This window comes from Malus domestica, chromosome 12 (genome assembly GCF_042453785.1).
Source record: "Malus domestica chromosome 12, GDT2T_hap1".
Lineage (NCBI taxonomy): Eukaryota > Viridiplantae > Streptophyta > Magnoliopsida > Rosales > Rosaceae > Malus > Malus domestica.
The window spans coordinates 17,812,855-17,884,943 of NC_091672.1; the positions used below are offsets into that span (position 1 = coordinate 17,812,855).

The 72,089-nt window shown below is 37.1% G+C and overlaps 1 protein-coding gene and 1 pseudogene across 1 annotated transcript; one reads left to right on the forward strand and one right to left on the reverse strand.

The window, feature by feature from the left end:
- The first annotated feature begins 24,668 nt into the window (after positions 1–24,668).
- Positions 24,669–28,618, forward strand: LOC103423355 (cytokinin riboside 5'-monophosphate phosphoribohydrolase LOG3). Its single transcript, XM_008361426.4, has 7 exons — positions 24,669–24,936; positions 25,406–25,503; positions 25,629–25,659; positions 26,416–26,515; positions 27,811–27,881; positions 27,974–28,117; positions 28,246–28,618. The coding sequence occupies exons 1-7, from the start codon at positions 24,814–24,816 to the stop codon at positions 28,336–28,338; spliced, it is 660 nt and encodes a 219-aa protein (XP_008359648.2). The 5' UTR covers positions 24,669–24,813; the 3' UTR covers positions 28,339–28,618.
- A 3,625-nt stretch (positions 28,619–32,243) lies between these two features.
- On the reverse strand, positions 32,244–45,163 carry LOC114819995 (BTB/POZ domain-containing protein At5g03250-like; annotated as a pseudogene).
- Between the last annotated feature and the right edge of the window lie 26,926 nt (positions 45,164–72,089).

The window sequence follows — 72,089 nt, forward strand, 5'->3', positions numbered from 1 at the left end:
CCACGTTTGGCGCTAGCAGGTAGCACCACTGAAGAGGTTGATGACGCTCGCGCCTGGGAGACCCGGGGACCAACCGGATCAACCGGATTAACCGGCCTGGGTCCATTTCTGCTGGAGCAGTGGTGGCTGAAGTAGGAGGTGGGGGAATCGAACAGGGTGTAGTCATCACCACCTTATGACTTCTAATAAGTTACGACACCTGCACAATTAGAAAAAAAAATTCAATGCATATATATGTTGTGATATGGCAGCAGCAGCCTTCAAAATTTCAATCCAATTCACAAATGGTATGGTTTTGGGGCAGCTCAAAATACCAATGCACAAAAGGTTTTTTTCTTTCAAAAATATAAAGTCGATTAGCTTGAAGGAAAAACTCTATGCTGCAATATAAGTGCACTCGGTGTCTTAGTGTTGCCACAAATGCAAACTACTATATGTTGTATATAACTTTATACAGTGCATATACTCGTTTAGGTAAGTTGAATTAACAAATAAATTCAATCAAATTCCAATACCCACATTCCACAGTCACTCCATCCTTGCTAACTTATAAAAATAAACCACGACAACATATAAAGACACTAAGAACACATTGATAATAAAAAATAAAAAAACCATTTATGAATACACTTTAGCTAATCATTTTTTGGGCATAAATAGAACCACAGAATAAGAATAAGTCACAAAAATAATAATGTTATGCAAAACTAACATAATACTACAACCACATAATAAGAATAAGTCACAAAAATATATGACAACAAGAGAACGTAAGAAACAAAGAAAAATGAAAGCAAATCAAATAACCTCAACTAATTGAACACCTAATTGTGTAAATCCAAAACTAACAGCTCATTTTAACTTTTTAACCAACCATTTTTTACTTAAATCTCAAAAATCGTACTACAAAAATGTTAACCCTAATACCACAGTTGAAAATTATCATATAATGTAGTTTACTGCTGCTTGAATAACAATAAATGTGCAGCAACAATTCCCTGAAAAAAAAAAAAAAAAAAACTATACATGTTAAACAATAGATTGAAATAATTATGACACAATGAAGTTAAAAAGCGGTGAGAGAACCTATCCTAATCATGTCCTCATCATCTACCTCATTCTTTCGCCTTATACAGGCTGCTTCTCTCATTAAATGAAAACCATCAAACCCGATTCAATTCCTCATCATAACTCACAACATATTCTAATTAAAATCTATGGGAAAAAAAAGTTAATAAGTTTTTTCCATTTTAAAATCGAAGAAAAAAAACCCACAGATTTAAATAACCATGCGAATCTTACCCTCAAATGTTTTATAAGCACATAAACTATCCAAGATATACAACAACAACAACAAACAAAAGGGTAAATAACAAAGCTAAAAAACTATAGCACAAAATTGTCAAAAACAGGATAAAAATAGCTAAAAACATATAAATTACTTAGTGTTACTTGGGCAGTTATTCTTGGAACCTATACCTCAACAGAGTTTGAGGGTTTCAAAACCACTATCAGCCTGAGTCAATCAAGTATGATACGGCCGCGATTATGTTGTTTAAGGTTTGAAAACTTCGCAGCGTTTGTATATCCCAATTTTTGGCCCATTTCAGTTGGTATCACAATCTATGACAACGCAATTCCACATTAGCATCTTCAGAAAGTGGATTCAAAGTACAGTGAGCAACCTCTTTTTTAATTAGTAAGAGATTTTTGTTAACAAAAACAAGAAACGACTCAAGAATGACAGAAGTATAAGTTCTTTGCATCAAGATGCACGAAAGGCAAACCCTTGACATTCAAGGAATTGCACACAAAAGGTACAAATCCTCATCACAATTTACAAGTTTTAAGCGCCAACAAGATCCTAAATCCTAATTTCTTCATTTGACATTCCATACCAATACAATTACCATTTGAAATGCCTCAGAAGACCATTCGATCTCACGAAGACAACTAAATAATCTATAGTAAAGTTTTGAATTCATTTCCACTCTATTTTGGTATGTGCATCAAACTTTATATAGTGACATTTAAAAAAAACAAATGTAAATTCTACGCGACTTACAGAAGCTATCCAAGATGTTGTGGTCTTTCTGCAAATGCAACTTGGAAACAAATCAAACAACAAAAAAACCAAACGTTAAATAATAAAGCTAGAAAACCGTAGCACAAAAATTGTAAATTGTTCGTGTTAAAATCGAAAGTTGAATTACCAAGGAGAAACTTCATAAACATCACGTACAAAAATTACAAAATTCATTGCAAAAAAGGGTTCATTTATGCAAATTATAAAAACCCAGAACAATTACTACAATTTTCTACAACAACATCAAATCGATAATGGAAGAGAGGGATACGATTGTTGTAGGACGCATGAAAAACCTAGAGCCTAAACCGAGATGGTGCAATACGAATGACTACTTGTGAAGTACCATGGAATTGAGGGCATGGGGTTTTATCAAAAATTGCAAACAACTAACAAGCAATTATCAAAGCATTAGATTTCAATCAAGCAGAAAGCAATTAATTATAAAAATCAAGCAGATTAGAACCCTACTTATAAAGCGAATATCAAAGCATGAAATAATCCTAAAATTACAAATTCCTAAGAGCCTGTTTTGTACTCTACTTGAATCCAACTTTTTAAACTAAAAAACAATTTTCAAGTTTTAGGCCTTAAAAACTTGTTTGGTATGATTATTTTAAAAAACTGAACTCACGACTAACTAAAAAATATAGTCTATTCTCTAAAAACATAAAAAGTGATTATTTTAGAGTTGTTAAACTTAAACTCACTATTTTCTTTTCTTTCCCTCCTCTCCTCTCACTCCAAATCTCTCTCTCTCTCTCTCTCTCTCTCTCTCTCTCTCTCTCTTCTTCTTCTTCTTCTTCTTCTTCTTTCTCTCTCCTCATTTATTTATTTATTTATTTACCTTTTTAGTTCTCCTCTAATCCGTTCTCTTCATTCTTTCGATTATTTCTCTCACTCTTCTTCCTCGCTCTTCTTTCTCATTCCTTCAATCATCTCTTACTTTCTTTCCTCCTCTCTCTCATCTTTCTCCTTCTCCTACGACCCCCTATTTTTAGATCTCTTTGTCTAATTTAAGTCGTAAGATTTACAAATTCTAAATCGCAAACCAATCAAGTTTTTGAGTCTTAAAGAAAATTATTTTCAAGAAATGTTTTGAAAAATGATAAAATTTTCAAATATGATACTAAACAGGCCCTAAAATTTTCTAGAACCCTAATTCCTAAATTTTTTTAGAACCCTAATTCCTAACTTTACTAGAGTTAGTAAATTGAAAAATTACCTTAAAGAGAGAGGGCTGTCAGAGAAGGAAGAAAGAGTGCGAGAGGGCAAGAGGGCAAGAGGATGAGAAGCCGAGAGGGAGGGTGACAAAGATTTAGTGAGATAGAGGGCTGTTGGAGAAAGAGTTTACAGAGAGGAAGAGATGAGGGGAACATGTTTGTGATTTCAGTTAAATCCAAAGGTTCTTGCATGACGAATAGAAGATATTCGTTGCACAAAAAAATCAAATTTTCATGAAATTATATTCGTGCCCGCCTATAAAGTCAAAATTTTCACCTCCTTCAGTGACGAAAAGGAATTTAATTGTCGCACAAATAGCATTTGCGTGACGTATATTTTCATATTCGTCGCGCAATGAGCTGAAAATTTAATTTACCCAGGTCAAATTTTTTTTTAAATTTATATTTATTCAAATAAAAAAAAATTATTTATAAAAATAAGATAAATAAATTACAAAAAAATTCATTTAATATGTTTTATAGAGTAAGTCACAAATAAATTACATTATTCATCATCCGAACTATAATAACATTCACTATCGTTGCTATCATCACTTTCGTTCTCCCAATCTTCCTTCTCGACAGGTATATCACCGTCATCGTTCTGGCCCACTACACCACCATATTGCGAAAGATTACCGACGTCAATTGTAATTGACTGAATCAATATTTCGATTGAAGCCACTTCTTGTATCTGAAATGGTTATTAGATAAGATTTGTATCTCGAAGTGTTTCTGCATCATTTTCCATTGAAGATTCAAAACGTTGGTCAGCGACGTTGTTGACGTCGTCGTCAGTAGGGTCTTGCTCTGGTATAGCATACACATTCCTCTGATCCATCTTCTGAACAACTTTCCAACCTCTCCCGACTTTAGGGTCATCTAGATACACAATCTGTTTTGCCATGTTTACCAAAATGTAAAGGTCGTCACTGTACCAAGTTCTATTAGTGTTCACAGATAGTAAGCCATGGTTGATTTTAACACTTTCCTGCCTATTTGGGTTTGTATCAAACCATCGACACTTAAACATGATCACTTGGCATCGGTTTTTGTCAAGCAATTGCACGACACTTGTTAGTTTGCTATAGAAATAAATGTCCATACTTTCACCTCCACCTGGGACATGGACACCAATGTGTTGCGTACACAACTTGTCATCTCGTGCAGCCCCCAAATACGTTACGCCGTTAACATGGAAACCCGAGAACAATTCCGCGCGAATAGGGCCTAACGCCAAGTTATATAACTCTTCACTGTAAGTGGGGGAATTCGATGCTTTCAATTTATTCACCTAACATTATAGAAAAACATACACCTGTTAGTTTGAGAAAATTAAATACTAAAATATATATGTCAAATAAAAAACACTTATAACTTACATATTCGAGAAACCATTGTTGAAACAATTCTTGGTGTTTCTTAGCATACAAATGTGATGGATTTTCTTGCTTCATCATCTCTTCATGCTCATCTAGGTATGCCATTGTCTCATCACAATTGTTCAGTATGAACCAATGCGCTACCTCCATGTCATTTTTGGAAAACGACTTGCCTCATAGGATCTCCAAAGGATCGTTCACATTGGGCAAAAATAGAAAGTTTCTCCTTCACAATGTTCTTACCGTCAGTTAAGAAAAAAAATCTGGACAACAACATGATTGACTTCACAACATCTTCCGGAAATAGGTGTTGAATACTCACATGAAGTAGGCGTTGTATAACCATATGGCAGTCATGGTTCTTTAGTCCAGCAAATTTCCTTGTCAACATTCACACAACGTGCAATATTAGAAGCATACCCATTGGGAAACTTTATAGATGATACAAACTTTAAAAACTCTTTTTTGTCATTCGGTTTCATGAAAAAAAGCGCAAGATCCCTTCTTGCTTTATCACTGTCCCTATTCATCCATAAACCCCTATGTATGCCCATTCTTTCCAAATTAAGACGACCTTTGATCGTGTCCTTTGTCTAGCCCTCAGTATCTAGAATGGTGCCTACCAATGTGACAAATACATTTTTCTTAATATGCATAACGTCGAGGTTGTGTCTCAATTTTAGTTTCGACCAATACGGGAGCTCAAAAAACATAAACTTGTGCGTCCAGTTTATATGTGTAGAACGTCTAGTCCTACTCACTATTTTCCCAAAAGGAGCAAAATCCAAACAGTTAAGCTGTTCCAAAATCTGATCACCAGACCATTCTCTAAGTTTGAGGCGATGCTCAGTTTTCCCATCTAACTCTTTATCCTTTTCCTGCCACTCGTGGTTGATGCGAAAATTAGCTTAACACACAAATTTAACCCTCTTTTGACAACTGTAGTATAAGTATAAGTAGGGATCGTTCTGGACCGGGGATTAGAAGGGCTTGCTAATAACCTCTAAACTGACTCAAAAACATAAAACTAAACTTAAAAATACTTAACAAGACTCACAAGACTCAAAGCAAACTTAAAATACTCAAAACAACTTAAAACAACGAAATAAACTTAAACTAAACACTAGGAATGACTTTGGACGAAAATTGACTTTTACTTGAACCAAAACATTTAAAAACACAAATTAAAACAGATTCTAACTAATTAGACACTCTAAAGTAAAGGGGGATTGAGTTTTGGACGAAGTTGAAATAGACAAACAAGTATGAAAAACTAGACAGATTGTAAAACAAATTTGAGAAATAAGATGATGGATGAGATAGCTAGAGACTTTTTCTCCACACATGACATGTATGCAAATAACTTAATTTCCAGTTACTACTTCATTGAATTATGAATGATAATGCTCCAAATTAATCGTGACATCACTAGTTAACTCTCAGATTTTCCTTGTTTTATTGGATTGGATGACATCATTCGACAACCCAAAACATTCTTCTAAAGTTCCCTACATGACATCATAATAGAGATACAATCAAAGATCATTACGTTTAATGAAAGTCATAAACATTGACAAAGCACTTGCAACTATGACATCATGTCACTCATGCTAGGAATTGAACTTAACACGATCGTTTATAAGCGACCTTCACTACATGTGAATATAAGTTTGTAACGATTATGTGAAACTTCCTTATATTCTAGCAACGGATTTATGCATGCCAATTAAGTGTCGACCCTTAATTAACAAATACAAATAAGTTATCAATCAAATAGTTAAGCCAATTGCATTCACGATTCAAGAGTTCATAACTGGAGTTTATGAAATTATATTGTACACATAATCATGGCTTTGAAATCCCCCCTAGCCAAGAGGGGTTTAGCCACTCATATTTACAACAAAACGATAGGAAATGAATTTAAACATTAGAAACAAAAGAAAGAAAACACCTAAACGCTCCAACGATCCAAGTTGGACAGCAAGCAAGTCCAAGCACTTTCATTCCCTTCCTTTGCTACGGCACAAGGTGTTGGTGAATGTTTGAAGGTTTGTTTGTATGGAGGAATGGATGTGAAAATGAAAGGATGTGTTTGGATGAAGGTTGTGTTGAAAATGGGAGTGAATGATCTAACAAAGTATGAACTAAATTTATGTTACACACACTTCCTTTTATAGAGGAAGTGCATGGCAATGGAGGGGAACATGGAGTGGTGTAGCAATCGAGTGCAATGGTGTATGAAATCTGAAATGATGGAGGGAACAAGGAATAGTGTAGCAATTGAGTGCAATGATTCAATGTAATGATGCATGAATCTGAAATGATTGAGGGAACAAGGAATGGTGTAGCAATTGAGTGCAATGATTCAATGTAATGATGCATGAAATCTGAAATAATGAAGGGGACAAGGGTGATGATGCATGGCATGGGTGGAAATTGGAGTGATTTATGGCAGAAAATAGGAAAGGGATGGCTCCCTTGCCCGGCAAGGAAGAGAAATGGTGAAGGATGATATGGCTTGGAGTTTTAAGGCAGGTTTAGGACTTGTAGAATATGTAATGAAATGTCCCAAAGTATTTAGAAACCCTTCGTGTGACTGAATCTTTGGTAATTTAGATTAGAAAAGGTAAAGACAAGATAAGGCAAGTTTGACTAGTCTTTCCTCTTTCTTGATGGTTTCTTTGTCTTCCTTGGTCCTCTATTTATTTTCTTCCTCTCCTTGGCACATTCCTAGCTTCTTTAGATCTTTAATTTCGTCCAACCACTTTGCTCCATGCATGTTCTATCCATTCCAAGCCCAAAACTGCTCAAAAATGCACCAAAATGCACCTTATTACATACTTTGTCCTTAGAACTTGAAATTGCACGAAAATGACTTTAAACAGTAAAACAATGAAGGAATAACAACATAAATGCATGAGAACAAGCTAACTCAGTCGCATAAGTATGCTCCTATCAAATTCCCCCACACTTAGCTTTTGCTAGTCCTCGAGCAAAACAAAAGAAACAAAACGAAACAAAACAAACAAAACACAACCTAGAACTTCCAACATTTGCCTCAGGGATTTTTAATGAAAATGACATGTTAAAAATCATCATTCCCACAGGTTTTGGTCATCTTTACACTTGAGCACATACTTAATCACAGTCACCACTTACTAGTTCACAATTAACCAATTAAAACAATGTTTTGAATGTAGTAACATGCCTTAGAGAATTTGCTCAATTTCTTACAAGATACTCTCTATTTTGACACACATTTTCTGACTGCACACCCTACACTAGTATATGTGAGAAGATTAATGTAAACACGAAAGACTAGGACTCACATATGTTATAACAAAGAAAGCAATTTTCTGGAGTTATTAAGCATGTTTAGATATGATCTCATGAATTGAATGCTACTACTTAGATACGAGAACCAGTGACACCATATGCTCATACCAATTTCGAACTCCACAAATTGAAACACACAACACTCAAGATTGAAGTCAAGGGTTGTAACAGGGCTTGGGGTTAATGGCTAATAAAGAAAGGATAGGAATAATAAACGTTCTTAAAGCGATAGCAAGCAAACCAATGAAATAGACACTTGGAATTCACTTTAGAATGCAGAATCAACTTTTAAATACAAAGGGAAGATTCATGCAACACTTAGGGCCGAATTCAATGTTTTGGACCCTTTTTTAACAAACAACACTTTAGAGCTCTTTTTCATACTCTTTTCAATTCTTTTTTCTTTTCACTCTTTTTTTTTTCTTTTCTACCCGTGCCTTATTAAGGACTTTGGCGTACACACACACACACACAAGAATCACTTCCCCCACACTTGCTTTCTGCAATACATTGATAAAAAAAAGGAGTTCATTTTAAGTCATGCTTTACTATGCTTCAAGAACAAGGGTATGGATGGTCCTAAAACTAGGCTAGGTAAGGATAATGTGGATTAACAAAGAACATAGGCTTAACAAGGCTCAACGGGGTTAAACTTAAACACATAATGAAATAAGGGCACGGCAATTTGGCTTTGGTGCTCACTACACAACTTCATCTTGAATATGTGTTATGCAAATCAATAGCATGCTTTGAATGAAATAGGCATGAGTTCTAGCATTTGGAACTAAATGATGAAACGCCTTCTAAGTAGCAACCAAGCAAAGAATAATGAGATCATGCAATGACTTTAGAAAACAATGATGCATAGATTATTAACTCTCCAAATAAACGTTTAGGCTCAAGTCTCACAAAGTTGTAGCGTTCATTTGAGTTCCTTCCTTCAAGCATGTTACAAAAACTGATTTTTCCTTTATGATTGCATGTGAATTCATAAATTATAACCACAACCAAGCATACATCAAAGAGTAAATCAAATTTTCATCCATGTTTATAACTCTCTTTAACAGTCATGTAATTAAAAACCAAATCTCATCATTGTGTTGGAAGGTACCCTAAGACACAAATAAACACACAAAAACAACTATTTTTGGGTTTTTCAAAACAATTTCTCAAATTTTTATGAGATTTTCGGATTTTTTATGTTAAAACACACTAAAACACTCTAAAACAGCTTAAAACACTTAAAAACAGCAAGGAACAACACTAGAAGTAATGGGTGATAAACTCCTACAAATTTCATGCAAAACAACTTGGTTACCCCCCCCACACTTAAATGAAATATTGTCCTCAATGTTTCAAGCATAAACTCACACAAAAACAAGCAAACAAACAAACAATGAATAAACATGACAAGTATGGCAAAGTAAAAACCAGACAGAGTAGAGTTTAAGAACGCAAACCTGGTTTTGGAGATAGATGATCTTGTTGACTTTCCACAGCTTTAATCTCGAACTGGTTTGGAATTCTGAGTGAGGAATATCAGAGTTTCTTGGTTTCAAATTAGACTCCTTCTGCCGGGTTGATTTGATTATGCAGTCTGCATTCTTCTCTGCTTGTTTCTTCTGCACCGCAGGCAAGCACGAGGTAGAGGTGATGGTCTGTTTCTTTCTTCAATCTTTCCAAGTGCCCACCATTTGCTTTCTTTCTCCTTGTCCCTAGCTGAGGATGAATTAGCACATTGTCTCCACATGCTTCGAGGTATCATTTTCACTTCCTTTATCTGTTCCCCAGGCAGATGTGGTAGACGAAGAGGAAGCATAAGATGTTGAAGATGAGTACTCGAGAGCAAGGCTAGGTAAGCAACAGGAAGGGGTTCCAGGCAGTCGGTTCCAGATTGAAAGATTGATACCAAGTGCTGGCTGATTGCTCTCTTTCTTCTTGTCCCGCAGATGAAAACAACGACAAGGAGAAGGACAGGGAGAAAGCATGATATGAGATACTCTTGCTTTCAACCTTCATGATATGAAATACTTTTGCTTTGGATGAGTTCTTTACAGAGGTACCCCAAGGAATAAGGAACACTGAGTGACTCGAGAGGCTTCGTTGGGAAGGCATTCTCGAAGATGAAAAAAGGTTATGTATGTCTGCCTTGCAATGGAGGGTGAAGGTTGACATTTATAGGAATTAATAACCCGTACCATTCTTTCACTCTTGTAAGCAACCGTTTGATGATTTAACAGTAAACTTCACGTGCCTTCTACTTCACAAGAAATCTTCGATGGATTGTCCGTAATTTTCGCAAGGCTGAGTGTGCATGTGACAGGCGCTGACATGTCTGGAAAAACAGATGCCTCTTCGATATCTGGAATCGACACTTCGACAAACTGCCCGTGATTTTCGCAAAGCTGAGTGTGCATATGACAGGTGCTGACACGTCTGGAAAAGTAAGTGCCTCTTCGATATATGGAATCAACGCTTCGACAAACTGCCCATGATTTTCGCAAAGTTGAGTGTGCATGTGACAGATGCTGACACATCTAGAAAATCAGATGCATCTCTGATTTTTGAGCTTGCCTCTTCGAGTTCTGAGCTCCGTCGAGTGCAGAGGTTGCATGTGACAAGTACGGACAAATCTGGAAAAGAAGATTGGCCCGTGGTTTCTGAGCAAGCCCAGCTTTTGAGAAAGCTAGCGCCTCTTCAATTTTTGAATTGGCCTCTTTGATTTCTAAGCTCGCCTTTTCGATCTCTGAAATCCCGTCGAGTGCTGGTTTTTATAGAGGAGCGCAGTACGTTTCAAAGCACACTTGAATTTCTGCCTGTAGAAACTCCCTTCTTGCACTTCTACGATCTTGACTTGTTCGACCTCTTCTTTCTTCAACACCTTTGAAAATGCCTGACCTATCCGACCGTCGTTTTGACTTGAACCTTGGTGAAGAGGCAGCCATGCCTTCTCCAGACAACATATGGCGCATATCCTTCGTATCCCTTACTGGTCCTCTTACCGTTGGGGATTCGATGATGAAGAATGATATGACCGCTGCAGTGGTGGCCCGGAACCTTGTCACTCCCAAAGATAACAGACTGTTTTCCAGATGGTCTGATGAGTTGGTTGTTAAGGATTCTCTGGCTCTCAGTGTGCAATGTGCAGGTTCTGTGTCTAATATGGCCCAACGCCTATTTGCTCGAACCCGTCAAGTTGAATCGTTGGCGGCTGAAGTGATGAGTCTCAAATAGGAGATTAGAGGGCTCAAGCATGAGAATAAACAGTTGCACAAGCTCGCACATAACTATACTACAAACATGAAGAGGAAGATTTACCAGATGCAGGAATCTGATGGTCAGATTTTACTTGATCATCAAAGGTTTATGGGTTTGTTCCAACGGCATTTGCCTTCGTCTTCTGGGGCTGTACCGCGTAATGAAGCTCCAAATGATCAACCTCTGATGCCTCCTCCTTCTAGGGCTCCGCCGACTGCTGAGGCTCCGCGGACTACTGAGACTTCTCCTAAGCAGCCTTTGTGAAGGCTTCCTATTGTATTTTCTGCTTAATGTTCCTTTTTTTTCATGAAAATGAATGTAAAAATACCTTGCATAACTGTCAATGTCTCAAAAATAAACCCACACCCAAAAATAATTAAATAAGCAACAAATAAAAATGACAATCATGGAAAAATAAAATGCAGAAAAGGGAAGGTTTTTAGAAACGCAAAACTGATTGTGGAGCGATTCAAAAATCTTCCTTATTTGAATACATGGGTTGCCTCCCAATAAGCGCTTGCTTTAACGTCTTTCAGCTGGACGATACCTTCTTCTAAGCTTGGATAGGGCCCATAGCATAGAATTGATCCTTGAATGGAAGTTGATACTTGACGTGATCCGGCAATGGTTTAAATTCTAGTGTAGGTGCTTGAATCATCAAAATCAGCAAGTTAGTATAAAATAAAATCGAAGTTAGAGAAGATGGCTTACTTGCTTGCTCCGACACAAACTCAATTACGAACACCACATCTTTGAAGGTTGCAGGGATATGGGACTTGGCCAGATTTGGTGTTTTGAGAGTTATGACTTGTCCCGTGTCATAAAATCCAACTTCTTTGGGATTTTTCGTCTCAAGTGTATCTTCTTTGATGAATTCTAGACATTCCCCATCCACTTCTTGCTCTTGATTCTTTGGAAAGGTTTCGAAGATGCCTTTCTCACCCTCTTCTTCCTTGGATTGCATGATCCTGCAATGAATAAGGACATTTGGTGAAACGGGGTCAAGACGAATTGAATTTAGGCTTACCTTGGTTGTAATGGACGGCATAGAGTGCATATGGGGTTGCGGCAAGGGTGGTTCTTCCCTTGCCGTGGCCTTGTTATTCTCCTCTTCTTCGAGCAGCAGCTGTTCATCCATGTTTTGGCTTGGTTTGGATTTCTTGGGTTCATCTCCAACCTCCATAGCACTTCCCAAAGTGATAGCATCATGGATTTCAAAATCTTTCTTCAAATTTTCAATAGTTGAGTTAGAGAGTTCACTTTGCTCTTGAATTTTTTCCGTGAACTCCATAATCTCTCCAAGTTGATTTTTCAGTTCGCTCATCTCTTTAGCTTGATTGAGCATTGTTTCATTTTGATTTTGCTGCCCCTGCACCAAATAGGTTAGTAATTGAAAATTTTGATCACTATCCGTGGACATACTTGAATTTGATTGGAATTGTTGTAGGGGAAGCTGTGGTGGCTGCATAGGTGTTAAATAAAACTCCTCAGATTGCTGCCAATATCCATCTTATTGAGCATCCTTGGCTTGATTTTGTGAGCCCTGCACCAAGGAATTTATTACATCAAAAATTCGATCATAATCTATTGACGAACCTGAGTTTGATTGAGCATATTGTATATGAGGTTGTGATGGCTGCATAGGTCTTAAATGGAACTCCTCTTCTTGCTGCCAATATCCATCTTGTTGGAATTGTTGAGGTTCTATGTAATCTGAATAATCTCTCCAATCCGAATTGTAAGCGTTGGAAAACATGTTGTCCCATGATTCGCTATGGCCTTGATAACCCCAAGCATCTTTATTCGCAGCAAATTGAGAATATTGCTGAGTTGGATATCCTTGCCCATATGACACACCACATGTAGGGACACTTTGCATTGTGGTCCTTTCTGCATATTATCACAATTGAGAGGTAAGTTCCGCCAATTGAGCTTGAATGGTAGCAAAATCCATGTCTTGCTTCTCTAGTACCTGAAATCAACAAAACTAAATCAACTATCAAAAGTAAAAATAAAAGATACAAACATAAACAAAGTTAGTAACTAAAACAAAAGACACGAAAAAGAAATAACGAGGGATTAGCAAAGTTGCTAATCCCCGGCAACGGCGCCAAAAACTTGATGCGAAAATTAACTTAACACACAAATTTAACCCTCTTTTGACAACTATAGTATAAGTATAAGTAGGGATTGTTCTGGACCGGGGATTAGAAGGGCTTGCTAATAACCTCTATACTGACTCAAAAACATAAAACTAAACTTAAAAATACTTAACAAGACTCACAAGACTCAAAGCAAACTTAAAATACTCAAAACAGCTTAAAACAACTAAATAAACTTAAACTAAACACTAGGAATGACTTTGGACGAAAATTGACTTTTACTTGAATCAAAACATTTACAAACACAAATTAAAACAGATTCTAACTAATTAGACACTCTAAAGTAAAGGGTGATTGAGTTTTGGACGAAGTTGAAACAAACAAAAAAGTATGAAAAACTAGACAGATTGTAAAACAAATTTGAGAAATAAGATGATGGATGGGATAGCTAGAGGCTTTTTCTCCACACATGACATGTATGCAAATAACTTAATTTCCAGTTACTACTTCATTGAATTATGAACGACAATGCTCCAAATTAACCGTGACATTACTAGTTAACTCACAGATTTTCCTTGTTTTATTGGATTGGATGACATCATTCGACAACCCAAAATATTCTTCTAAAGTTCCCTACATGACATCATAATAGAGATGCAATCAAAGATCATTACGTTTAATGAAAATCATAAGCATTGACAAAGCACTTGCAACTATTACATCATGTCACTCATGCTAGGAATTGAACTTAACGTGATCGTTTATAAACGACCTTCACTACATGTGAATATAAGTTTGTAACGATTATGTGAAACTTCCTTATATTCTAGCAAATGATTTATGCATGCCAATTAAGTGTCGACCCTTAATTAACAAATACAAATAAGTTAGCAATCAAATAGTTAAGCCAATTGCATTCACGATTCAAGAGTTCATAACTGGAATTTATCAAATTATATTGCACACATAATCATGGCTTTGAAATCCCCCCTAGCCAAGAGGGGTTTAGCCACTCATATTTACAACAAAATGATAGGAAATGAATTTAAACATTAGAAACAAAAGAAAGAAAACACCTAAACGCTCCAACGATCCAAGTTGGACAGCAAGCACGTCCAAGCACTTTCCTTCCCTTTCTTTGCTACGGCACAAGGTGTTGGTTAGTGTTTGAAGGTTTGTTTGTATGGAGGAATGGATGTGAAGATGAATGGATGTGTTTGGATGAAGGTTGTGTTGAAAATGGGAGTGAATGATCTAACAAAGTATGAACTAAATTTATGTTACACACACTTCCTTTTATAGAGAAAGTGCATGGCAATGGAGGGGAACATGGAGTGGTGTAGCAAACGAGTGCAATGATGCATGAAATCTGAAATGATGGAGGGAACAAGAAATAGTGTATCAATTGAGTGCAATGATTCAATGTAATGATGCATGAATCTAAAATGATGGAGGGAACAAGGAATGGTGTAGCAATTGAGTGCAATGATTCAATGTAATGATGCATGAAATTTGAAATAATGAAGGGGACAAGGGTGATGATGCACGGCATGAGTGGAAATTGGAGTGATTTATGGCAGAAAATAGGAAAGGGATGGTTCCCTTGCCGTGCAAAAAAGAGAAATGGTGAAGGATGATATGGCTTGGACTTTTAAGGCATGTTTAGGACTTGTAGAATATGTAATGAAATGTCCCAAAGTATTTAGAAATCCTTCATGTGACTGAATCTTTGGTAATTTAGATTAGAAAAAGGTAAAGACAAGATAAGGCAAGTTTGACTAGTCTTTCCTCTTTCTTGATGGTTTCTTTGTCTTCCTTGGTCCTCTATTTATTTTCTTCCTCTCCTTGGCACATTCCTAGCTTCTTTAGATCTTTAATTTCGTCCAACCACTTTGCTCCATGCATGTGCTATCCATTCCAAGCCCAAAACTACTCCAAAATGCACCTTATTGCATACTTTGTCCTTAGAACCTGAAATTGCACGAAAATGACTTTAAACACTAAAACAACTAAGGAATAACAACATAAATGCATGAGAACAAGCTAACTCAGTCGCATAAATATGCTCTTATCAGTGGTCCTATAGCAACCATCTCCGATGACCAAGGTAACAAACTTTTTCGACGTGCCAACCAGATGTTACATCATCCTTGCATATTGGGCATGCCATATAACCCTTAGTGCTCCACCCAGAAACCATTGTATATGCAGGAAAATCGTTCACAATTCACATAATTAATGCCCACAAAGTGAACATCTTCCCAGTACACTTATCGTACGTGTGCACACTATTTGTCCATAAATCCTTTAACTCATCAACCAACGACCTTAAGTAAACATCGATTGACCTAGCAGGATATTCAGTTATCAAAAGAATCATCATCATGTATTCTTTTTTCATGCATTTCCAAGGTGGCAAATTATATGGAAATACGAAAATTGGCAAGTGTGGTGTAGGCTTAGAACCCCGAATGGATTGAATCAGTGAGTGGCAAGTCCCAATCTAACATTACGGGGATCAGCAGCAAACTCGGAGAACGTTCGATCAAACTCTTTCCATGCCTCCTTATCTGCAGGATGCCTCATCGCATCGTCGTCTACCTGTTTTTCCTTATTAATCTCATCTCGGTGGCACTATGCGTCGACATAAACAATCACTACAACCTAGGTTTCAAAGGAAGATAACGCATGACTTTTTGTGGAATATTAGTCATTCTATTCTCCAATGTCATTTTGAACCTCGACTTATTGCATACAGAGCATTTATCCAATGCTTTATTCTCTTTGAAGAATAAAATAAAACTATTTTTCCAAGTGTGAATTTTTTTATAACCAATCCGAGACCATTCAACACCTTTTGCGCATGTCTATGGTTTTTCAGCAAACAATTGTTCTTTGGAGGCATTCTCTTGAAAACCCCCAAAAAGTAACTGAAACACCGGTTCGACATACGATACTTTATTTTTTCATGTATTGGTTCCACAATGGCCGTGAGAACCGAAAAGCTCTCGCACCCCAGGTATAATTCATGGTTGACATTTTTAATAGTTTTTCATATTGTTTGAACTCTGCACTGTCCATTGTTGTAGGCACATCATCTTCCCCTTCCTGATTGGTGTTTGTTGATGTAAATGGAAAAGCATCATTTATAATATCCATGACTTGTTCATTAGGATCCACAATAGGTTCAACACTGCTCACTCTTGTGGCGTTTGAAGACGAAGCATTGTCTAATTGTTCCCCATGATGGTTCCAAGTATTATAGGTCTCTACTATTATATTCCTTACTAAATGAAATCGAACATTTTCAATTGTGTATCTTAATGTGCTGTTACACCTCCTACATGGACACCGGATTCTAGTTGCACCCGGGTTGTGTGTACGTGCAAATTCAATAAAATCCTCGATTCCATCCAAGTATTCGTCCACGCATCTATTCAGGTTCTGTATCCACGTTATGTCCATAATTCCTGCAACCACAATAAAAGTACAACAATCACAACAACTTCATATAAATGATATTATCACCTTATGCCTCCGGTAAAGGCCCTATCCCATTCGGGAATGCAACGTTATGTCACGTAATTTACGGCTACATCAGATTAGATTTCAACGTGGAGGAATTTCGGCAGCATCTCAGTACAGTTCTTCAGATGGACAACATAGATATGAAATACCTATGTGCTACCCGAATAACGTACAGAGATGACACCGAAATCCCCACAACTGAAACCTAATCCTTCAACCACAAACTATGTGCCATAACTGTGCATTCCCAAACTATCCAAATAATGGGACAATTCAAGAATTAATTGGACCGCAATCATGCTTTCACATCCATGCTCGAAATCCAACTAATCCTCGAATGGGAAACTAAGTTTTACTATAAAAAAAAAAAACAAGTACGCAGTTAATTACAACTCCGTACATCACAACACATATTTTTACATCACGTACAAATTTAACAACATAATATAAATATAATTTCACAACACAATATAAACATAACAACATAATTTAATTAATTTTATATTTAAAAAATAAATAAAACGAAGAAAATACCTTCTAAATCGTTCTCCACCAATCGCTAATCACACACAATATCACTATAGACAACAAATTTCATGGCGTTAGTATGAATTTACATTAATACTTTTACCCTAAAAAACCACTTACCAGACACACCGAGATAGCTCGATCAACCTAGAGAAGAAGGTGGAAGGAGTATTAGATGATGAAATTAAGAGAAAATGGAAGTGACGGATGCTGGATTGAAGAAAAACGAAGGGGAGAAGTGCAGAGGTTGAATCTGCATGTAAACACGAAAATTCTGTAGTGAATGAAATAAGAACACATGTATAAATTTGTAGGAGTTACAATCTCTGTTTACAACTTTCCTCTGATTCAGTCTTCAAATTTGATGTAGATGGTGGATTGTTGATCCAAGGGTTGCGATGACTTGATCTTGGACGAACGATTGAATGATTGCTTCAAGTTTTGAGCTTGAAACAATGCGTGGATAGTCTTCACCTCAAGGCTTGTGTGACTTGCGGCAAAGGTGGTGTTGATGTGGGATTTTGTTAATTCAAGGGTCTTGGCAACTTGATCTTAAATCAAACGTCGTTACAAGTTTTTGAGCTTGCAACAAAATCTTGAAGGAATTAGCACAAATGCTTATTGATTCTTCAAGGGAATGCTTCGGCTTTAGTCGAAAGAAAGCTTCAGCTTTGGCTGTATGTTCTTCACAGAGAGCTTTGGCAGTGCATTAGTCTTCAAAGATTTGGCAGAGGTTCTCTTTTTGTGAGAATTTCAGCCCTTCGATGTAGAAATTATCCACCTTGAATGTAGAAATTGTCGACCTTTATGCTTGTCTTGGGACCTTATATTTATAGACTTCCAAAGCTATGCCTTTGGATGGATTTGACCTTGATTTGTCCATGGGAGAATTTAGGCATGTTTTGTGTCTTAATTTCAGCCACTTTCCCTTGTTTGACCAAAATCTATAGGGCTTGTTGCCTATTTTGTGAGCAATCTTCAATCCTTGCTTGTTTTTTAGAAGATGCTTTAGCTTTCTTTTCAGTTTTGGGAGTAATTTGGGCCCCTTGCCAATTTTAAAGAGATTTCTTCCCCTTTGCCACATTTTAGTAATTTAGCTTCATTTGCTTGATTTGTGCCATATGTCATTGATAACTTGTCCATTTGTGATGAGTCATATGCCACATAGAGCTTTGTGATACATCATTTCCATGCAACGGAATTTACATGTCTACACTGCAGTTCTGCCTTTACAACTGAATTCAAATTATAAAGTTAACTTTTGGACGAATGATTTTGCGCGACGAATACTGTGTTCGGTGCAAATACACTTTGCGTGACTAATATATAACTGGCCGCGCAAGTCTACATTTTTTTTATTTTTTCGTTTACTTTATAATTTATTAATGTAAACAAGTTGCGCGATGAATACTATTTTGGTTGCGCAAAATGCATATTTTTTAATTTTTTAAATTTTTTTCCATTTTCTTTTTATCTAATGTAAATTTTAATTTTATCTAAATAAAAAACTCAAACCTAATTAAACATTACCAAATTAATTAACAACTAATTTATTATCCCAAATACATATTATAATTAATTTAAATATTAATAGTCATCCATATAACATAAATTTATTAATTAAAATCAAATATAAAGTCCTAAAATCTTATTTCATAAAAAAAAAAAAATACAATTCAACTTCAATCCTCATTTTCTGAGGCAGCAGCACATCAAACTTCCACTACCGGAAATGCTTCTTGAAAAGGTCATCCAAATACTTTCGCTGCTTCTCATCGGTTTCATCAACATCACAATGAACCTACATTAATGCCAATAACAATAAATTAGTAATTTAAAAAATAATACTTTTTAACAAAAATAATTATACATTATTTAATACAAACTTATTGATAACTCCCCCAGTATGGACTTCTTCAAATCCTCATACACCTTTTTCCAAGACTCAAACTCGGCAGAACATTCCCTCAACACCAAAACCCCAATATCAAACCTAAGTTTGGCGTACGCATTAGCCCTACTTTTGTCTTCAAAGTAGGACACTTGCTTACGTCAATACCCCTCTACTCGCAATACAACTTTTTTTTCGCAAGAGCTTTCTCCCGAATCAGCTGTTACCTTTGAAAATCTTTGAAAATTAGGGTTTTGAAATTGTGTTTATATAGCACTCGGAAAATTTTGCGCGACGAACCACTTCATCACGCAATTGGTTTATTCGTCGTGCAAAACGCGTCATACATGCGCACTAAATGGGAGTGGTTGAAGGCATCTAACTGTTTCAGTGAAACTTTGCGTGATGAATATGTGGAAATTTTCGTCGCGCAAACATTGGGCGGCAATTTTTTTTTCCCTCGTTTTCTTGCTCGACGACAATAAGTATTTGTCACGCCAAGTTTTCTTGTGTGACAAATAGTTTCATTGCATAATTTTTTTTCCCTTTCCTGTCATTTTTGCGAGACGAATATGTTTGTTCGTCGTGCAAGTGCCTCTTATGCAACGAAAAATGTTTCATCGCGCAAAATCTCGTTGCGCAAGCTTTTTTTTTTCTACTAGTGAAGTTTCATTTTCTTTTATTCCAATCAGTAGTACTGACATACTAATAAAATGAATGTGCAAAGACTTGCAATTCAAATGATTAAGAGTATTTATAAGTTCTAAATTCGATTATTTATGAGTTTAAGTGACATTCAAGTCTTGAGCTCTAAGTATCATGTTACTTGATTTTTCTCCATTATCATAATCATTTGAGAACTGTTATTTATGAGATCTAAACTTAGAATTTCCTTAAATAAGATGATATGGAATAAATACTTACGGCATGACCAAATTAAGCTGTGTTTGTTGTTTGTTTAAAGAGCCTCTAGAATGCCCTCTTTGAAAATTGTATTCCGTAATATACAATCAAATCCACTGATTTTTCCACTAAAATAAATTTTGTTTGTTGAGTACGTTAGCAAAGATGTCTCCTAAAGAATATTCCTTCAACTAATGGCGATGGGATCTAATTAACAGTTGTAGAACACTGTAATATATAGTGTTAATAAAGTGCTATAATTAGGCCTAAGTTTGTATGTGGGTGTGTGATATTCTAGTCAAATTTTTTTACTAACAAACACATAAAAACATGCCTTAAACGCGCATGCAAGCATGCACAAGGCTTATAAATAGTATATTAGTATAAGCTCAATCCCCTACCAAGAATAGTAATTATAAGTTTATAATCTCCAAACATAAAACATAGGAAACTAAGTAAACAGAAGCAGCCAGAAAGGCCAATTTTGGGGATTAAGGCATATTAAAATGAAAATGGTACTACACATTATTTTAAGGGCATGGGTTCAGTTCCTGCAATCCTGGCAATGAGCAAAACTTAAAATATAAGCTTAAGATAATAATAGTTTTATGCAGCAAAAACTCCAAGCACTCCACAAAATAGAAATAACCAATTAGCATATGGGTAACATTATATAGAGGAAAATGATCTCATTCCAAACACATGCAATATAGTAATCATTGGTGGATTCAGAATTTTTTATCACATGAGGTCAAGATTTAAACATAATTTAAAACAATTTAAACAGAAATATCAATGAAAGTTAAACGATTTGAACCTTATAAATAACATGGAGAGGGGAACCGATTTGAACAATGCCTTCGCCTTGGTTAAAGATGGAGAGAGAGGAGATGAGAGTTGGGCGAACGAAGGTTTTAAATATCAATATTCACAAAAATATCGATTCCTCAATTTATTACAAATATATTGACAGATAGTTTGATATCGACGAATATTTTGAGAAGATATTTGATAGGCATCCTCTCTCATTTCAAGGCCTTCAGATCTTTTTGAGACGTTTCGTTTGATAGATTTGAGGAATTTTTGGTTGGTCATTTCATCGAACACATGGTGTGCAGACGACCATGGGTCCCCAACCAGCTTTTTGACATCCATAGGCTTAACTAACCCACCTTGATCCACCCCTAACAGTAATGCTTATTTTGTTCATCTGTGAATATTAATGTCACATTTTAATAAAAATCAATATAATCAATCATTTATATTCATAGTCTGACAATATATTAGTCTAATAAAAATAACATTTTTTACTTATTACCAATCGGTAAGATTCTATTGCCAAAATTAGATAAATACTTATTACCCAAATTTGATAATTCAGGTTTGGTCTAACTGACACACCCCGTCCCGAAGGAGGGCGTGCTGGCCGTCACGTGAGAGTGACGTAACCATTTACACAGTTCGGAAGCTTTAAAAAAAATTCCAATTACTAAGATAACACACCCGAGGGTGAGTCCTACTAAATGCATCAGCCACAACATTAGCTTGACCACCCTCGTCACACAATCATAATCACTAAGCAACTCATTCCACCTTTGTTGCCTAAGATTATATATATATATTTCTGAAAAGTGTTAAAGGTTTGAGATTTGAGCTTTTTGCTTATATATATGTTATATATATGCTATTTTCTGGGAAAGTATACAGGTTTTACGGTGAGGGGTTATAAATGTTTTAAATGAAAAGTCTTCGAAAAACTTTGTTTTACTGACCCACTCAATTTTGTTTTGCGCCCCTCCAGGTTCAAGTTAGCAGAGCTTTGGTGGCCACGAGGAATCCAGCGGTGTTCTGACAGAATTCACAAAAGTAGGACTCACCCTCGGGTGTGTTATCTTAGTAATTGGAATTTTTTTTAAAGCTTCCGAACTGTGTAAATGGTTACGTCACTCTCACGTGACGGCCAGCACGCCCTCCTTCGGGACGGGGTGTGTCACTAACAACATATGTATCTTATACTTTTACATACTAAGTAAGACAACGTTTCTTTATTATAGAGTATTACTCTTATGGTAGAATAACGTTTTCAGATAAATACTTATGTCGTCTCATTGTGAATTAATATCAAACATTTCTATAAACATAACTCTGACCAATGATTTAGATTCACAACTTTTCATGTTACATAAGCATTTATTATGTTACACACTGTCGTAAGAGAACTCATCCCCTTCAATTAATATAAAAAATATGGTTTATGGAGAAGGTCGTGTTTGATAGGTGGAGAAGATGGGAATGCAATTAGTGATATAAGTGTAGTATAGATGTGTATTGGGGAGAGCATGCTTGGAGAAGGGAAGTGAAGAGGAGGTGGAGGTGGTGGTGGAGGGTGGTGGATATGGGGAAGGGGAAGGAGCGCGTGAAAGAAATTGGAAGTGTTTCCTATCCATACAACAAGTGTGTCGAGTGAAGGACTGTCGATGGGGGCACAAGTTGATAGGTCATAACCCACTAATGTTGTTTATTCAATCATATATGCACAATGCTCCATATATTTATCCACCACCACCATTGCCTTCTGAACTTACCCATACTTTTCTTGTTTTCTCACATAAATATATGTAAATGTTAAAATGTCATAAAAATACAATTAAATTAGTCAGTGATGCCCATCTTGAATGGTTTAAATAAATATACACACCCCTGTGGGATTGTCCATTTTTTGGCTTTTTCCTAGGTTAAAAAAAAATGGACGTTTGTCTGTGTCCTTAAAGTTGATTATCCTGAGATAAATAAATAGAATGGGCTCGGTATATTGTTGTTAATTAAATGAACACTAGTGGATGGCTTTTAACTTAGATTGTCTTTAATGTTTTAATATCTTTGCATTTTTTGCCTAATTTAGAGTATGAAACATTATTGGCTTACTATCTATGGATGTTTCATCTATTTGTTTGTGTTAATAATAGATTAGTGTAAAGGTATTCATGCCAAATGTTGAACCATTTTCAAATGATTCTTTGAAAATTAGAACATGTATTTGGCCAAAATTCCACAAGTTAATCAATAAATAAAAAAAAAGGTCGTACCCAGTGCACAAGACTTCCGCTTTACACAGGGTCTGGGAGAGGTGAATGTCGGCTAACCTTACCCCCATTTATGGAGAGGCTGCTCCCAAGAAGTTAATCAATAAATACTTGCAAGAAAAGTTTTAATAGAAAACTAAAATACTCTCTCAATCATATTTAAATCTTTCATAATTCTCATGCATCAAATACATTATTGAGATTTAGTGGTACAGATGATTGGACTTGAATGGATAAACTACTATTTTCAAGGTCTATTGAAGCTGAAGGATAAATAAAAATAATTTTTCCAACTTAATTAGTGATATTGGCCTTAAGAATTAATTTCCCTTGATAATTAGTTTAGGGATAATCGTTCTTGTCTAATTAGTTTCGCAGGTTAGTGATCCGAGCATTATAGTCATTAATCTCGAAACATTCGAACTTAGTTCAACATCACTGTCAAGCACGAGTTTTAGACTCAAACCCAAAATTTATTTTGCTTTACAAGGGGCAGTGTATTAAAGGAAAATTAAAGAAAAATTGCTTGAAAACTTTAAGTTTTAATGATAAGGACAAAATAAAGGGTAAAGTGAATAGTACCAGGATTAACTTTTTAGTGTAAAAATGTGATTTTTCGTTAAAGTGAATAGTACTATGAGTTTTTCGTTAAAGTTCCCTTGTATTAACTATTAACTATTCTCCGATTGTGGTATAGCTGCATTTTTATTATAACATAAAAAAAGAGAAGTGTAAGAGTCGAACTTTACTTGTGTATGTGTGCATACTCTACGACGTTGTAAGCTTCCAAGTTGTAACAAGTCAAACCCTTCAATCCTTGTGTATAAAAAATGAAGTAACTACTTGCCTTGTTCTATTTTACATTCAAGCATTAATTCCGGAAGAATAACAATATTATTTCATAAATATAAAACTGGGATAACTTAATTTACGCCCTAATTTATTTCTGATCACAATGGCACGAAACCAACAAGCGGTGTGTTAGGAGGGGGGGGGGGAGGGGGGAGACTTAAAAAAGATAATGTTAGGGAGACCAAATTTTTTAAACTAAAATTATAAACCAAATGATATGATTGTTGATAATTGAATTATTACTTAAGTGTTGAATAACGTGCTTATTTTATACTGGTGATACATTGTTTGGTTTGCATATTTAGTTTAAAATTTTGGTCACCAAATGAAAGAAAAGCAAGAAAAACACAAATAAAAACAGAGTGGTCCACGCGTGCCAATGCTTTGTAGTTGTGCACTTTTGTGAGTGTGTGTGTTTGCAAAGCGTGTGAACTTCAAGCGTGCTAAAGAGGCACTCATGTGCGGGGGGTGCTTATAAATACGCATGTCGAGAAACGGCACCACCAACACAAAGTTGGGAAGTTCTGTAAGGTCAGAAGTAAAACAGAGACAGAGGAACTAGCAGAAAAAAGTTGTGTCTTAAATTATCCATTTGATTCTGAAAAGTAACATAAAAAGTTGAGTGGTTTGAGCAAGAAAGAATGGAGATTGAGAGTGAAATGAAGCAGCAATCCAGGTTTAGGAGGATTTGTGTGTTTTGTGGGAGCAGCCAAGGGAAGAAGAGCAGCTATCAGGATGCTGCCATTGAACTTGGCAAGGAACTGGTATAAAACAATGGCTTCTTCTTCTTTTCTTCTTTTGACAAACAATAGGATATCCATCTAAACTACGGGGTAGGGGGATTCGACTTGGGTACAGAGGGAGAGCACATTTGGGTTCAAATATAGTTTTCTGGTGGTTTTTTGACAGTTGGGTTCATGGAAAAATTTTAAATTTTTTGTTGTCATTTGAATTTGAATGTGATTTTTTAGGATGTTTTTGTTCTTGTTTCTTGTTTGTGTGAGATGGGTTTTGCTGGGAATTAGTTGGAGTTGCTAAAACTTGATCATCTTTATGTTTTTTTATATTTTTCATGTTAGCTTGTTCTGTTTTTTTGGGACAACCACATTATGATTGTAACTTGTTTGTCATTTGGGTCATGAGATTTTTACAGAAACTTTAGCAGAATGTATGCCAATGTAAATATTTCTCCCTCTCTCTCTAAACTTATAACTTGGAACATTTTTGTTGAAGGTTTCAAGGAACATTGATCTGGTGTATGGAGGGGGAAGCATAGGACTGATGGGTTTGGTCTCACAAGCAGTTCATGATGGTGGTCGCCATGTCATTGGGTACTCTTATTATATCAAAGCTCAGATGATAATTAAAGACTAAACAAAGAGATTAAGAAAGAATTATGGTTGGTTTAGTCCTGCATTACATACTGATTTTGTCATGTTATTGTCTCACCCTGCAGAGTTATTCCCAAGACGCTCATGCCTCGAGAGGTATGTCTCCTCCGCCCACATAAAAGTCCTTCAACTTTTCTGGTTGCAAAGAATACAATATATATATATATATATAGTATACCATAGTTTTATTGGGATTTAGATTAAGGCTTAGTTCTTTCTTTTTAATCACTTGCTTTCTCTTTTTCTTCGGTGGGAATGATATGAGCACTTTTAGCTACTGTTTTCTGGTTTATTTTGTTTTGCTCCCTTTCGCGTTTTGTTTTTTGCTTTTGGGTTGTGTTATTCTCTGTTTGGTTCCCTAGAATTCCGTTTCTTCTTCAATGGATGCTTGGTTGGGGAGGCTTATCCATGACACACTTGAGTAGTTGGCACTACCCCACTAACCCTAATAATAATATCCCACAGCTTGCTGATTCTTTTGAGTTTCAATACACTTGAGATATCTTATACTCCGGACTGTTAGATCATTGGTCAAAGATATAATTATCAAGATCTAATGGTCATATCACATGAAGTATCATATACTCCGGATGTCATGCTCACTTGTGCTATAAAGTAATTGTTCTTCTTGTGTTCTTCTGTCTTGGCATTTTCTATATATCGAACTTTATTTATTTTTCCATCTCAGAAATATTGTCTGGGGTTCAAAATTTTGTATTAATTTCATCGTTTCTGCAACTCTCATCATTGCTTTGGTGCAAAAACCTCCAAATTTCTCTCTCTCTCTCTCTCTCTCTCTCTCTCTCTTCTTTCTCTCTAAAATTTGTTGTGTGCATTGATGCCATTTTGCAGTTAACTGGTGAGACTGTGGGGGAAGTGAAGGCAGTTGCAGGCATGCATCAAAGAAAGGCAGAGATGGCTAAGCACTCAGATGCTTTTATTGCCTTACCCGGTTAGTATAAGTCCTCAACCTCTCTCTCTCTCTCTCTCTCTCTCTCTCTCTCTCTCTCTCTCTCATACACCAGAATTTTTAAACAAATAAAAAAATATGGTACTTCCATGGCTTTAATTTACCAACTTTAGCATGCAAGTCCGCTTTTTGATTCTTGTGAGTAGTATTGAGATGAAAATTCTAAAACACAACAATGTATACCACGTATAATTACTCTTTTAATCTTTAAATGTACCATGTTTATTTTTCTTTTTTACAATATAAAATAATAACGTTATTGATGAATGTGCACATATAACAAAATATACTATCGTAGAAAAACTCGTATTCAAACTTAAATATCACTCCCCAATAAGCTAAATTGGAAATAAATGGAAGTTCTTGATCCATCCTCACCTGAGTGCACGACAAAACACAGTAGCATAATGATTTGGGCAAGAAAAAAATTAAAATAGTCTTGATAATTTACTGTTGAAACAGTCTTTTTTGATGGTCTGAATGCACTCATATTGGATAATGTTGTGATTGTGAATGTGTGAATGTGTGAATTTGTAAACTACGACAAATTCCTCAAGCTTGAGACACAACACCCAAGAAACACCATGATTACCCAGAGAGCAACCCCTCAAAGAGTCCCCAGTGCATGACACATCAACATCTTGCACTGAATATTATAGGTTTTCTGAGGAATTGTGCTTTTGCTTGTGTGGTTTAATATCCTGTTTTGCCAAATATAGTCTTTAGCTGTAAATATTGACCACACCAATTGTTTCACTAATTGGCTCTGTCAACCAGCACCTGCACCTGACAGGGAATATGATGCTTAACACTTTCACTCATTAAGTTTAACATCCCATCATTTTTTTTTTCACTTTTCCTCTCTAAAAACTCCAAGTATTTTTGTTTGTATGAAGACCCATTATTGCCTTGCTTGGGTTGGCCATGACCATCATAAGGAGTTGATAGTAAAATTGTAACTATTCATATTCCATGGTCAAAGTACATTTCACCAAGGTTGAAAGTCCAGATGGAACAGTCAGTATTTTCAGTCTCTTTTTACCTTCCACCCCAAGAAATTATATTAACAGCATAGTCATTGTCCTTATTCCACTACTAGTTGTCTTGTTTTGCCTCTCAGATGTGGCGAGAATCGTAACTATGCCAGTTGTATATTTCATTGTGTTTATCACTTCGTTACGTACGTCATAACTTAATAACTACAATATAAGACATGAAGTATCAAGCTTGGACTGTAAACTTTGTACTGCAAATACTTATTTAATTTTTCATTGTAGGTGGTTATGGAACTCTGGAAGAGTTACTTGAAGTTATAACCTGGGCTCAGCTTGGAATTCATGACAAGCCGGTAATTTCCTTTTTTCTGCATTTTTATTACCAGTTGAGGGTAAAAACTCATGAACTTTTAGGCTTAATCCACCTTTGTTCCTGTCTGTGCAGGTGGGATTGCTGAATGTTGATGGATACTACAATTCCTTACTATCGTTCATCGATAAGGCCGTGGAAGAGGGATTTGTTAGCCCGAGCGCACGCCACATAATTATATCAGCACCAACAGCCAAGGAGCTGGTGAAGAAGCTGGAGGTAATTTCAAACATTGTATAGTACTCTAATCTAAGGGAGAGAGAGCGATTTGAACTCTGATGCAGGGGACCGGCGCTTTTCCCTAAGTTGAAAATTTGTTTGATGTTTAGTTACTTTTGGCGCTACAGGATTATGTCCCATGTCATGAAAGAGTTGCTTCAAAGTTGAATTGGGAGATGGAGCAGCTTGGCTACACACAAGAATATGACATCTCAAGGTGATACTTGCTTGGCAGCATTCAAGCACTAGTGCACTAAAGCTTGTTGGAATTTTGGAAGTTGAAGAAGCTAATTTTTAGAACTCTAAATTTGTAATATGGGGATTTTTTTTTTCATCTTTTATTTTTGGTTTTCCCTTGTAAATTATTGGAATTGACCTCACTATGTGAAGCTTCAATACTCTGTCTGTGGAAATTTCCTGCCCCTTTTATAACTTGTAAGTAACTAAGGCTTTTGTGAACCTTCCCATATATTAACGAATTTATACCTTTATTGTTCTGCACATACGCTTTGTTTTAACTTGTCATGTCTTATCATAAGAGGCCTGAAACTCAAGTGATGATTAACAATATTTACCTCCGCATTCAAGGTATTTTGTCTGACTCTCCTCTCATAGTATCACTTGTATCAACGAATTGAGCATATGGGTTAACAATTATTTAGGATTGTATCAATCACATGATCAAGTGTTTTAAGGACATATACCTTTACGTACGAGGTATTGTGTTCGATGTAGTACAGAGCTTGACAGCAAAATTTAGATAGTTTAGCAAAAGCGAAAACACAGAAAACTTAAACAAAAAGAAAAATATAAAATAATCTAGAATCACTCCAGGGGCATCACACCCGTTCTTGGCCTCTCACCAAGAATTTTGGCATCTCACCAAAATAATCTCATCGCATGATAAGAATTCCAGTCTCTAGAAAACTAAACTTTTCTATTCATAAACTCTTCATTGTTTTTAATCTGAATTACAACTGGGTATTTATAAGGACGTAAACCTAAAGGACATAGGAAAGTAAACTTATTCTAGGAAAGAAATCCTAATCTAAATCTAAAACTCTTTTAGAAGTACTTTTAAAATAACTGAAAACGTTTTTTATGAAATTCATTTTGGGTCCTAAAAGCACTTTAAGTGCTTGTTGGAAGAAGCACCAGATATGTGCTTCCTACCAGAAACACTTAAAGCGTTTTTTTTAGAATTCACTTAGATTTTTACTAAGAATTGGTTTTAAAAGTATCTTCACCAAAAACGCTTTAAGTTATTTTAAAAACACTTTCAAACAAACTCCTAATTCCAATAAAATATTAAAGTAGGAAATCAAAAGATTACCCCTAAAATGCAACCCACCTTATTCTGGATGGCTCTAGGGTTTGTGGGGCTGTGACGCCATTGCGGGCTTCTTCCCTTTCTGATTCTTCCGACCTTGGTAGTTAATTTTGTTTGGTCAATGGTTCAGTTTGGGTGGTGTAGGTCTGTTAATTGGGACAGTTTGCTAATTTAAGTAGAAGTTAAATCATTCAGGCTAGTGGGTGATAGATAATTGCCTTCAGTTATATCTTAGATTTGCTTTCTGTGTGCTGTTCTTCTTTAATTGTCGTGTGGGAAGGGTGTTATTTGGTGTTTTTGAAGGGTCGTTGCAATTGCTTGGTGCCAGCTAGAGGTAGACTCATCGAGCCCTCAAGCCGTGGTTGCAACCTCTGGTGCTACTAGGAAGCCTAGACTTATAACAAACCAAAGACTCCCTTCCTCCGTTGGTTCTTTTCATGTTCCTCAACCTGGACAATATCATGTGAGTATGGAGAAAGCTAGGAGTAACTTTACTATGGAGAGGGGAGTTACAATGGTTAACACCAATCCGTTATCGTCCATCAATGTTGATCACATGCAGAGTCGTGTGTCCACGAATCCGTTATCCTCCCCCAATTTTGTGACCGTTCCCTAACGGTCACAAAAGAAACCCAGAAACCCAGCATTAAGATTTGTAGTAAACTCAGTGGACAGGGGGAGAACCTTTGTAGTCTCATTATTCTTTCTCTTAACGGTTTCTTTTGTGACCGTTGGAATTCGGTGGAAGAATGAGGTCAAGAACCAATTTTCTGAAGTGGAAACTAAGCTTAATGCTGGGTTTCTGGGTTTCTTTTGTGACCGTTAAGAGAAAGAATAATGAGACTACAACGGTTCTCCCCCTATCCGCTGAGTTCACCACTGTTCCTCCTTTCGCCAGCTCGCCCCACATCACAATGGTAGATGGATATCGGCTGCAAGGTCTTCAGAGTCGAGGATCATTTTGGATCTGTTGTTTGACCAAAAGAGTATGTGTTGGTTCGTCCCCATCCTCGCCTGGTCTCTTCAAGTCTATTTCTGGACCTGCGTTCCAGTGATTACTGTGGTGATTATCGTGGTGGTGCTAAGCTTTGTTGCGGCGGCGGCTGCTGGTTCGTGGAGTTATTTTGTGGCTATTGAGGTTATTGTTTGGGGGATGCTTTCAATCTTGGCTTGGCTCAACTTCTACTTATAATTACTGTTGGGCCTCTTTTTAGTTATTTATTTGTTTGGACTTTGTATTGTGAGCTTTTGTAATGAAATGTTGTTGCTTTGATAAAAATAAAACAGAGGTGTGAGTCATTAGTCAAGTAAAAGTTTGATTGAAATTTGGAGGGAAGGGAGCCAATCTTGGGAAATAGAAACGGTGTCCTTTGCTGTCCGACAAATGGGACAATGGCATGTGATTTATAGCCTATGGAGGGCCACTTGTTGTTAACATAGAAAAGTAAAAGCCAATTTTCTGGGACAGTTAGGACCCAGTTTCTTTTGGGTGCCTGTGGTTTGATTCCACTGACTGTGTAGTGTGTGTATGGAAGAGCTCTGAGGGCCGGTGCGACTCTTACTTTTTGAAAGGGATTATATTCTCGTGTCACCATCTCTCACTCATCGAGTAATTTTATTAGTAATCGAAGATAATTCTCTTTTGTTATCTCGCTTATAATGTGACTATATGTTTTTATGTCTTTCTCATTCATCACGTGAATAATCTTTTCTTTCTCACTCATTAAGAGACACCATATATACATGTAATTAGAAATATATTCTCCTCTCTTTCTTACGTGACACCATGCAGGTCATTGGAAATGTATAATTCTTAATAACTAAGTTATGTGACAATACTACATTTCTTTTTCAATCTCAGTTATCACGTGACTATATTCTCTTATTTCTATCTCACTCATCAAATCACACCGTACATGTAACAGGAAAACATTTTCTTTTCTATATCTCCCTTATCACGTGAAAGAGAGAGGTATATGTCCAATCATAGCCAAGCTCTTTTTTAAAACTTCCAATGTGAAAAATACAAAGATGGTACAAAGTGAGATGGTGTTAATCAAAATGACGTCTGAAGCATCAGAGATAAGAGCAAAAGGTTAAAGCTCCTATAGTGCAGTCCTATCTGTTATGATTTTTGTCAATAGGTCCAAAGCTTTATTGAAAAAGAGAGAAAGAAGTGTACATTTCTTTCAGAAAGTTTCTCAGCAAGTTAGGCTGAAAGTGTACGAGAAAATCTCCATGAAATTCAATCTGTGACACCGGCTTGAATAGAACATCATGGAATTCCACTTCTACAGTTGTAGCAAGGACTCATAGATGTAAATCGTGTCTAGGTGTCAGACGTGAAACGTGTGCCCGGTTGTTGTGTCAAGGTGCATTGACCTATTGTTCAATACTTCGTTTCATTTTGAAGACGGATAATTATGATTTTGATCCGTGTAGCTTGTATAGTTTTATTTCGGACCTCGTAGGTTAGAATAATGAACTAGACCGCGATATGCTTGCGGTTTACTATGCTAGTATCTGCTCAACTCAAGCAAAATCAACTTTATATGATGCAGAGCATTTCTAGCATTTTGAGTAAGTGTGAATGATAAAACTCAAGGTCCAAAATAATGTAAACAAGATCTTATATATGAAATTAAATTTTTTCTAATTTCAGCCACCTATGTATCAACAAGGTAAATAATTTGATTGGATCGAATAACAACCTAACTTCTTCTAAACAATACACCACTTAATCCAGTTCACTGACATGCAAGAGAATAAGCAATTTCTACCAGCCAAGAAATAATGGAACATAAATACAAAAATTAAATAAAAAAAAAAAATTTAGGGTTTGAGGTTGAATGAGCCACTCACTAGCTGTTTTCATGAGTTTGTTGTCCATTGCAGCATGATGCTGGTACCGAAATCCAATCAGAGGGCTTCGATTCTTTTGGATTGCAAGGCTCCAACTTTTTTCTAAAACCTAACCTTTTGGGAAGGATGCTCCAACTTCTCTTGGTCTTGACCAGCTTCTGCAGCTCCTTTTTCATGTTTGAACACTCCTTTTGAAGCTCTAAAACGCGTTTCCTCATGTCGTGATGATCGACACCCACAGTTTGGTCTTCTGCAGTGTCCACTTGCCCGGACACAGCATTTTTTGGCTGGGAGCCCAAGGTTTCCACTTGGATTTTGTGAGTTCTCAAGATTGTCAACAAAGAACCAGCCAGAAATTGATGTACGCAGTCGAAGCTTTTCAAAGAAGAGGACTTGGACAATTACTCGAAGTGGTAACCTCTCGTTCTGAGCTGCATGGGTGCTTGCTTCCAGCGAAAGCTTCTGGCAGTTCATTAGTCTGCAGAGTTGCTCCCTTTCAGAATCTGAAGCCAAGGATGTGCCTGAGGTTGTGGAATAATGCAATGTTGTCAGCATGCATAATCAGACATAGGCACCATGGTCATAGAAAACATATTATCCCAATGATCTGCGGTACTCTCGAATTTGGTAACATATTAGTAATGTCCTAGTTTAAAAATGCAGGAATTTTTTAAGCTCTAGTCAAATACTATAACACTCTAATCGCTTTTGGTGCAGATGACATTAATATTTGGAATTTCAAATGTAAAATTTAGAGTGCGAGGCTATTCACAGAGTGCTAGTCTAAATACAAATCAGACCAGCAAGAAGAACCATTGACATTTTTTTTTCCAGCAGCCATGCACTTAAGTTTGTTTTACCTTCAAGAAAACATCGATTGCATGATATATGCCATCATCCAGCGGCCGGGCATATTCAGGGATGACAGCAGCAAGTGACTGAAATTTTGGTAACTTCAAATTAACATCTGGCGCGACCTCGGCAAGGTGATATCCACCAGACCGGCTACCTAATAGGTGTCAGTGGGTCAGTGCCAGTCATCAGTTGCCCCTCTTCGATTATGCATGGGGAAGATGATGCAAGGGAAGCCTGGTTTATTGACATGAAATGATCAAGAATCCTCTGAATGCAGTCTATGTGGTAAAGAGTTCCCACGGAATAACCCATATTTGTTATGAGAATATTGAAACCGGTTTGTATGGATGGGTTGTATGTATGAGTTGTCATCCTCACTTTAGCTAAGTCATAGGCTAAAGTCACTTTCCATAACTTGTCATTACCTTACATCAACCTTTCCATAGCTTGTCATTCACCTTACATCAACCTCAATTTCCATAGCTTGTCATTCACCTTAGCTTGTCATTCACCTTACATCAACCTTTCCATAGCTTGTCATTCACCTTACATCAACCTTTCTTAGTTGCTTGTAACAGCTTCTTTACTTGTAATTTGGTTTTTGCTTTTCCACTTGTTAGGGCATATTTTAGGGATTGTGTTTGTGTAGTTATCCTACAATCTATTGTAGCTTTCTTTTCGCTCTCTATAAGAGTTGTCTTCACTCTCTTGTAACATTCATAATGAAATATACAACATATATTGAAACCAAAACTCAACATGGTACCAGAGCAGGAACCATAGGGTCCTGACTCTGTTCTTTTTTTTTTACTTCTTCATTTGCTCATCATCGATAAAGATGGCAAAAGAAAATGCGTCTAGTGCCGACAGTGCCTCATCCTCCTCCCCAAACTTAACCCAAGGGGTTGAGAACAATCCAAATCAACGACTCTGCTCGGTGCTATTGAATGAATTCAACTACCTTCCTTGGTTAAGAGCTGTGTCACTTGCTCTAGGAGGAATATCGAAGCTAGGGTTTATCAATGGAAACTCTGAGCCCCCAGAATCCACTTCACAAACTTACGATGCATGGCATACTACTGATCAGCTGGTCATGTCCTGGTTACTTAACTCCATGGAGCCAAAATTGTCTGAGCTTTTCAGCTACTTAGAGTCTTCCCTTCTCCTATGGGAGGCTGTCAAAGACATGTATGGCAACCAAAACAACTCAGTTCGCATCTTTCAACTGAAGAAGAGTGTGGCTAGTTTAAAGCAAGGTGATCACTCATTTGTTCAACACCTTGGAAGTATGAAATCCATGTGGAATGAACTCGATATGTATCATCCACACACGACTAATTCCGTTGTGCTACTGAAGAGGGCTGATGAAGACAAGGTTTTTCAACTCTTAGCAAGCTTGAGAGCGGAGTATGAAGACCTGCGTAGTTACTTGTTAATGACTCAAGAGCTGCCCTCCTTTACCATTGTGTGTCATGCAATCCAAAGAGAAGAAAATCGACGAAGAGTGATGAACGTTGAGCCCAAATCCAACTCTGAAGCTAGGGTTTTCACGACAAATCACAAAGCAACTAGTGATAGGGTTCTTGGCAAGAAAGCAGACTGGAAATGTTCTTATTGCAACATGAAGGGACATTTGAGAGAAAAATGTTGGATTCTTCATCCGGAGTTAAAGCCTAAGTTTGATAAGGAAGGCAGGATGATTGAAGATGGAAAGGGTGGAGTCACTCCAAAAGCATTTCATTCAGCTTGTTCCTCAACTGATGGGATGGCCAATTTCTTAACAAATCATGTGTCCTTGATCAACGAGTTTGCTTCTTTTCTTCAAAAGAAGCAAGAAAACACTGAACCTGATGAAATGACACCTGAAACCCCTATTGCAATGCTAGGGAAATTTGCTGGATTCTTGGCTGACTCGGACAACACATTGAAAGGCTATATTCCAGGTATTATCAGTGCCATTTCCACTGCTCTTAATGCAAATGTTACACATGATTTTTGGATTGTTAACTCTGGTGCCACTGATCATATAACTAATAAACCCTCTAGTCTCCATGATTTTCAAAGAACTATTGATCCAATTCATGTATCTGTTGCAAATGGGAAAGAGGAACCTATTCTAGGGAAAGGAAAGATTAGATTGCTAAGTGAGCATACTAATTCCACTGCTCTCTATGTACCTTATTTTCCTTTTTAGCTCTTGTCAATAGGAAAAATCACAAAAATCTTAGACTGTCTTGCCATATTTTCCCCTCACAATGTTGAGTTTCAAGACCGAGTTACTCAGAAGAATATTGGTGAAGGGTTATTCTTGAATGGACTCTACTATTTCTCAAATGAGTCCAATTTTGTCAAAAAGCTCAGTGTCAACTTAAGTCAAGTTCAGGAACACCAACTCTAGCATCAACGCCTTGCCCATCCCTCAGAACATGTGATGACCAAGTTGTTTCCCCTTTTTTGTAAAAACACACTGGAGTGTGAAACTTGTCAAATGTCAAAAGCCACTAGACTTCCTTTTGTTTCCTCTAATTCTAGAACTAGTAAACTTTTTGAGCTTGTTCACTCTGATATTTGGGGTCTTTCTCGTGTAGAATCCTTTGATGGGTATAGATATTATGTTACATTTATTGATGACTATTCTAGAGTAACTTGGTTGTATCTTTTAAAACTTAAAAGTGATTTGTTTGATGCTTTTAAGGACTTTCACAACCTAATCACCAATCAATTTTCATCTAAGTTATATATGTTAAGATCAGATAATGGTACCGAGTACACTTCCAATAACATGAGTAATTACTTGAGCAATCATGGCATTTTGCATCAAACTAGCTGTGTTGGTACACCACAACAAAATGGTATGGCAGAGAGAAAGAATCGAGACTTATTGGAGAAGACTCGATCACTTATGATCCAAATGAATGTTCCTAAGAAATTTTGGTCTCAAGCTCTACTCACTGCCACGTACATCATTAATAAACTGCCAACTCGGGTGTTGAATAATAAATCTCCTTTTGAAGTCATGAAGGGCAGGCCTATAAGCTTGTCTCACCTTAGGACATTTGGTTGTACTTGTTATGTGCACATTCAAGCTCTCCATCGTGACAAACTCAACCCTCGAGCTGTCAAATGTGTGTTTATGGGATAAACCAGTTCTCAAAAGGGTTACAAAGTGTACAACCCTAACACGAGGAAGCTAGCAGTCTCTAGAGATGTGCGATTTTATGACTATTCACCTTATTTCCACAAAGGGTTGAAGACTAATGCTAATATGGAAGATCTTATGGACCTATTTCCACTACCTATTCCAGCAGAAATTCATGAAGTCACTCCTGCTCATATCAGCACTGATAATTCTCAATTTACCGAGAATGTAACTGATGTAGTGCCAAGCTCTTCTAAACCATCAGAAGCTCAACCAAATCAGCAAGCTATAAGTGCACCAAGAAGAAATCCTACACGAGATAGACATCCACCAGTGAGGTTACAAGAGTATGTTACTTACACTGCAAGGCATCCTATCTCTGCAACCATTTCTTATCACAGATTCTCATCTTCTCATACTTCTTTCCTTAACAAAGTGCCCCACACTTTCTAACCAAGGAATTTTCATGAAGCCATATGCATGCCTGAATGGCAAGATGCTATGACTAAAGAGCTTCAAGCTCTGAATGATAACCAGACATGGAGTGTGGTGGATCTTCTAAATAGCAATAAGGTCGTGGGAAGTAGGTGGATATATAAGACCAAATTCAACTCCAATGGAAGCATTGAAAGACACAAGGCACGGTTAGTAGTTCAAGGTTTTACTCAAACTTATGGCATTGACTATAAGGAGACCTTTGCTCCTGTTGCCAAAATGAACACAGTGAGGGTATTGTTGTCTGTGCCTGTCAATAATGCATGGCCCTTATTCCAAATAGATGTGAAGAATGCATTTCTTCATGGGGAAGTGTACATGAAGTTGCCTTCTGATCATCCAAGAGAAAATGAACCCAACAAGGTCTGCAGACTTCACAAAGCCATATATGGTCTCAAACAGTCCCCTCGAGCTTGGTATTCAAAGCTTAATTCAGTCCTTGAAGCTGCAGGGTTCAAAAGGAGTCATGCTGACACTTCTTTATTTGTTCGAAGTAGTATTACTGGCAAATTGGTTGTGCTTATATATGTTGACGACCTAATTATTATAGGTGACAATATAAGTGAAATAAAGACGCTTAAGCAGTCACTTCACCAAAAATTTGCCATTAAAGACTTGGGGCCCTTGAAATACTTTCTTGGAATTGAGGTGGCTACTTCTTCAAAGGGATTGTTCTTGAATCAAAGAAATTATGTTCTCGATCTTCTAGATGAAGCTAACATGATGGAATGTAAACTAGCTCGGACAACCCTAGCTAGCAAACTTCAGTGGCATGAAAAAGGTGAACCTCTCTCGAACCCTAGTGTCTATCAGTGAATGGTTGGGAAACTTATTTATCTCACCATTACTAGGCCTAATATCTCATATTCAGTTAACCTAGCCAGTCAGTTCATGCACTCTCCTACTCTAGTTCACTAGAAAAACGTCAAGAGAATACTTCGATATCTCAAGGGCTCAGTAGGAAGAGGGATAATTATGAAGAACAATGGATCAAATCACATCTTGGCCTACACAGATGCTGACTGGGCTGGAAATGCCCTTGATCGAAAATCCACAACAGGTTTTTGCACATTTGTTGGAGGGAACCTTGTCACTTGGAAGAGCAAGAAACAAACTGTTATTGCTCGATCTAGTGCCGAAGCTGAGTATAGGGTTATAGCAGCAATAGCCTGTGAACTCATATGGTTGAAAGGTCTTCTTTCCGAGCTCAGATTCATAAGCATTGCACCTATATCCTTGTATTGTGATAACCAAGCTGCCATGCACATTGCCTTCAATATAATATTCCATGAAAGGACCAAACATATTGAAGTTGACTACCATTATATTCGTGCTTATGTTCAATCCAAGGTGATAGACACCGTGTTCACATGCAGCCATGATCAACTTGCTTATTTATTCACAAAAACACTAGACTCTACTCAATTTCAGCGTTTGTTGTGAAAGCTTGGATCAATCAATCCCATTGATCCAGCTTGAGGGGGTGTATTGAAACCGGTTTGTATGGATGGGTTGTATGTATGAGTTGTCATCCTCACTTTAGCTAAGTCATAGGCTAAAGTCACTTTCCATTGCTTGTCATTCACCTTTCATCAACCTTTCCATAGCTTGTCATTCACCTTACATCAACCTCAATTTTCATAGCTTGTCATTCACCTTACATTAACCTTTCCATAGCTTGTCATTCACCGTACATCAACCTTTCCATAGCTTGTCATTCACCTTACATCAACCTCACTTTCCATAGCTTGTCATTCACCTTACATCAACCTTTCCATAGCTTGTCATTCACCTTACATCAACCTTTCTTAGTTGCTTGTAAAAGTTTCTTTACTTGTAATTTGGTTTTGCTTTTCCACTTGTTAGGGCAGATTTTAAGGATTGTGTTTGTATAGTTATCCTACAATTTATTGCAGCTTTCTTTTCGCTCTCTATAAGAGTTGCCTTCACTCTCTTGTAACATTCATAATGAAATATACAACAAATATTGAAACTAAAACTCAACATAGAAGATCTATAAGCACAGCTTGGTTCAACTGGGCACCTACCCTTTTCTCCAAATTTTCTCTGCATGACGGACTTGCATGTAAGATCATAGCCGTTCGTGGCAGCGTAAGCAGAAACTTGGAGGATGCGACTTTTTTCTTATGAGGAAGTAACCCCACAATATGACGCAAGGGCGCAGCGGATAAAAATGAATAAAATGAAATGAGAACAGAAAATTAGGATAAAAAAGATGGATAGGTAGGGTCCACTATCTTCTAGTGCGAGGAGAGGCCTAAAAACCCTATAAACTTTGGTTTTAATACCAGCCTACAATGTAGACACTAGAAAGAAGAAAGCAGTAGACTTTTAAACAAGAGAAAGGCACATAAAAATGAGTTTACAACTCAAATATCAGCATGATAATTCAAACAACTTATCCCCCTTTTCTTTACAAATACATGAATTTATAGATGCTTAAACCCCCTCTTAATCTACCCCATTAACATATATTTATTACATTAAAATTCATTACTTCAGAACCCTTGTATTCCATGTATATCAGCTGAATTTCAAAAGCAAAATGTATTGAATCTTCCGATGATCTTATTTCATGCCCTACATCATTCTCACCAAGTCGGAGAGAATTCGTCCTCGAATTCGAATCACCATCAACTTTGGAGACAAAATATTGATATCTTCCACTCCAACCAAATAGATACTTTGAATAAATGAGAAACTTTGAATTGCATAAAATATGCTCCACAGCCAAGGTCTTGATCTAGACGTCTTCCCAATAAATCTTCATATGATTAGTTGTATTTGCAAAGTTCCTTGCAATACTTGAATAGAAATTACCATCTCCAATACAATCAACATATTCAGAAGTATCAGTCTCCAAAATATAAATTGTGTCATGTGGCTGGATTGGTGTCAAGGTTTCATAGAGAATTAAAAGATCATGACAAACATATATTTTGGAAGCTTTGACAATGAATTCCATATTCTCCTCTTTTGAGTTGTAATCTCTCTCTCTCTCTCTCTTGTTGTCTTAAAGTTGAAGTTGCTTTACAGATTTCACAATCATCACAACAAAACTAAACACCGGAGGAATATCAAGATTTAAAGAATTATCACAACATATTGGACATGAACTATCCAAGCAACGATCAAATATTGGAGGAAAGTTCAAATTTAGATCTTCATCTATTGGTAGTTGCAACATCCTAGTGTTGTTAACCTTGATACAGCGTCACCCTTGGTTCGAGCTGACATTTTGATACCAACTGATGCAGGGGTGCAGCGGATAAAAACAAATAAAATGAAATGAGAACAGAAAATTAGGATAAAAATTATCGATAGGTAGGGTCCACTATCTCCGACTCAAGGCATCTGCAACCTAATTTTGCACACCGACTTTGTGCTTTAAGACGAATGTAAATTCTTGCAAGCATGCTGCCCACTTAGCATGCTCGCTGACAAGTTTTCCTGACTGTTTATATGTTTCAAAGAGTTATGATCAGAGAACATAACAAACTCTTTGTAGATCAGATAGTGCCTCAAATATTTTAATGCTTGAACAATGGCATATAATTCCAAGTCGTATGTGGACTAATTCAATCTTGAACTGCTCAATTTTTCACTGAAATAAGCAATAGGCTTCCCTTCTTGACTTAGAATAGCTTCAATCCCAATCTTGGATGCATTGCAAAATAGCTTAAATTTTTTTGAGAAGTCAGGTAACACGAGCAGTGGAGCCGAACTTAACTTTTTCTTGATTTGATTGAAAGCAACTGCTGATTCTCCATTCCAAGAGAACCTTCCACCTTTCATACAATCGGTGATCGAAGCCATAATGGTGCTAAAGTGTGGAATAAACCTCCTGTAAAATGAGGCAAATCCATGAAAACTTCGTACATCATGTATGAATTGTGGCGTAAGCCATGTGGCGACTGCTTTAACCTTTTTATTATCCATATAAATTCCATCTTTAGATACAACATATCCAAGGAATAGCACGTGATCAGCCATAAATGTACACTTCTTTAAATTTGCATAAAATTTCTCCTTTCGCAATGCAAACAACACATCTCGCAAGTGCTGAACATGTAAGGCATGACATGTGCTGTAAACAAGAATGTCATCAAAATATACCACCACACAAGTTCTAATAAAAGGCCAAAGTTAGATCTGTAAACGGGTCAGGTTTATCGGGTTTGGGTAGGGTTTAATCCAACCCGTTATGTTAACGGGTCATTCGAACCCAACCTGTTAAGCTAACAGGTCACCCGAACCCAACCCGTTAATCTAATAGGTCACCCGTTAACAATTTTTTTTTTTTTTTTGCATTCCAATACATTTAGATATATAGTAAATAGACAAGGAACAGTGACTTGCATTTCTCCTCCGTCTGGTTTTGGAACTCTTCTTGGAAGCTCTCGAGCTCCTCTTTGCAATTTGAAGGGTCGCGAATCCTTATTTGCGTGAAAATATTAGAGAGCTTGGAGTGGTCGGGGACCATCTCGCTCTTGAGGCGGTCACGTATAGAGCAGACTTCGAGGCGAAGGCCATTGTCTCTTGGATCAACAAACGACTTTGTGGTGTTGTGAGAGCACTAGGTGCGGAGAAGGGAGACGACTTCTTTTACGTCGTCATTTAATCATAGCTCCTTGATGGGGAGGATGTCGTGTAAGGTGGAGAGGTCAAGGGTGAGCTCATGGAAATTGTTCGCTAAAGACTTTGTCTGGATGAAGAGCCACATCCGACTGCCGTTGGATGAGTCTTCAAGAATGGTCTAGATCCTTTGGAGCAAGATGTAGGGTTCCTGGAAGCAGAGAATCGCGGAGTGGGAAAATATAGCGGTTGAGCTACGGATGATGTCTTCGAAGAAGATGGAAAAGAGGGTTGACCTGCGGATCATGGAGTGAGAGGTGCGGCGAATGAGGAACTGGAACGGCTCAAGGGAGAAGATTTCTTGGGAGAGATGGTGGAGGGCACGAAGGACCCAAAGTGACCCAAAGTGGCTTGAGGGAGCATTCCAATATAATTTATAATAGGTGCTAATAGGTTGACCCAAAGTGACCCGTTATTTAATGGGTTGTTAACGGGTTCACCCGTTAACGACCCGACCTGTTAAGCATCCACCCAAATACTACTATTAATGGGTTGGGTCAGATTAAGTTAACTGGTCGGGTCCAAAATGCCAGGTCTAGCCGAAGTACCTGATTCATAACTCGCATGAAAGTACTCGGAACATTAGCCAACTCGAATGGCATGACCAACCATTCATAAAAGCCTTCTCGGGTCTTAAAAGTTGTTTTCCATTCATCACCCTCTCTAATGCGATGGCACCACAAAGTTGGTTAAGAAGATCATCAAATCTTAGCATCGGAAATCAATACTTAATTGTGATTTTGTTAATCGCTCGACTATCAGTGCACATCCTCCATATCTTATAAATCTTTATCACTAACAAGGCTGGAACTGCACAAGGGCTTAAGCTTTCCTAAATAAAACCCTTTGTGAACAACTCCTCAACTTGTCATTTTAACTTCTCATGTTCAGTAGGGCTCATCCGTTAGTGTGCTTTGTTTGGAAGGCTCGATGCAGGTACCAAGTCAATTTGGTGCTGAATGGTTCGCAATGGAGGCAAACCATTTGGAATATCTTCCGAAAACACATCTGCGAATTCTTCTAACAATGGCTTAGCCAATTCTAGAATTGGATTATCAATCTGCCCATTCTCTTTGCCAACCAGCACATAAACCACATCACTCTGCTTCATTTCAGTTATGAACTTATGATAAGTAAGGAAATTAGAACCCTTCCCATTAGATGGTTTAGGCCCAAAATCCTTAGAAGGAGCAAGCATAATATGCTTATTATCCCACAAAAAATTGTAGGTGTTTTTCCGCCCATCATGGGAAACACTTTGATCATATTGTCATGGTCTCCCCAAAAGAAGATGGCAAGTATCCATGTTAATCACATCACACCAAACCTTGTCTCTATACTTGTTAGCAATAAAGAAATGGATCAAACAACGTTTGGAAACCTTTACCTCATTGCCATGTTTTAACCAAGATAGCTGATAAGGATTTGGATGTGGTTTTGTTTCAAGCTTAAGCTTTTGCACTGCCTCATCTACCACTACGTTCTCACAGCTCCCACCATCAATAATAAGCTTGCAAACCTTCCCTCCAATTGTACAGGTTGAATGAAAAATGTTGCTACGCAACCAATGACCATCCTCATTGTATGGAGTGAAACAAACTCTTTTAACTACAAGAGCTTCCCATTAGTCCTCATGTAATATCTCTTCCAAGTTTTCATTTTTATCACCGTCATATATTGCTTCTTATGAGAAATCATGAAAATCATCATTGGTATCTTCGCTTTCAACAAACAAGTTTTTACCTGGACGATCAGATTTTTGACATTCACTGGACTTATGACCAAGTTCACCATGCTTATGACACCTCCCACCAAAGTATGAGCATTCTTGGCATTGGAGCTTCCACTAGAAGTGACTTTTGGGGTAATAGGTGCTGGGACAATAGGCTTGGAAGCTGTTAGAGGGGCTGCAATTGTAGAACCCCATGAAGAAGCACTATGTCGACTACTTTGTTTCTCAATCTGGAGAGCCTTTTGATATGCTTAGGATACACTATAAGGATCATATAGATTAAGTGTCTCCGGAATATTTTGGAGCAATTCGCCTATGTAACGAGCCACCAATTGGTCGTCGATCTCATCCAAGTCATTTCGTGCCAGCAGATTGTAAAATTCCTCCGTGTAAGAACTCATTGACTTATTGCTTTCTTCATTTTTTTCCCTTATTTCAATCTTTCTCTTTCCTTTTCAAATCCAAGAGGCCTTAACTTGTTGCCACCAAGTTGATGCTCTTCCTCGTAAACGAGTGGCTACCAATCCCACATTTTTGTCTTTTGGAACCTCCTTGAAATCAAAGATGTCCTCTACTGCTGTCAACCAATCGAAGAGATCCTCTAGTTGTATCCCACCATAAAACTCGAGGATTTCAGTTTTACCCTCAGAATCCAGCAATTATTGTTATTTTGAATCACTCGAACAACTGCTCTATGAGGAATATATGGTTTCCTTCGTGCCTCAAAAGTCGCAAATGGATTAACATTTCTAGGGTCTTCTTCATAATCTTCCTCGTAACCCTTTGGTGGTGGTGGAGAGTTTTGTCTTTCTTAATGATTTAGTGGCGGGTTGTCGGGAAGTTGAAGACTGATTTCCTCCATCATATGCATCATTTATGCAAACTGATTGTCATGTCGAGCCAAAGATTGCTTGATTTCTGCCATTTCATCTCCTTGGGAATGAACATTTCGCCTTGGAAACATCCTGAAGAACGTAAACTAAGCTATGATAACCAACTGATGCAGAGGTGCAGCGGATAAAAACGAATAAAATGAGATGAGAACAGAAAATTATGATAAAAAGGATGGATAAGTAGGGTCCACTATCTCCTAGTGCAAGGAGAAGCCTGAAAACCCTATAAACTTTGGTTCTAGTACCAGCCTACAACGTAGACACTAGAAAGAACAAAGCAGCAGACTCTTACAAAGAGAAAGGCACATAAAAATGAGTTTAAAATTCAAATATCAATATGATAATTCAAAATAACTCATCCCCCTGTTCTTTACAAATACATGAATTTATAGATGCTTAAACCCCCTCTTAATCTAGCCCACTAACATATATTTATTACATTAAAATTCATTACTTCAGAACCTTTGTATTCCATGAATATTAGCTGAATTTCAAAAGCCAAATGTATTGAATCTTCTGATGATCTTATTTCATGCCCTGCATCACAATATCTTCAAGTAGAGCCTTCTGGTCTGCCTCAGAAATGTTAGAAATGGTTGTGCCCGAGTTTGCATAATTTGTATCATTAAGGCTCGACTGCCTATTCATCAAGGGAAGATACCTTCTAGTACAGAATATGAGAGAAGAGGCAATACTCTCAAGCCTCATTCCTTTCAATTCAACAACTTGAATCAATCGCTTATAGAGAGGTAAGCTAAGTAAGGATGCATCTTCATACCACCAATCATCGGCAAGAGGTTATGGTGTAGCTTCATCAGAAGTTATTCCATTCCATAAGGTTGTTGGGTTCTTCATGTCATTTTCTCCTGATACTACAGGCTAACTGATAAACTTTTGGATCTGCATAAGCTTTGATAGCCAAGGAATCGATGCATCGTGAAGCAATGTGGAGCTCTTCAGCATATTGTTGAACTTCTTCACATGTTTCAAGAGCTACTATTGAGTCTCTCCAAATGCTGAAGACTTCAGTAAGGAAAATCTCCGTTTGCGTAATGAGATTTCCTTGTTCGTAATCTTCAGTCATTTGGATTCACTTTTGGTGTATGTTTTACTTATGGATAATCTTATTGATATTGTCCTTGAATATGAGTTAATTGAATCATGTTTCTTCATACATGTGACCAATTCAATTCAACACGTGATTAGGTAGGAATGTGGGAAAGTTAGTTGTCTGGGTGAATGCGTACTACGCACACTAACTTTACACCTAAATCACATATCTAACAACGATTTCAGGTCTATCCCACCTGATTAAGAGCATTGGCACGCTCCTCGTTGTATGAATGGTACTTAATCACCATTTAAGGGACCTTAAATTCTCTCTGACATTGAGTTTTTAAGGATATTCGAGATGACAATGATCATAAATGAACCACTGAAGAAAATAGAATGGAATATCTTTGCACCACCTCCAAAAATGAGCCTAAAGCTTTGATTTGAGGCCAATGGGTTGTCTCCCAACTGGAAACATGCCACATGTGGCCAGTCTGGAGCTGGGTGATTAAGCAGTTTACTTGTTTTGGCACGACCTTTTGGGACACTTAGGTCGAACAATGATGCTACGACGCATCTCTTTACCTGAAGTAAGGATCTTGTGCCTACAAGCACACTTTGCCAAAATCCGCTAGTTTTGGGAAATTTGATTTCTAAATCATCCCTAGCAAAGATACAAAATGACTCTCTTTTCACAGTGGATTCCAGGGAATATATGTGGACTAATCCAACCAAAATACGGACTATATAAATACTTATGATTTTGGTTGATGAATCGACAAACTGGTCACATGTTTGTCCACAAACATTACTGCTAAACCTTATGGCCGATTAAGGGTTCACCACCTTACTTATCCCTTAAGATCTAGGAGATTGGATAATGCCAGAGAGTTTATATCGACGGTTTTTGATAAAGTATTGCAGTATTTTGGGTATATAATTGAACATTGAATTCCCATGTTCACCCCAAAGAGTCTCGCCTAGTGATCATAAAGTGTAATTTAAATGATCACCCGAATTTTGGTAAACGTACCAAGCTTTCGGTTTATGCCTAGGGCTATGCAATCCTTGTACGCAGTTATGTTGGTTCGCCTTGAGGCCCATTGCCACCCAACCTATATGATGTTACAGTTGGTTACTGGGTACGAACCTGACGATTTTCGTATTTACGCATTTGGGTGTGCAATCCATGTGCCAAGTTACGCCGCCGCAACGTACCACCATGGGTCCTCAACGAAGGATGTGTATATTTTGTCGATAATGATTCTCCCTCACACTAGCTCTTTTAGAGCCCTTGCACGCAATCTTTTTACCGCTCATTTGTGAGTTGTCATTTTAATGAGACAGTCATCCCACCATTAGAGGGAGATAAGAACATCAACATTCCTGGAGAACGGCGCGAATTTGCGTGGACGTTGCCCACTATGTCTCATCTCGATCCCCATACTACACAAGTGCGATAAATTCTAGATTTCAAAATGTTGCTCCAAACACATTCCTCTGATCTAGCTAAAGTGACAAGATCATATACCAGCTGCAAATATGCCTGCAAGGATAGACGTACTTAACGGACGTCGAGTCAACATCCCTAAAGTGTGTGCCGCACCTGTTGGATGGTTTAGACGCCCCTATTGAACGATCTGATACACCGGTGGATAGCAAATCAATCTGTCTTGGCCTAGAGCACGACAGATAATTCAGTTTGTAGGATTCACTTCCCTAGAAGAGGAAGACACAGCACAAAAATGAATCTAAACTCGGTCGCTGTCAAATCATTTTCATCTCATGAGATTAATCCAGATCTCTCCCGAGACTTAAGGCGCTTAGTCCAGTATACTAGTTTAGATGAGCTAAATGGAATTGAAATGAGATTATCATCAATGATGTTTTCACTTATATGGTAGCTACCGACATAAATGAAAAACGACGATATCGAACCGTGTTCCATTAATTAAGTGACAACGTAGAAATGATTGGACAACTAAAGTTACAATCCAGGTCAAATTCCTTACCAAAGTTTGTTTTGGACTTGTTGTTCCTACACTGCCCAAGGTAACCCTATTGTGTTACAAATGGGAAAGGAAGCGTTATAAGATGAATGAAATAGTGCGATATGATGCACGCCTTACGGCGCAAGGTTTCCCTCAAAACGTCCTGTGATTGATAGCAGCATTATGAAATACAGTTAATGTTTTCTCCATAGGGATATAGATATGTAGATTTACATGTAAGTTCCCGAAGAATTACATGGATTGGTTCAAATAGTTCTAAAACCACGAAACACCCTCTTAACTTGTTTGAGGCGTTCACTTACAATCCGACGGATGTGGTATACCCATTTAAGTGATTATTTGATCAGTCAGGGATATGAATTATGCCCTTGCGTGTTAAACTATGAAGTCTTATTCTAAATTGCTAGAGTTACAGTTTATGTTGTTAACACGAATCTCACTAAGACTCCGGAAGAGCTTGAGAAAACTGCCTCGCACCTGAAGATGGAATTTGAGATGAAGGATCTTAGGAAAACTCATTTATGCCTTGACATGAAGTTGAAGCATTGTTCTGACAGTATTTTGGTCTACCAGTCGAACTACACCTCAAATGTGTTACCTTTGAGTATACCTTTGATCGTCCATACGTTATATGCAAATGAGACCCTTGAAGAGGTTATGGAATCCGAAATTCCATATCTAAGTTCAACTTTGCGCTTCGTTGTACTTAGCTCATTGTATTAAGACAAGACATCTTCTTCGCTATTGATCTTGGTAAAGATGCAGCACTGTACCCACATGCATCCACTGAATTGGAATTAAAGACGTACCCTGAAGGTACTACATGGGCAAACCCCAACGCATCTTGAGCAAATCCAACCTCCCTGATCCTTGAAATGATGTTTTCCTTTTTTGTTATAATGACGCAGGTTACTTATCAAACACGCACAAGGCAAAATCCCCAAATGGTTATGTCTTTACCGTTAGGGATATCGCAATATCTTGGAGGTCCACGATATGACCTTAGTTGCGAAATCTTCGAATTGTTCCAAGACTCACCTCACTTCACTACGCCACAAGTAAGACATGGTTAGGAGTTCTTGTTGAGCATATTCGAAGTACTTACTGTGTTTTTCATCCATCGTTGAGTCCCGACGACAATCCATGAGGACTATAATGCATGTATCAACCAGACCAAGCCATGATACATCAACGAAGTCAACACTAAGACATATTACGTCTACATCTACATCAGCAAAGCATCAGGAGATTGAAGTCATGCAAACTGATCCCAAACAACCTTGCCGACCTCTACACGACGTTACTGCCGAAGTCGACCTTCCAGAAGCTTGTCCAAGGAATTAGTATGCCTAACTATCCTATGCAATGCTTATTTGGAAGTTATGTCAAACTCAGCGAGAGTATCCAGAAGTATGCTTACTTGATCTTAATGTACTCTTTTTCCCTATGATTAGGAGCATTTTTCCCACTGAGTTTTTGCTACCTAACTAGGTTTTAACGAGGCACCCATCATGGGTTTATCATACCTATGTGAGCTCTTCTACTTGCATCCAAAAGACATATAGTTTTGACATAATACAACTTCTCACTTTTCTACTTAGACTATGGGTTTTTCTCCCACCTTGGGTTTTACCATAGCAAAGTTTTACTTTTATGCATTCTTTCGTTGATTTGAAACTCGCATTTGCTCATTGTGTCGATGACTTCATCAACTATACTTGCTTCATCACTAAAGACCTGATGCGCCATTTACTTAAGTATTTACACACTCAAGGGGGAGTGTTGTAATCCTATTAGATTAGGAATGTGATTGTGTAAATCTTAGTATATCTTGGAATATCTCTTATATTCCTATTAGGAATTGATTACCTATTAAACGTTGTAATCCTAAACGGAAAGGGTTTTACCTATCCTACTAGTATAAATAAAGGCACAATGGGGTGGAATAGAACAAACCCACAATTACACATCTCTCTCATTCTCTCTACCTATTGCCACACCCCTCTCTCTATGGCCTCCATAGTTGTTCAGTAAATTATGCCTACAACATTTAGATGTTAATTACATAATTTTTAAAAATAAAAATTAGTAATTGATTTAGGGTTTTAGTACTCACACCTCTATTAAACTCCTAATTAATTTTCGATTCAAACATTTCCAAAAAAAATAATAATAAAAAATTAGAATAAGGTTGTACCTTTTACAAAAAGATTCTCAATTTTTTAATCTTAAATGTACCCCTTCATATAATTTTCAATTTTTTTTAACCTTAAATGTACCATTCTTAAATATACCAATTTGTTATATGTAAAATGTACGCTTTTTTAATATAAAATGTACCCAATTTTTCAATATAAAATCCATTCAAATTTTTTTAATCCATTTTTAAAATTATATGGGTACATTCTTTTTCGTTGATTTGAGAATGTATCCATGTCAAGTTTAATCAAAGAAATTTACTAATGTTATTAAGCCTAATATCTTTTTTTTCATGTGGTTTTTGAAGAAAGTACCCATGTTTTGGTACAATAATATTTTTTTTTGTTAATTTGATGAATGTACCTATATATATATATATGTATGTATGTATGTATGTATATGTATATGTATATGTATATGTATATGTATATACATACAATATAATAGAGAGTATAGTTTATATTTTATTATTTTTAATCCCACAAATTATGGGTTTTATTTAAAATCTCATTAATATAAACAAATACACATTTCAATTTTTAATTTTTAATTTAAAAACTATAGTAACTTACATTATTACATTAATGTCAAGGACTTTGATCAAAAACTATAAATAGACAAGGTTTCAATCAAAGAATATTGATAGCTAGGGACCGCATCCAAAATGTCCCTTAATGAAATGATGAGTTTGGTAGGGAAGTTTTTAATCGAGACGTGCAATTTAAATGGAAAAAGCAACCTCATTACTGGTTCAATTCTCTCATCTAACGGTAACATACACAATATAATTTTCTAAAGCAACCCACCTTCTTCTTTATTCACAAACCTCTTCCCCTTATCCTTCTTTTTCTACTTCTTTGTATTTTTTTTAGTCTTCCACAGTCTACCTCTTACTTGGTTGTCTGGGTTTGTAGATATTTTTCTTCTTAGTATTGAATTTAATAAAGGTCTTTCAGTTTTGTGAAGATTACACAAATTGCATATATTAACATGTTATGAATTCAACTTTTACACACACGCATATATATTTGTTAGGTATTATTTATATTAATTTTAAAATTTAAATTTTGAAATGATTTTTGACCGCACGATGTACGATGAACGGTCACGATCACAGAATTCCTAGGATTCCTAGGACGATCCTTTTCCGTCCACTCGGACTCGGGTTTTCGACACTTCTACAGATGTTCTCAAAAAGGGCTATAGGTTATAGCTGGGCTCTAAACTGAATCTTCTTGAACCTAATTTTAACTTTGGGCCTATTTGGACGTGTTAGAGAGAGTGTGAGTTGGGCTTTGGTTGGAAATTTTTCAACTTGCTAAATTTTGCCGTGAGAATTCGGTTGATGCTATGTCCGCCCCTATGTCTGTTAAACTCGGATACAAAATCCCACAGTACAGACGGACAAAACTTCAACATATAACTTGTTCGCATTTATAGCAAGGGTTTGAAATCTTACCTTTCCACCCTTGCCTTTGGCAAGAATCAAAACCTAAGACCTCTCACTTATAAGTGAAGAAGAATCCCACTAGATTGTAGTACTAAGTGGCAACTACATTCTACATTCTCAATCATTTTAGATGATTTCAGAATTAGACACTAAATATTAATTTTCTGACGTTAAATCCTGAGATTTTAGAATCATATCAAATTATGTCTTTCATCTATTTGATTGTATAGAAGCCACACTTAGCCTATTGGAATCAAACTATGTGATTGGTTATCATTTTAGAATACGAAGCATTGATTGAGGAGAAGCAAGTGTAATTTTCGCATCAACTTGAAAACGAGTCTCAAGCTACTCACACATCAAAATAACGAAAAACCAGACAATCAAACGTACCAAAAAAAAAATTTATGCATTTTTTATTTCTCATAAGGCAATGTGAAAATACTGAAACTCGTGACATTTTAAACAATCACTTTGAACTGAAATTTGTAAAAAATAATGAGCACGAAAGAAACTATTCCTTAAAACAACGCATTACGTCTAATATTTGGCTAATGCATAAAGAACAATGCGTTTCTAAAATCTTATATGCGTTACGTCTCAAATAAGGACATCTTTCTAGCTATTAGATTATGTATGTACACTACAATATTTGTCGCCAGGAGTTTGTATCAAGATCGTGTGTTTTGAATCCTCTATCCCTTATATCATCAAGAACAGAAATATATTAAATTATTGAGAATAATGTTCGGTAAGATGATAATAGAAGTAGGCTATGTTCAGCTTTCGAAGTCCTCTAATATAACTTAAAAAAAAAAAACATTTACAGTAGGTTCGATGCATATCGAAAAATAAATTATATTGAGGAGAAAGACAGATATAAGACGTATATGGAACGAGCTGCAGGGATTTTCTTCGACTGAAAGAGTGAAAGACAGCACCTAGTTAGGTCATAGACTCTTAGATGAGTGGTAATAGAAGAACAAGACCAAAGTGCCTTGAAACGATTAAAGAAAACTGGAAGTTGATTTGAGGATGGGGTGGTGTTGGGGATGGGAACCCAGAAACCCCACATTACCCAGCAAGGCCAGGTCAGCTCAAAGAATTTACTATAAAAATTCATTTCATGGACCCAATGACGAAGCCAGAAATTTCTTCTAGTGTGGGCAACCGAAAACAACTAAGAAAACCTTATTATAGTTTTGTTATACGCAATATGATATTAAGGATGGTTTCAAATGATGATGTATCACAATTCCAATATTACAAAAATTTCAATATAGTAATGGAAAGTGGCAAAGTGATGAGAAAAATAAAAGTACATCATAGGCGGGAGAAGGTTTTTTCGATTTGAATGACAGAACAAGAGCATTATTGCTCATATAATATTTGATATGGAGTATAAGTAGAATGAATGTATGTTGGATATTAGATACATATATTTTCTTCAAAGATAACCCATGTATATTATATAATTGTAATATGTAACTAAACAAATTAATTACTTGAGTGGGGGCATCTGCCCCCAGTGAACCTTCATTGGCTCCGTCCATGCATGGACCATATGCTACTTATAGCTAGCCCCCATCGTTTTGTTTTGTTTTTTTTATTTTTTTTATATTTAATTACTTGAGATTTGAGAAGCCTTTACGAATGTTACAAATCACATCAAGTAATCAAGTGGTTGCGTTGGCATCAGCAGCCCAGGCGGCTCTACATCTGCCTTCGCCAACCTGTTCTACACGTGTGCGATTTTAGGCCATCTCCAACCGAGGGCTGGCCAGATGGCTCGTTTTAGCCCTCTAACCCTCCAAGATATTAATATTTTAATGAACAATACATGGTCATATTTGCCTCCGTCTCCAACCGAGGGCCAAAGGGCCATAGGGCTCGTTTTAACCCTGTCACAAAAAACCATCTCCAACCGAGGGCCAAAAGGTCATAGGACCAAACATAATTTATTATTTAAAAACTACCACTTAAATTCAAACCCAACGGCTAAGTGACGTCAACTAGCCATTGGTAGCTGACATCATGCCAGCTAGTCGTTGGATTTGAATTTTTTTTTTTTTTTTTTTGCTATAAATAGGGTGGATATTGGGCTATAATTCACACAACTTTGAATTCAATCTCTTTCAATTCAAGTTTGCAATGAATTCTAACTTTGAATCCTCTTCAGATTCCAACTAAGGGTCCTCATCCAATTCCAAATTAGAAGAAAAATGGGTGCAAATGAGACAAGAAGATGAGGAGTCTGAATAAGAAGTTCAAGTAAGGCGCAACAAACAAAACAGAGCAGTAGCCATGGCTGCGGCCATGGTGTGTCAGCCAATTAAGGAACAACCTCAATGGGGTGGCTCTGTTGCTGGTCGCTCTTAAAAACCACGAAACAGAGAGATAACGCATGCCAATCTGATGAACAACTACTTAAACCCCAACTCAGTGTACACAGAAGAGGATTTTAGACGTCGCTTCCGGATGAGGCGTCATGTCTTCGAGCATTTACTTTGTGATGTCCAGCAGGTCAATCCATACTTTCGACAAAAGCGGGACAGAGCAAACTACCCTGGTTTCTCACCTTAGGTTACTGTTGCACTCCGAATGATGGCCTATGGCTCCCTAGCTGATTCAATGGATGAAACCCATGGTATGTCTGAGTCTACATGCATTGATACTCTTGAACAATTTTGTGACACAATTGTTCAGGTTTACAAAGATGAGTACCTCCGCAAGCCAAATAAAGAAGCTCTGAGTCGGCTCTTTCACAAAGCTGAAGACCGTTGGTTTCCTGGCATGATAAGGTCATTAAAATGCATGCATTAGGATTGGAATAATTATCCCACCGGATGGCAATGAGGCTTTAGCAGAAGGTCGAGAAAGCCAACTATTATGTTAGAAACGATTGCCTTATATGACACATGGATCTGGCATGCTTTCTTTGGAGTCCCTAAATCCCAAAATGACATTACAGTTCTTGGGCGTTCACCCTTCTTCAATTGTCTGACGAAAGGTAAAGCACCTCAACTTAACTACTACATCAACGGTCGTCAATACAATATGGGGTATTACTTGGCAGATGACATCTACCCAAAGTGACAAGCAATTCCAAACCTTAGGAAAGACGCGGAAAAGTTGTTTACCTTACACCAAGAGGCATACTAGAAAGATGTTAAGAAAGCTTTCAGTATTCTACAAGCACGGTAGAAGATCATCAGCGAACCGGCAAGAAGGTGGAGTCGAGAAAATTTGGACTCCATCATGTTGTCTTGCATCATATTACACAATATGATAGTGGAGGATGAGCGAGATGGGTATATTGTTGGAGAGTCTGATGATGACCAAGAAGATCCAAATAGGTCAAGAAGGGCTCGTGCAAAAATATATGATAGGCCTAATTTGCCCTTCAATCCAAGAACTGATAGTGTCTCTATAAATGAGTACATGAGGCGCTATAGAATGATACATTCTCGTGCCATAAACAAGTACCTACAATAGGATCTTGTTGCATATCTTTGGGTCAAAAAAAGCATGGAGTAGGCGTTTAAGTTTTATGTTGTTAAATGTTTTTAAAAATGTTGTTTAAGTTTCATGTTATTAAATGTTTTTTTATGTTCTATAATTTTTATGTTGGTTAATGTTATTTAATGATGTTTCATATTGTTTAATGTTGTTTCATGTTACTTAATTTAATTTAATGTTGTATAATGGCTTAGGAAGTTATGGGAAAAAATGGAATTTATAAAAAAGTATGAGACAAATTTTGTAAAATAGAAGTTATAGGAAAAAAATAGAATTTAAAAAGAAATATGAAACAAGTTTTGTGAAATAGAATTTATAGGAAAAAATGAAATTTAAAAAAAAAATAGGAAACAAATTTTGTAAAATAGAAGTTATAGGAAAAAAATACAATTTAAAAAAAATATGGAACAAATTTTGTAAAATAGAAGTTATAGCAAAAAAATGGAATTTAAAAAAATATATATGAAACAAATTTTGTAAAATAGAAGTTATAGGGAAAAAATAGAATTTTAAAAAAATATGAAACAAATTTAGTAAAATAGAAGTTATAGGAAGTTATAGAAAAAAATAGAAGTTATAGGAAAAAAATGTGTAAATAAAACTGTAAAAACATTTCAAAAATAACGGATAGCTGACGTCAACTAGCCGTTATATTAAAAAATTTCCATGCTATTTGGGTCGGTTATAACCAACACTATTCCTTTTATTTATGTCGATTATAACCGACAATAAAACCAATAGTTTTAAAAAAAATTCCAGCCAGCCCTTTGGCCCTTTCAAATTATGTGGGGCCCACGAGCCCTCTGGCCTAACCTTCGGTTGGAGACGATTTTCAGGTCATTTTCAGTCCTCTGGCCCTCTGGACTCTTCGGTTGGAGATGGCCTTAAGACTTCCCATATATATAATCTACATTCTAATAAGTATGTATAATGTATATTATTAAAGTATAAGCTAAATACATGGTCTTGTATCTAAATATGTCAAGTTGCCAAAACCACTCCCAAACACATCCCACCCATTTTTAGGAGCTTTGGTTTTTTAGAGCCAAGGCAGGAGGCATGTCAATTCTATACCTAAGTCAACCCGATCTCTCTGATTTCAGGCTGACATCGGTCACGAAATGCCGCCTTTTGTGTCAGGCACGTGCGCTACATGTGAATGGAGAGAAGGCGATGCTTACACAAATCACTGCCTGTGGCCTGCCATAACAATCCGTTGCAAATCCAACATGAAAAAGAAATCCATGTGGCAAGTTCCTAGTCATCCGATTCCAACAATGATTTTAATCCAACGAACCTAAATTTTTTTTGTGAAATAAAATAGAAAAAATCAAAATCAAAATTTCCCAATGGCATCTTTTTTTTGCCTATAAATCTTTCCCAGTCCAAATTTAATCCTCACACCAAAATTTCTAAAATATTATAAATCAGTGATGTGAGTTATAAAAGTATCTGAAATATGCATAAATATATTAAAAGTTGTTTCTAACCTCTAAACAAATTTAAAACGCCGAAATTCATCTTTGTTAGTGGCAAAGTGACAAGTTTAATTTGCCTTGTTATTCCCTTCTGATCACGAAACTGACTCAGAAAAATCCCAAAAATACTATTTGCCGCAAATAGTCCTATTCACCCAAAATAATATTACAATCATGTAAACTTATTCTAACATAATCTCATCTTTAATAATTATTAAATAATTAAATAATTAAATCGCACGTGAAAAATAAAATATTAATTGTAAATAGTAACTGTACATCTATCATTATTTATAAGGAGGTGGATTGTCTTCTCTTCCATTTCCATACTCTTATCATCCCTTCCTATTTTGTATGGTTATGGTTAAATCACATCAATATTTTATGTTCCTATTACCTTTTGTTTTATTATTTTTATAAAAAAATCAATATAAAATGTTGACATGGCTTAACCGTGACCACACAAACAGGAGGGGATGGGAATAGTATGGAAATGGGAGGGCAGACAATCCACCTCCCATTTATAATGTGTGGAGATAGACCTGGATCCCCTCCAGACCCAAAAAATCTAAGTCTAAGGATCAAATGATTAGAGCTGTTGAAATATGATCAAACAGCTACAAACAAGGGTCTCTCTAAAAATTATAATAATTGTAACTGTTGGATCAAATAACGGTTTGGATCATTTGATCCTTAAGCTCAGATTTTTTGAACTCGAAGAGGATACGGGTTCGGAGGAGATAAGATTATCCTTGCTAAGGCTGTTCACGGTAAATAATAACTTCTCCAAGAACCTCAGGAGCGAAATCCACCAAAATGGCTGGTATGTCGCAGCCTGCCTTTGAATTTGAGGGCCACTTACAATATTGCATGGAGAGGGTGACTTTAAACTCTAAAGTCTAGGTGCATGAAAAATGTGAACCCTCCACTCACGACTCAGTGACCACTCTATTCATCCCACTAAGACATTTTATATAGTGACCCACTCATTACTAATTAGACTTAAGTCTAAATTTGTTAGACTAATTAATGATATTGTCTACAAATTACTATTCAAAGTTACAAACAACGTAAATATATAGCGACTTAGTAGTAGTATTCCTCTTTACTTGAAGTAAGAGGTCTTAGATTTGATTTTCGCCAAAGGCGATTTTGAACCACATTATTGCTAACTCATTGTGAGTTTTAGTTCACTCCCCAACCCCTAGTATAAATAATATCATTTGTTAAAAAAAATTAAAAAAATGAACTTTAACGAAAAACTCCCGGTATTGTTCATTTTAATGAAAAACCACATGTTTACACTAAAAAGTCAATCCTGGTACTGTTCACTTTACCCTTTATTTTGTCTTTATCGTTAAAACTCAAAGTTTTCAAGTCATTTTCATTAGTTATTATAACATCCCACATCGCCCAGGGGAGTGGATCCTCTAAGTCTTATATGTATATTCCTATCTCTACCTAGCACGAGGCCTTTTGGGAGCTCACTGACTTCGAGTTCCATCGAAACTTCGAAGTTAAGCGAGTTTGCGCGAGAGCAATCCTAGGATGGGTGACCCACTGGGAAGTTCTCGTGTGAGTTCCTACAAACAAAATTGTGAGGGCGTGGTCGGGGCTCAAAGCAGACAATATCGTGCTACGGCGGAGTTGAGTCCGGGATGTGGTAGGGGCCCGGGCCGGGATGTGACAATTTGGTATCAGAGCCAATTCCTGGCCAAAAGTGTGCCAACGAGGACGTCAGGCTCCTAAGGGGGGTGGATTGTAACATCTCACATTGCCCAGGGGAGTGGATCTTCTAAGCCTTATATGTATATTCTCATCTCTACCTAGCACGAGACTTTTTGGGAGCTCACTAGATTTGAGTTCCATCAGAACTCCGAAGTTAAGCGAGTTCACTCGAGAGCAATCCCAAGATGGGTGACCACTGGGAAGTTCTCGTGTGAGTTCCCAGAAACAAAACCGTGAGGGCATTGTTGGAGCCCAAAGTGGACAATATCGTGATACAGCGGAGTCGAGCCCGGGATGTGGTAGGAGCCCAGGCCGGGATATGACAGTTTTCCTAAATAAAAAAACAACGTAAATATATAAACAAGGATCATTTAGAGTTAGGCTCCTACAATTTTTAAACTCTAGACATAAACCTACATATATTAAAATTTCTAAATAAAATCTAAATTTTGAATCTAATGTCATGTACGATAAAAGATATCCACACATTTTAATTTATTTACAAAGTCATGCTAATAAATCCCCTATATGGTTGTTACGTTTTTCTTTTGTAGACATTTAAATTTTTTTTTTTTTTTTGTTAGTCAACGACATTTAATTTGTTTAGGTTCTTTTTTTTTCTTTTGTGAGAAATCCTCGAATCCAAATCCTAATCAGTTCTGTATACTGATACCAAAAAACACTAGTTACTGTAAAACTTCTCAAAAGTCATACCGTTGGGATCAAACCAATTTTGTAACTTTAGGAAGGTTACTACTTAATAGAACTGTAGTTATAAAATATTTTTTATTGATTTATTTATCCTTAATAAATGTTATATTTTTCTAAATAGGATTACTTGGGTGCTAAATATTTTATTTCTTACATATTTGTACTCATTGACAATTATAACTACATTGAGGTATATTTCCTTAAGATGGGACCAAGAAAAATTATAACGTATTACAATACGGAGCTTATTTCATTACATATGTGACGACCCATCCTTAATTTTCCATGTAATTTTCTTCTCGAGTGTGTAAAATGACAATTATGCCCTTATTGGCAAAGTGGAACCTAACATGGACATAGTTATTCGGCTTTTAATTTATTTTTCTTATTATCGTAATTAAATATCACTTGTTGTTACAAATGCATGAGCGCGAGTTAGACCCGAGTCGGATTTGAAAAAGTTACGTTTACTCAAAGTGCGTTAACAACGGGTAGAATTGTACACGTGTGTACTAATAATTTAGTGTTGGAAATTACTGTTTTTGATAAGGTGAGCCAGATTGTGTAATTTTAAAGTGCACAAAATCTTATCACTTCTCTCTTAAATTTGTCATGTGACATACTCTCCCTCACCAAACAATTATTTCACTTCCCACATTTTCTCCCCCAATCAGATACCCCCCTCTCTTTTTGTCCAATCAGAAGTCTTCTCTCTCTTTCTCCCTTCTTCTCCTTCTCTATCTCACGCCGTGTGTCTATCATCTCTACCACAATTAAACACCATCATCAAATCTCACAGATCAGACCTCAAACCACCACCATTGTACTCCTCTCATCCCCACGAGTCCGTCCTTACGAACTGATTCTAAAATGGTTGAGTTTTGAGCATCCAACTCGAAGCAACTCGAAGCTCCGACTTGGGTGTGAGTTCTTCGACGACTTTCCATTCGAGTTGCAAAGTTTTGGAAGGTTTGGAAATATCTACACAACTCTCTGAGGTTCCTAGTCTAAGTTGGAAGTCAAGACAACAGGAAAACATACGGGTTTGAGACGATGAAAATAGGTCTGAGACTTTCAAGGCTTTTTCAGTCCATTTCCATCCACTTTTTGGAGTTTTAAAAGGCACAAACTTGTTCTTCTCTTCCCAAGCTTCATTTCCATATAAAGTATGTCAAAAATGGTTGAGAAATGAGAAAGTTATGAAGTTTTAAAGTTTTTACAAAAATCCGGCCAAATTTTCCCGAACCCGACGAACCAGACGGCTGCGTGAGGTAACGATGGTGGCGGCGGATGGCAGTGACAATGGCGGAGCTCTACCGGAGAAGAAGGAGGAATATTCCGTTAGGCTAACGGAATATTCTAATGTTGTGAAGGCATTTAATTGACGCCATTAGATTTAACGGAATATTCCATCAAATCTGACGAAATATTCCCTAAGGATTCTACCAGCGCGTGCAGGCGCGTGGCCTGCGCATGGGTGCACGTGTGGCCATGACCTGGCAGCATGTGGCGGCCCGTGAGGGTTCGTCCAACCTCCAGGCAACCCGTGGTTGACATGTATGGGTCCGTGACATCGTGTAGAATATTTTCATATATTTAAACCCTTTGTTTGAGCAAACTATGGGGGATTTTCCTAGCCTTTTAGTGTATGTCCTAATTAATTAATTAGTATAGTTGTTTCACATATAGGATAGAATTAGCCCGAGTAGGTACGAGGACAAGCAAGGCTAGGAGGCTACAATCCAACTACGTATCAGTGAGTGGGAATTTGTTTTTATATATTATATATAAAGTTTTATAGTTTCCACAAGTGCTTTTGGATTGATTTTATGCCTATCATGGCATGTTTTATTTAATTTTAAAAATGCCATTATATTGTTGGGATTTATATATTTTCATGGCATGTTCATATACATTATCCTTGCTCATCATGCATGCTTGCACCGGTGTAGTACTTGCCCTGGGCCAGGGCCAAGCTTCACTTGTATGTTCACATCGCACAACACGCTCACCTTGGATCCATTTAGGTGCCAGTCATGTCCTAGGTTTCAATAGGCAACTAGGACTCGTATGTGATGTACCTAGCACCAGTCTTCACATGATTGTAGTACTAGAGCGTATATTATGATTACACCCAGTCTTGTACATGTCAGAATCCCTCTGCATGAATTCGTGTCTTAGCATAGATTGATGAGCACTTGATTTTATTGTGCTACGGTTGAGATATTATGATTGGCGAATTTCTAGAATTATTGTTGATTAACATTTGATTTCATACTTATACGTAGTATGATTTTCTGAAAACTATACTTGTTTTATGGCAAGGGGTTAGTATGTTCAAAAAATTATAAACCTTTGTTTTTGCCCACTCACCCTTTTGTTTTTTCGCCCCTCCAGGACTTAGTTAAAGGAATTCTCTGTGGCGTACGAGGGATCTCTGTCGGTTCTGACATTTCCATAAATAAACATAGGAGCCTATTTCCGGTTGTGTAATAAGTACCTTAACTAGATTCGACTACTCTACTTATGTCGTATTGTCATCTATGCTTTGACCACTTATGTTTTATAGGTTATTCCCACTACTACGCACTCTCTTTATTAGCTTAAATAAATGTTAGCTTTGGTTTAAATTTATCCATACTTTTATGCATCACTTTCCTTTTTGGTTACGTCACCTTTTGGTGTCGGCCAACATGCCTTGACTCTGATCAGGATGTGTCACATAACTGATCCCAAGTTGGGACGAAAATTTTTTTATGACTTTAAAGAGGTTTTTCCATTTTAAAGTATAATAACTTTCGATAGATTTTATTGTACATTGACATTGTAAAAATTAAACAATAGGTACATAATATTTCCATAATACAATTAATATTCTCATATGTGTTTTGCTAATCTACCTATAATATATACAAATAATATTCTCACAATATGTGGGTAATCTACCTATAATTTAATTTACCTACATAGTAAACGATAACATAAATTAATTTACCTACTATACCATATATTGTAGGTAAATTATTTTCAAGGAAAAGTTCGATATAAGTCCAATTCTCTAAGCCAATATTAGGAATAATTCATTTTATTAAAATAGGTCTCGTTCTTTGAGTTTATGATTATTTTATTATCAATAATTATCTTTTCAATGATAAAAATTATTATAGGAATTAAATTTCTTCCTAATTGTCTCTTTATTATTTATTCGATATATTTTTCTTCTTCTTTTTGTTATTTCTTCTTCTTCTTCCTCCTCCTCTAAATCCCATTTATATGTTTTATTTTTAATTTATGTAAGCAACATATATTACAAGTTAATTGTATTTATCTACTTATATGACATATTCATTTTTATAATCAACCTGTATCACAAATTTATATGTCTTGCTTGTAGGTATATTATATTTTTGCACCTTTTAGTTAGGTTTTGATATCTCGTTTATAGGTATATTATTCATTCATTTTCTTGAGTTAGGTCGTATGTTCTACAAGTGGATTTATGTTAGTATACTAGTTTTTTGTTGGAAAATATTAGACAGATAAAAAATAATATCAAATATTCAAAATTTAAAAATACAAACAAAAAGATGCATGAAGTTGGAAGATTTTAGTTATCTCTAATATTTAAAAATGTAAAATGAGTATAAAAAATAAAAGTGAAGAAAAGGTATTGGACTAAACCTAATATTATGTTGATTTTCTGGCTCCAAAATTAAAAGAAAATAATTTAATCAAATCTCCAAAAGGCATAGATGTTTAGCATAAAAAATTCAAATTGGAGGCACCTATACCAAAATATCCCACGAACTTATAACATTAATGTCCTTTTTTTCCTTTTTTCTTTTTGCAAAAAAACTCATTAATTCTCCTTTCTAATCCGCATATTTAAGGCTTTTTAGCCAAAATGGTCCCTGAGATTTGCATAACTCCTCACTTTGGTCCCTGAGATTTGAAATCAATAGAAGTAGTTCTTGAGTTTGTCCACCATCAATCATTTTGGTCCTTCTATGAAAAATCTCCATTAAATAAGGCTAAAATGACAAAAAATACATTCTATTTTTGTCAAATTATTTGACCCATTGTTTATTAAATTGAGGGTATTTTTGTCATTTCGGTCCTTATTTAATATAATTTTTATGGAATTATCAAAATGATTGATGGTAGACAACTCAGAGAACACTTCTATTGATTTCATATCTCAGAGACCAAAGTGATGAGTTATTCAAATCTCAGGGACCATTTTGGCTAAAAAGCCCACATTTAATCGTATAGGTCAAAATGTAATCAGGAATATTTTAGGCATCCAAAAAATAAATAAATAAATGTGTACATTGAAACATAATTAAATGAATGTACTTATGTGGGGCTTAATCATTGAAATTTATTCAAGTAAAAAAAAATTATGTCAAGTTTTATATAGAAAAAATTGAGTTTCAAGGGTTATGGTCATTTTTCTTAAAGATTAATGAGAGTTCAATTAAAGGAAAACTAATGAAAATGGCTTCAAAATTTTGTATTCTAATCAAACACCATCTAATAACTTTATCTAATGATAAGGACAAAAAAATAATATTAAATATAAACATGTATGCCCATCCCCCTCCCCCTCCCTCTCCCTCTCCCCCCAAATATAAGAAAAAGTATATGAAAATACACATACATGTAATATTATATATAAATTAGCTAATTGTAACAACGATGACACCTACTTTTAGGCATTTGACAAAGCAAGATAACACAAACACGCGTCTGGTACTATAATCTCGTAATGTATTTTCATGTATATAATAATAATATATATAAAAGTGATATATGTAGATTTCAGCCGTTCCTACTTAAGGCAAAATATAAACATATATACACAGTATAATATCACTAAGTTTCATAAACAATGTAGTAGCGTTAAGTTTCATACACAGTATAGTACCGTTAAGTTTCATAAACATTGTAGTATCGTTAAGTTTCATAAACAGTGTAATACCGTTAAATTTCATAAACAGTGTAGTGTTGTTATGTTACATAAACAGTATAGTAAGTTTCATAAATAGTATGTGTGAGGATGCACGGGTCCTGGGCGTCAGTTTTATTTTTTTTAAACATTAAAATTATGTTTTTTTCATTAAAATTAAGATTTTTTCATTAAAATTTAAGTCTTTTTCATTAAATAAAGTTATAGTATGATTTTTTTTTTAAATAAATTTAGTCCAAATCCTTTTCATGAAAGTTCCCTTTAATTAATCCTAGTTTGAGTTTGAGTGGGTAGAAGAAGGAAAAGATTCCTAGGTTCTAACTATTTTCTCTTGAATTTGAGACCTCATTCTTTAGGAGTTGACAATCTTTTTCCATAGTCAAGTTTAAACTAATTTAACAAAAAAGAAAAAAAAACCTATAGACAGAAAAACCCTCGCTAGGGATAAAAGAGAAATTCTTCATACCCTTTTCGCCGATTCAACACCGATGGCGGCTTCTCATAGCACAAGTGGTGGTTTTGGTCTTAAAAGTAATATTATGTTTGGATGAAGAAATTTTAAAATAATAGAAATTGAAATGACAGGATTTTATTTTTTAGAATTTGTGAATTTTCTTGTTTGGTTAACCTAAAAGAATAATGGAATTGAATACGGAGTTTTTTTTTACGCCGAAATTCTAAATTTCTAGGTTTATGAATCCAAACAGAATTGGTGTATGTCAATTTATAAATTTTGACTTTTATCTAAATTCCAAGTTTTTTTCTCATTCAAACATAATGTAAGGCCTTGTTTTGATGGGCTCATTTTTTTTTTTAGTTTGTATATTTTTTGCAATAATTTCAAAAACTCAGTATAAAGTTACGGTGTTTTGTAGTCTCTATCATGTCATGCTGATTTCTGGTCAATTTGTTTGGTGGTTGAATTAAAGATTTTTTTGTTTGGTTGGTTACACATTATTCTTTGCAAATCATTTTAGCTTAGCAATCGGGCTAGCCTCAAAGGTTAAGTTAGCTAGACTAGTTGTTGGTGCACAAAATCAGCGAGGACTTTGGTACAACAGAAAATGTTAAGTTTGTGACCTTCGCTAGATTGCTCCGGTCGCTAGTGTGGATAAGTATGTAAATGGATAGAGACAGGGAAGCAAACACAAGATGTACGTGGTTCACCTAGATTGGCTACGTCCACAGAGTAGAGGAGGTCTCATTAATTGTGAAGGGTTTACACAAGTACATAGGTTCAAACTCTCCTTTAGTGAGTACAAGTGAATGATTTAGTACAAATGACATTAGGAAATATTGTGAGAGAATGATCTCTATTTATAGAAGAGAGTTTCTAATTTCATTCTTACATTGACACGTGTTGTGTTGTGATTGGCTTCTGATGTTGACACATGTCGCACTATGATTGGCTTCTGATGTTGACACGTGTCGCGTTGTGATTGGCCTCCTGGTTGGAGGGAAACTCTTCTGGGTCATTGACGGTATAACGTTGACCGGTGCTCAGTAGTTTCGGGATTGGTTAAGTATGGTACAAACAGTGCTCCCCTAACTTCCCGAGTGAGGGAAACTCTTCGGTTAGGGACTTGCAAGATCCAAGCTATTGAGTAATCACGAAACTTATAAGTACCGAAGTGTGGTATCATTTTCACTTGCCTTATCCGTCTCATATGTAGATGTGGCATCTTCTCTGGAAGTACTTTTCCTCCATCCAAGGATGGTATCTTTAACTGTTGAAGATGCACAAGGTAATGTATTGATTTCACCTGACGCTTACTTGTAGTTTCAGGCTTGGTCAAGTGCGATACAAATCCTATAGTAGGAGTCCCCCAAGTCGCCGAGCTAAGAGATTTGCCAAAAGAGGTAACAGACAAGGTAAGCAATCAGACTTCCAAGCAAGCAACCTGGATTGGAGGTTCGACTTCGGCTTCCGGTTGATTGTTCTCATTCTCCTTGTGTCGTAAATAGTACCAAGGATAAGGAGAAGCAAATGGAGAAGAGATGATATAAGATACTTTTTCTTTTGAAGAAGTAACTTTCCACAGGCTTATTCTTGAACTGGGCTGGAAGGTTTTCTGGTTTCCTCCAGAGTATAAGGCCGACTTAAGAATTTAAGGGTCAAAACAAGTCCATCAAATCTAGAGTACGTTAAACCCTGATGATATGGGATACTTTTGCTTTTGACAAAGTAGTGGATGTATCAGTAGTGGATGTATTGACACGTGTTCTATTACGCTTATCTCCACATGATTCCTTGTATCCTTCTCACTTGCCTTATCTGTTCCTCAGGCAGATGTGGTATCTTCTCTGGAAGCATAAGATGTTGAAGATGAGTACTTGAGAGCAATGCCAGGTAAATAATCAGGTAAGGGGTTCCAAGCAGTCAGTTCCTGGCTGGAAGCTTGATTCCAAGTGCTGGCTGATTGCTATCTTTCTCCTTGTCTTGCAGGTAAGAACAAGGCCAAAGGAAAAGATAGGGAAAAAGCATGATATGAGATACTCTTGCTTTTAACCTTGATGATATGAGATACTCTTGCTCTGGTGTGGCTTGTTTGCAGAAGTATTATCGAGAGGAAAAGAAGCTGAGTATTTCGAGAGACTTTGCTGAGAGTGCGCTCTCGGATGTGAAGAAAAGTTGAGCATTTTTTTTTATTTGCAGGTTTGCTTGGCTGTGGAGGATAGAGGTCGACATATATAGGAGTCTCCTTAACAACAAGTGGTTATGTTAAGCCCAAAGAAGAGGAGGCCTAGGCAATTTTTTTTTTTTTTTAATTTTTTAATTTTCAAATTTTTTTTTTTTTGAATTTTCGAATTTTCGAATTTTTGAATTTTCAAATTTCCAAGAATATATATATTTTTTAAGCTTTGTAGGTGAAACATTGGTGTTGAAGCTTTGTAGGTGAAGCTTTGAGGTTGAAGCTTTGTTGGGCACCATGAATTGATTTTGCTTCACACTATCTTGATCAAGATAGTGTGAAGCTTTTATAGGTGAAGCTTTTGTGTTGAAGCTTTGTAGGTGAAGCTTTGTAGGTGAAGCTTTGTAGGTGAAGCTTTTGTGGGTCAAGCTTTTGTGGGTCAAGCTTTTGTAGGTCAAGCTTTTGTAGGTCAAGCTTTTGTAGGTGAAGCTTTTATGGGTCAAGCTTTTGTAGGTGAAGCTTCTGTGGGTCAAGCTTTTGTGGGTCAAGCTTTTGTGGGTAAAGCTTTTGTAGGTCAAGCTTTTGTGGGTCAAGAGTGTGTGAAGCTTTTGAGAATTGTGGTTGCCCTCCATTGATGACGCTCTTGTTGGCACCATAAATTGATTTTGCTTCACACTGTCTTGATCAAGAGTGTGTGAAGCTTTTGAGAATTGTGGTTGAACTCCTTTGATGAAACTCTTGTTGGCACCATAAATTGGTTTTACTTCACATTGTCTTGATCAATAGTGTGTAAAGCTTTTGAGAATTGTGGTTGCCCTCCATTGATAAAGCTCTTATTGACACCATAAATTGGTTTTGCTTCACACTGTCTTGATCAAGAGTGTGTGAAGCTTTTGAGAATTGTGGTTGAACTCCTTTGATGAAGCTCTTGTTGGCATCATAAATTGGTTTTGCTTCACACTGTCTTGATCAAGAGTGTGTGAAGCTTTTGAGAATTGTGGTTGCCCTCCATTGATGAATCTCTTATTGACACCATAAATTGGTTTTGCTTCACACTGTCTTGATCAAAAGTGTGTGAAGCTTTTGAGAATTGTGGTTGAACTCCTTTGATGAAGCTCTTGTTGGCTTTTTAAATTGGTTTTGCTTCACACTGTTTTGATCAAGAGTGTGTGAAGCTTTCTACGAGTTGTAGTGTTTGCATTGTTACAGAGGGGAAATGTTTGAAGCAGATGCAAGAGGGCTGAATAGCTTGATCTTCGTATGCCATGCACTGAAGTTGTTGTTGGCTTGCAATAAGACTTTGTTGGTGACTATAACTCTTGTTGGGCATAAGTGATCCCCTAGTTGAGTTGTCAAGCTTCAGGGTTTTTTATTATTTGTGAATGCTAGGAGTTCATATGTACAAGTTGTACCACTCGTCTTCTGGTAGGAGGAATGAATGGTGAGTTGCTTTCATCACTTAGTTGGTGGTACGAAAGTGAGCTCCTTCATCACCTTTCATCATATTTCATCACCTGGTTAGTGGCACAAGGATGAGTTCCTTCTTCCCCTGGTTGGGGGCATGAATGGCAAGTTGCCAAATGATATTAGAGTACGGGTACATTTCATCACCTAGTTGGTGGCATGAAGGAGAGTACGAGTTGTACATTTCATCACCTGGTTGGTGGCATGAATGACAAGTTGCCAAATGATATTAGAGTATGGGTTGTACATTTCATCACCTGATTGGTGGCATAAAAGAGAGTACGGATTGTACATTTCATCACCTGGTTTGTGGCATAAAGATGAGTTCCTTCTTCACCTGGTTGGTGGCATAAGTGGCAAGTTGCCAAATGATATTAGAGTACGGGTTGTACATTTCATCACCTAGTTGATGGCATGAAGGAGAGTACGGGTTGTACATTTCATCACCTGGTTGGTGGCATGAAGATGAGTTCCTTCTTCACCTGGTTGGTGGCATAAGTGGCAAGTTGCCAAATGATATTAGAGTACGGGTTGTACATTTCATCACCTGGTTGGTGGCATGAAGGAGAGTACGGGTTGTACATTTCATCACCTGGTTGGTGGCATGAAAATGAGTTCCTTCTTCACATTTCATCACCTGGTTGGTGAGAATAAGGGCAAGGTGTCTAGGCACATTGTAGCAAGTGTCAAATGACACAAAGTATGTTAAACCCTTTCAAAGCACAGTTGGCTTATGTATGAATGTGTTGGAATGTATGATTGAACGAATATACTGTGAAGCTGTTCATTTATTTGTGTAGTCTTGTTAACATATACTTAGACTTTGTTTCATGCTGGAAGCATTCATGTTGAAGCTTTGAAACCGAGTGTTTCATTGCTAGGAATGTAAGATGATTAGGACCGAGTTGTCTAAATCACCTCTTTATTGAATTCATGCCAAATAATCTTCGTTACATAGGATGTCGAACGGCGGAAGCTTAACACTTGTACAATGTGAGTTTACTTGAAATAGTACTTCAAGTGATCAGCGTTCCATGGATGGCCAAGGGTCTTGCCATTGGAGCTTCTAAGCTTATAGAAGCCAGGGCGACTGATGCCAACAACTTCAAACGGTCCATCCCAGTTTGGACTAAGTGTTCCTTCACTCGGGACTCTGTCGCAAAGTAATCTTTTGTTCAACACCCAGTCCCCTACTTTGAAAGAATGAGGTTTCACCCTTGAGTCATAGTAGTTGAAGATGCGCTGCTTGTAGGCGACATTCTTTAAGTGAGCCTAGTTTCTGTGTTCCTTGACTAGATCTAAGTTGAAGGTAAGTTGTTTGTCATTTTCGCTTTCCACGTAGTTCTGGACTCAGAACGTTGCTTGCTCAAGCTCAACTGGGACAACTGCCTCTGTACTAAAGGCAAGTGAGAATAGGGTTTCTCCTGTTGATGTCCAATACGAAATGTGGTATGACCAAAGAACTTGGGGTACAAATTCTGGCCAACAACCTTTAGCCTTGTCCAAGCTGGTTTTCAAAGTTCGCTTGATTATTTTGTTGATAGCTTCAACTTGTCCATTAGACTGGGGATGAGCTGGGGAGGCAAAACATAAGTTGATGTTGAACTTAGAGCAGAACATCCTAAACTTATTATTGTCTAACTGTTGCCTGTTGTCAGTGACTATCGCATTGGGAATGCCGAATCTGCAAAAGATGTTCTTCCATACGAAATCTTCTATTTTTGCCTCAGTAATGGTTGCCAAGAGTTCTACTTCGGCCCACTTTGTGAAGTAGTCAACTGCAACGATTGCATAGCGAACTTTGCCCTTCCCTGGAGGCATTGGGCCTATCAAATTAAGGGCTGATCATAGGAGTGAGCGGCTCGGAAGGGGAGTGAGGAATAGTTGCGTAGCGCTGACACTTATCACATGAGCGGGATATTCTGAAGGCATCTTGGTGGAATGTTGGCCAGTAATATCCTTGGCGAAAAGCCTTGTGTGCTAGGGATCAAGATCCAGCATGATCTCCGCAGACTCCTTCATGTATTTCCCGAAGGACAGTTTCTGCCTTTGCGGGCATAAGGCATCTTAGGTATGGTAAGTTAAAACCCCGCTTGTAGAGTTGGTCATTGATAATCAAGTAACGAGTAGCCTTGTATCGAATTTGCTTAGCTTGGACTTTGTCATTTGGAAGGGTGCCATGAGTAAGGAATCTATAAATCGGGGTAATCCAACTATCCCCCTGTTGTAAGTTGCACATTTCCGCAGCCATGATGCTTGGTGCTGCCAACAATTCGACCTGAATTTTTCTCCCAATCTTATCTTCCACCGCTGAGGCGAGGCGAGCCAAAGCATCTGCATGACTGTTTGCCGCCCGAGGAATTTGGGTGATCTGGTAGTGGAAGTGCTTGAGCAACAATTGTGTTTGTGCCAGATATGCTGCCATAGAGCTATCGTTAGCGTCAAAGTTGTTGGTCACCTGGTTAACCACCAATTAGGAGTCGCTGAAGATATCAATTCGTTTAATCCCAAGGTGTTTGGCCAAACGTAAGCCTGCTAGGAGGGCTTCATATTCGGCTTCATTGTTCGAGGCCTTGAATTTGAAACGAAGAACATACACCATTGCCACTTTTTCAAGGGTCGTAAGGACTAATCCTGTTCCACAACCCTGTTGGTTGGACGAGCATCAACATATAGGCTTCATGATGGGGTTGTTGGTTCTGTTTTTTGAGCTTCCGAGGGTAATGAAACCACTTCTTTAGGCGTAGAAACAATGTCAACAGGATATGTAAAGTCGGCGATGAAGTCTGCCACTGCTTGGCCCTTCTCAGCTGGATTTGGTTGGTAGGAGATGTTAAACTCACCCAATGCTATCGCCCATTTGATCATTCGCCCGGAAGTGTCAGCACTTTGAAGTATCTATTGAAGAGGATGATTGGTAAACACGATGATGGAGTGTGCTTGGAAGTAAGGGCGAAGTTTTCGAGCAGACATGACCAATGCTAGAGCCAATTTCTCAATGTTGGAGTATCGTGTCTCCGCATCTTGTAAGGCCTTACTAGCGTAGTAGACAGGCCGTTCGACATTACCATCATTTCGAATGAGAATGGAACTTACTGCTGAAGTCGATACCGACAGATAGATAATAAGAGTGTTACCAACCTCAGGTTTGGAGAGCATAAGGGCTTTACTCATGTAGTCTTTGAGGTTCTTGAATGCCTCAGCACATTCATCAGTCCATGTAATGTACTTCTTACTTCCCTTAAGTGCTTTGAAGAAAGAAGCACATCTGCCTGTGGCCTTAAAGATGAACCTAGTTAAGGCTGCCACCTTGCCAGTAAGGCTTTGGATGTCTTTTGAAGTTACCGGTTCCTTCATGTTGAGGATTTCTTAGATCTTCTTAGAATTAGCCTCAATGCCTCGTTGGCTTATCATGAAGCTTAAGAATTTGCCAGAGCCTACGCCGAATGCACATTTGTTGGGTTCAACCTCATTCGATACCTTTTCAGAATGGTGAAAGTTTCAGATAAGTTGGTGATGTGTTGGTCAGCATGTTTGCTCTTAACTAGCATATCATCAACGTAAACTTCCATGCTCTTCCCAATCTGTTCGATGAACATTGAATTGACCAGTCTTTGATAAGTCGCTCATGCATTCTTAAGGCCGAAGGGCATGACTTTATAGCAATATAGTCCCCTGTCAGTAGTGAAGGCTGTGTGTTCTTGGTCCGGAAGGTTCATGAAGATTTGGTTGTATCCTGAGTAAGCATCCATGAAGCTCAGGAGTTCACACCCTACTGTAGAGTCTATAAGTCTGTATATGAGAGGAAGAGGAAAGCTATTATTCAGGCATCCTTTGTTTAGGTCGGTGTAATCGACACACATTCTCCACAAGACCTTTTGAAGCAGGAGACTTTCCTTAGTCGGATTCTTCTTAACAAGGACAACATTTGCTACCCACATTGGATAATTAACTTCGCTGACGAAGCCTATGCCTTTGAGTTTTTCAACTTCTGCCATCATTGCCTTGTACCGTTCAGCATCATAAGATTTTCGCTTCTGTCTGACTGGCTTGGTCTTGGGGTCAATACTTAAGCGATGACAGATGATATCGGGAGAAATGCCTGGCATATCCTCGTATGACCAGGCGAAGACCTTAGTGTTTTCTTGCAAAAAAGAGATCAATGCCAACCGAATGGGTGGTAACAAGGTGGTACCAATCTTCACCATGCGATCCGAATAATCTTTTGAGATAGAGACCTTATCCAACTCTTCAACGGGTTGTGCTTGCTGGGTGAAAAAGTCATCTCGAGGATCGTCGGGGTTGACTGTTGCCACCATGAAAATCCAAGTTGGCTTTGTCTAGGCTGGTCTTTATGACTTGGTCATGTATAGAAAGGGTTTCCTTGGGCACAGACAGGTGTTGTTGCTTTACCGAAGTGTTGTAACATGATCGTGCACTAAGTTGATCTCCTCTGATGTAACCATTGCCATAGGGGGTTGGAAATTTCATCAACAACATATGTATGGATACCATGGCCTTGAGATCATTGATGCCTGTGCGTCCCTAGATGACATTGTATGCTGTTGGGCAATCAACCACCAAGAAGTTAGTGGTAATGGTAGCTGTGTAAGGGCATGTACCAATGGTGAAAGGTAAGTGTATGCTCCCCAAAGGTTGCACGATATCACCGAAAAAGCTTATCAGAGGGGAAATCGAGCGATCGAGCAAGTGTTCAGCTACATTAAGTGCCCTGAAAGCTTCGGTAAACATGATATTGACCGAAGCCCCCGTGTCTTCCAGGATTCGTCATAC

What these genes read in the sequence shown, in the direction of transcription:
- LOC103423355 (XM_008361426.4), top strand. Translation starts at nt 24,814, where the DNA reads ATGGAGATTGAGAGTGAAATGAAGCAGCAATCCAGGTTTAGGAGGATT. An exon ending in TGCTTTTATTGCCTTACCCG is followed by an intron (nt 26,516 to 27,810) that starts GTTAGTATAAGT and finishes TTTTCATTGTAG; the next exon opens with GTGGTTATGGAACTCTGGAA. An exon ending in AGCTGGTGAAGAAGCTGGAG is followed by an intron (nt 28,118 to 28,245) that starts GTAATTTCAAAC and finishes TTGGCGCTACAG; the next exon opens with GATTATGTCCCATGTCATGA.